We start from the raw sequence: 72089 nt of genomic DNA, 5'->3' as shown, positions 1-72089 counted from the left end.
GTATGTCAATGGACGCTACTAAGTGTGTATCTTTCAAATAAGAAATTCGTTTTTGTTACGTTTCATTACTGGTAAGATACTCTCATTTTGATGTGTGATTGGTATTGGTCACGTTTATCCTTAGCATTGTGTGGCATATGATAGCGATCTTTTGTACATTTCACTAGTCACCACACGATATTGTCATTTCCACAAATGCACGTAAAAAATACTTTTTAGCAGAGGTCTAAACAATGTTTGAATGGTTTATTTTCACTACCATAGATGCCTTATTGTCAAAGACGTTCTAATCAATACATCAGCATTTCTGTCGGATAGATGTAGTGCTCTTTCTGTAACATGAATACGGAATATGGTGATAAACTGACGAGCAAAAAAAAAAGAACGTTAGACAAAAATAACCAATGTTTTGATGAAATTGAAAATCTATGTTGAAGTACACTACATTACACGTGTTTCATCAGCAGAATGACATTGTAACAAAAAACAGCGATGTAGTGATGACCACGAGGCTGGAGCGTCAAGACCATTCCACGCACCGGTCAGTAGATCCATATGCCAGCATCACTAAGTCGTCTTGTCACAGTGAATCGGCTCACGTTATAACCCACTGCTGCTGCTGACCTCACCGTCAACATCCGTAGGTGAATAACCCTATGTGAATAGCGATCCTCTTGGGATGTTGTGACTCCAGGTTGTCCACTTCTGAGTTGATCACATGCCTGGCTTGTGACATTTGTGACACTCATGTGGCCCGTTCTCTTTGCGCCGACGCCAAACTTGGCATTTTTACCAAGTGATTGTTCAGTGTTCACGACAGACAGGTTTCATACCCTCTGGGTTGCGTTTGGGCAAATGAAACATGATGGTTGCATTCTATACAATCAGTGTTCTTCAATAATTTACTAGTTAGAAACAAACTTAAGATTGCAGCAACAATTACTCCCGTGTGCTTTCTTTTGCTCGTCAATTTATTGTTTGTCGCGGGCCCCGCTGATAGTCTGTTTGCAGTGAAGCTGAAACGATGAATTACACTTTATACAGAAAGTAAATCATTTGAAGTGAAATTAAGATATGCGAATCCTCGTAATTTTATATTGTCAATTGAACATTTTAATTCAAGAATTTTATTCAACTTACGATAAAAGCTGTTTAACAAACGTTTTTAGATTTATTGGTTTGTTTTACCAAGAAGCAAGCGCAGTAGCTGGAACAGTGAAAAAAATCCACGTGAGGTATGTAATGAGTCTTAACTTAGACCAACCACATTTGTTCTATGTTTTTAATTTAATGTTTATCCCCGTCAATACTGGGAGGAGAGTCCGATCCGATAACATTCTTTGACACCAGTCACCTTCGTAATACCTACAGGATTCTGGCACATGAAAGATAGGCAACTCTGCACAGCGACCCGTGCCTCACACATGCAATACATTCATCACCAATCACAACACAATTGCGTTCAACCACATCAGCACGAACCTTTACACCGTCAAGCACAACATCTACGGTTGACTGAGTAAAAGGGTCGTCTCTCATCTCATAAAATGTGATTTCCTTTCTCACCACAGAATTCGACGGCGCTGCGTCAACCCTACACACATACAACTCGAAACCACTCACACGAGAGATTATTTCCGTAGCGTATTATCTAGGAGTGAATATTTGTTCACCACCTCTCCTCTTCGGCCACGATATGGGGTGATAGTTTTGAGAAAGGGGAGGCTTGACGAAGTGACGCGAAGACTGTTGATGGGTTGATCGGTTGATGATGAGGGAGCAGAGCGAAATACTGAGGCATTAGCCAAGCAGCATGATCCTGGATTCATTGCTGTAGCGCTTCTTACTAAAATCCCTTCTCTGGCGGTTGACTTCTCAAAACATTCTCAACATCGGGGCAAACGTTTGCATACATTATCTTAAAGCTGCCCGTGAAGATCCGGATTAGAATTGATCTTCAGTAACCAAAGCTTGTCGTAAGAGGCGACTAACGGGAACGGGTGATCAGGCTCGCAGACCTGTTTGACACATGTCATCGTATCCCAGTTGCGCAAATCGATGCTCATGCTGTCGATCACTGGGTTCTCTAATCCAGGCTTGATTATTTGCAAACCGCTGCCCTATAGCTGGGATAATGCTGAAAAAAACTACACTCATTCATGTCAATAGGAGGACAGCTGGATAGCCTAGAGGTTAATGCGTTCGCTCTTCATGCTAAAGACCAGGTTCGACTTCCCACATGGTGACAATATGGTGTCATACGCGTTGATTGTGCTGGAAAACTGCGTAAGCCCGTACTCACTTACTCATACCATTAATAGAAATGTTTTTCCACGTTTACTGACTTATAGGTTTTAAAAATACATGTATTCATCAATGTACTTGATATTTGGTGCTGGAGTGGTGGACATATGGTTTTAATGAATAAAAATAATTTCGCTTACCAAACATAAAAATAATTTTGCTTAGCAAACAGTCTTCAACCGAAATAAATACGTTCCAAAACGAGTGAGTGCGTTTAGTTTCAAGCCGCTTTTAGCAATATTCCAGCAATATAGTGGTGGGGGACACCGGAAATGGGTTCACACATTGTACACGTACATATGGGGAATCGACCCCGGGTTTTTGGCGTGACGACCAAACGCTTTAGCCACTAGCATATCCTAACGCCCCTGTTTAAAGGACTTTATATAATGTTTTTGTTTACACTTATAACGTATATGCTGAATTATAAAAAGTCTTCAATTCGTATAAAATTCCTGTCTCCCCTGGGGTATCAGTTAGTGTATTTTTCATCTGTTGTCCTCTCCACCATCTGTAGTGTTATGGAAAATATGGATCAGACAACGGTGCATTAACGTTACATCATACGTATTGACCGCCACTAGTTTATAACCTTGAATTTGCATCGGTCTTGTCGATGGACGACGCATGCGCAACACCGTGACAGCGCTCTCTTTATATTGACAATTAAAGCCACGTCAGCGTATCGATTCGAGAGTGACAGTGACATCAGTGCCACTGACACAACAGAGTGATGAACTGCCACCATGACACCACTACTTGTACACGCAGACTGATTGAAAACTGTTGCTGCGAGAGGGAGCATTTTGTCCATTTCGTCCTCAGAGGAATCGTCCATGTGATAATAAACGAGACATAAAACCTGTAGTCTTTCCACCGATCTCAAATATGAATGCGTATTAGTCTAACCTTTCCCGCCTCGCCAAAGTCGTTTGGAGGATGATAGCCAACCGACCCTACTTCTCCATGATCTACCACCAGCAGCAGCCATGTATCTACTGCAAGCGACTGTATTCACGCGCAGCGGTTCTTTCCATTGGCTGAATGTGTCGTCTGCTTCGTAACAAGCTGGTAGGCCACGTGACCTGCTGTTGACGACCAGCAGACGACAGATTCTGTCAATCACGTTTTGATTCTGTGCTGTAATCACATTGTGTCTGAAGAACATCTTCACATGGTACCTATGGATTAACAGTGGATAGGCGATCTTCGCCTGTTTTCCTAACACATCAACAGCTTGTTGGCTTTACTTATGAAAAATGGATTTGTGATATTTTGTTTTCATCACCACCCATCTGTTTTGTCTGGGATAAAACGGTTTGTTGGTGCTCAAAAGAGAGGAATTAACTTAAATCTGGCACTGGAGTTTTGTGATCGATATTAGTTTTATCCACGTTTTCTCTGCTTGCATCAAGTTAGTAATATTGTGGGATTTAACTAAAGCTGGACAAAGGGACGAGAGCGCCGAACAGCGATCTATACGACTCGATGGCAGTCTTCGGGTAAGTACCGTACGATTGATTAACATTGATTGACGTTACAGTGATCGATAAAATAAACACAATCACACATAAAAGATGTACATCTTTCTCTCATCACAACACAATATCCATTTATAGCTTTACGTTATCAGAAAATCAATTGAGCATAATCACATATTTCCAGTATTCCTTTTCGACAAAATATCTTTATTATTCAATCTACATATTCGTGGATTATGATTATTCATAGATTCACCCGACTTACTCCATTCATTGACCAACATAAGCCACAAGACCACTTTTTACATGACGTCACGTATTAAAATAATTAATAAGTTATATATTTTAAGCCACGTTAATATATGCTAGGATAAGCATTGTCTGTTCAAATACGTAAGCCAAACCTTGTTTGATTTGATGTTCTGCTGGAGGTTTTGTGTTTGTTTTGGTCTGATTGATATTTCAAAAAATTTGAATGCTAATACAACTACATTGTTCATTATTTGTTTTCAACATTCTGGCATCCAAGACAAATAATTTACAATCACGAGCGATGCAAAACGAAAGAGACGAGTGATTGTTGATTGTCCTTTGTCTTTAATGCTAGAGGGTCAATCATTTGATCTATAGCTCAGTCTGAGCTTGGTCTGATATATGGGTCTTGCAGCCATTCTACTGAATATGTAAATGTGGTTTTATTATCACAAACAGGGCGTGTGTCAGTTTCATAAGTATTCATATCGTTTTCATAATGCTTAAAATAATCCTTTACCAAACCTACTGGAGATGACCGCTGGACACCCAGGAGTAATACCTAATGGTTGTCTAAAATTGCTTTGTTAGCGTTTGAGACATTATTCCAAATTACTAGAGCCTTCATTCTCAGACAGGTCACACAGACCTACATTGGCATATATGACGATGGATTCCGTATTAATGTATGATATGTCATAGAAGGCTAACTTTCTGTATTCTGTGAATACTTATGTGATATACAATTGTGAGAACTATGTGACAGTCAAAGGCGATGTGTTCACATTGTTGTGTGCAGCTCGTAGACCTCGCCTGAAGACTGAATTGAAGTGTCTTGATGTTTAGGCATACATTATGGAGTTCGTGGAAGTGTTCAGTCAAGCTATATCTAGGAAGCTCACTTCGCCGTATGAAATGAGCTCGAATCGTTTCGACATATCACATGCAATTTCACAAAACAGGCTCGCTTTTGCAATACTCAGTGGTAAATCATAAATGTCCTACTATTGATGTATAGTTTGAATATTACGTTTTTAAAGATAAAAAAAATGTTTGATGATTCATTTCACGTGGGCATTGAGCTTTCTTGAGCTTCATCGAATACGATATGATCTTGGTGTTGTTATTAACAGCATTACCAGTCTTTAGACACAGCGAGCGATACTTCATTGATGTGATGGTGAGGCTTTTAATTCAATAGTGTTGGGTTGAAACTATTCATGACACGTCAGAAGACTTAACATCGCAAAGGGGGTGAAAGTTTGTGATTTTTTTCTCTCTTCTTTTTGAAAGGGTATTTACCGTGTGAAATGTCCACTCGACTCCGGTGCTGATAAGCCATTGCTTTATAGAGGGTAATTCTCAAAAGTCGTTCCTTCTTCATGATTTTGTTCAGTGGAGATCTTTGTGTATTTTCTACATCTATGTCCGTACAAAACACAGTTTAGCCATCTCTAATGACAAGGATCATGTAGCAATGATGCAAAAGCACGTATGTTCAAAGATGAAGTCGTGATTGGCACCTACTCCCCGAACTCTCTTTCCGAACTTCCTTATGTTGGCTCAGCTCTGGCCCGGGCAGCCATTTTGACAATGGCGTGAGTCCCGGATTTGTGTTTCGTCCTCCTTGTACATGTCGCACTCGTATAAATGCAGACGTGGCCAATATTCTATCATTGCCCTGTGTTGGTCCATGACAATGTTTGTGGTAGCAGCGTTTGTTTCAGGGCTGAAGAAAGGCCTCGATATTGTTAAAATAGTATTGTGACTTGTTATATTATGAGGTTTTATCTGTGAGATGTGTCATAAAGGGCATATATAAATCATAAAGCTGTATAACTGATCATGGTCATTATATATATGCTTTGCTTGATTTTTAATATTTCACTGTAATCACTGGGATATTAGTGGAATCGGTAGATGCATCACAGAATGACACATAAACTGACGTACAATAGAAAGTACCCACTTGATCATTTGAAATCAGCTTTAAAAAGGACAACGACCGTTGTAAATATTCTTTAAGTGTTGAGGTAGTGACTTAAGAGCGTACATGGTGACAAAACACCGCAGATACGAACCCAGTCGCGACGTTACCTGCGCCTCACATCAGTTGTTGTTGACCCGAGAGGCCCGGATGCCGACTGTCTTCCCATCACTGTGTTGCTGCTGATAATTGACCCGACACTGTTGATGCAGATAAGGTTTTTATCACGAACAGTCGCCGATATGTAGGAATCCAAAGGTATGTAGGTACCTTTATCAAATCCATCAACATTGATTTACCACTTTTTGTTTGTACCTTGACGATGATCAGTACAACATACCTTAACATGCACACATTCATGTCTTTTGCCCTTCAGTTTATATCGAAAGTCGAAGGAATGACAATTAAAAACAAATAAATCCAGTATGCCCTCCCTTGACATACAACACTTCCAATCAAATGGAATCCAATATATCACCAGGTGACACCGTGTCCCCTCTTCGGGCAGTTGCTGTATAATACTGACCTTTCGACCTCATTCACGTCCTGATTGAACCACCATCGATACCACATGATCGGAAAATTGCGCTCGAGTCTAATGCTAGGGAGGCCCCTCGAAGACATTCATTTCCTCTTAAACCAACCGTAGTACATTTATAAGGTTTACCTGTGTCTCGAACATGACATTACAGTGAACTTTTCAACTAAACAATCGACATCTGGATTTCGTTCAAGGCTTAGGTTCCAGGTACAAAGTAGAAACAATTTTGTCAAGGTGGCAATTATATAGGTTTGAATAATTTATTAAGAATGACATATTTTTGCTAAGTAGTGTATTAATGTTATAATGTCTGTTAATGTACAAAAGGTAAAGTTGTAAAATATTTCTGTCGTAAGTCACTAGAAGGTTGGCCCAACAAAAGCGTAAGTGAACAAATATTTCTAAGACAATGCAGCCATGTTTTCCAGGCAACAGGGTCTAGGGTCAATTCCAAAGCTTAAATAGTGAACAGTCCGTGAAAAAGAATCAAACGTACTTTCACCTTTTACACTTCAGTATTTCAAAACGGTAACATTCACTCACTCACTCCTCATATACAATTTTACATAATGATTCTTGAGCCCACTTCAGATCAACCATATTTCCGCGGCTTACAAAATAACTGTCTTAAAATTGCATATCCAGACTATGAAACAAACATTTGGAACTGAATCTTAATTGAAAACTGTAACTAAAGACATGCCCCCTTGAAAGTGCGTCCAGAATGTACTTTAGTCGAACATACTGATAGCTCGAAGTTAACAGCATTTCGATATAATTCCCTCTACGTCCATGGAGTATTTTGCAGAAAGAGTATCCGTGGCCTCCTGAGCTGCAGTCCTCGTCTTGTACAGACAGAGAAAAGTAAAAACCCTTCTCAAATATCGATCGGCACTCACGGTAATGCAATTGTCGGTATGGGAGACTGGGCCTCCTAGATTTCATTTAATATATAAAACACTTCCCACAGCTCTACCTACAGTCATTCACTTCACTTCAACCCGGGAGGGTCTGGTTAGAATTTTGGCCTTCAGTAACCCTTGCTAGTCGTAAGAGGCGGGTCTTGGTTGATACATGTCACTGGTTCCCAAATGCGCGGATAGATGTTCATGTTGTTGATCACTGGATTATCTGGTCCAGACTCGATTATTTGCAAAGCGCAGCCATACAGCAGGAATGCTGAGTGTGACGTAAAACTGAACTCACCTAGTCACTCAACTGCACTCTACTTCATCCCATGTTGCAGCTGAGCTTCATCCCAAGAACTCACTCCATCCCAAAATTCATCACAAGAACTCACTTCATCCCAAGAACTCACTCAATCCCAAGAGCTCAAAAATTCAGATCATATAATTGAACTCGCCACCATCATTTCCTCTTATCGAAATCCAAGTACATGTAGTTGAATGTTTTCTTTTAATAATACAACATAAAGCGACATTAACAGATGTTGTATGGTCATTGGTGTAATTGTATTACATCCCTGTAAATTGTGGTCCACACATTTGCTCCAGGAAAAGGTATTCTAAAGCGAGTTGGGTTTGGCCATTTTATCTGCAGTTTGTATTACCAACACGATGACATGAAACTAACCCCTTTCATGCTTTGTAGGATGAGATGAGTCTTGAAATCCATTTCGACGATTGCAATTTGGCTTGGCCTTTCTTTGAAGTCTTGCTATCACTGGTCGTCTTTGCATATCGCTCGGGATGTTGCCCTACATATTTACATAATGGGAATTACATTAGACAAGCCACTTTTTTCATTATATAGACATTAAATTCCAGAACATAGCTTCCCGAAGAGCGCATCTAAGATAGCGCGGCCTATATAGAATCAACCCCCTCAGGGCATTTCATGCCGAATTCAAGCCCCTGGAGAAGACATGTGTTGAACATTGAGAATAAAACAAGTACATTCTTAGCTACCATTTTTGGGTTCTAAACAGTTAACATATTGTTCAATCATACCAAGATAAAACTATTGTCTAGAATCAATATTTGATACAATTTATCACTGTCTCTAGAGACGGCCATTGAACGTAATTACCTAAGTGAGGCGCCTTTTGAGTTCCTGGTGATCTATGTTTAGTTTGGGGACAGCATTTCTTCAAATGTTAAAGCTGAAAAATATTCAAATGAAAAACTTGCATTTTTTATAATGAATATAAATTACGAAAAGTAACCGTTGTTAGTCAACAACAATAATGGCTCATTAAGGGCTTATTCTACAATTGGAGGCATATGCACTTGTTTTCCGTGAGACATACTGCATCGATGCTTTACTTAATGATATAGTGGTATTGGATTATCAGAAGTATTTGTTGACCCTATGTTCATTTCTGAATCAGAAACAATGAGGTGGTTAAAGCCGTTGCTTGTTACGCTCATCACACGTGTTCGATTCCCAGTTAGGGTATATTTTGCGAAGTCAATCGCCATACATCTGTACCAAATCTCTTTGAAGCCACAGGTGTGCATTTACGTTTGAATGCTAACATTACATTATGCTTCTAAACATACTTATGGATAACCAATAATACTTATGTACTGACTTATGTACTTATCAGTACTTAGAACACCAAATCTTACTTACCGCCTGAAACTGACTGATGTAGAATGCCGGACTTTTAGCGGGCAAACGAAAATCTGCTTACCAACAAAGTACAGACATGTATTTTCGGATTGGTTAAACAAGACAGTGTAAATACTGTCACCAGTCATTTCGATGCACCGGTAAACACTCTTGCGAGGATGTTTATGGGACCTAGATGTAAACACTTCGAGGTATGCCAGTCTCATCACAAACGAAAAAGAAATGAAATTCAATTAATAAAGTAAGTGAGTACGAGGGTACCAAAAACTTTATGTCGAGGCAACCGTTTCTTGACACAGTGGTGTTATCTCCGTTCCTTTTGTACCATCCATCCACATCCTTTGAAGATAACATGGACAAGACACATTACCACAGTACTATCTACCTTCGCCTCGTACCACAGCATCACTGTTATACCATATACCTTCGCCCCATGCCACAGTACCATAATAGTACCATCTAACTTCGTTTCACCTGTATTGAGTTATGTGTATATGTGGTTGTTTTCTTTGTTTGTTTGTTGTGTACATTTGTAAATGTGTATATGATTGAGGTCTGTGTTTACGTATATAGGTGCACATGGTTGTGATGTGTGTACATATATATGTGTGTTTAGTTTTGTCAGAAATGTTTAAGGTGCTTGGTCGTGGTGGTGGTGTGTGTGTGTGTGTGTGTGTGTGTGTACGAGTGTGTATATGTATTCATGTGGGTGTGTATATTTATGCTGTGTGAGCACGTATATATATGTGCGTATGTGGTTTGTGTGTGTGTGTGTGTGTGTGTGTGTGTGTGTGTGTGTGTGTGTGTGTGTGTGTGTGTGTGTGTGTGTGTTTGGTGTTTGTGTTTTGCGTGAGTGTGTATGTACATACTTGTCCGGACAACTCCCGGGTTTATAGTACTAGCAACCAGGCAGGGTAGCATCAAGCACCACCTATTAAGCTCCCTCGCCACAGAGGTCGACTCACGGAACCTTTCCCTCTTCGTCTCTATCCACAAAACTGTTCACCAACGTACAACAGGAAGGCTTGCTTGACACAAGGAAGTTAAATAGCGCTGTCGTTACATCAACGTAGACGGTTCCGACCCATCATCCTCTTCCATGTTGGATCCGTTTAAAGATGTGAAAATTCTCCGTTTTCTTACTATTTCCATACACCTGTCAACACCATATGGAGCGGACATCCCGGGGTACATGGTCATTTTTAGTGCTTGTAAACGGATGTATTTACCCTGACGTTAGAAAAGCTTCAAAGTGGAACGCTGTGTAATCATTTCATTTCCATGAGATCTGAAAAACTAGCATGAAAATAATCCGTTTGACATTTAAACTTCTAAGACTTTTCTTAAGCCGAAACATACGTGTTTGATAACCAGAACTCCTAACGCTGAGGTTGCACGAAGCTTTTATCAAAGATTAGACATTTCGAACCATCAAAGAAGTTCCTGCTGCTAAAAGCACGTGATTTCCTTAATAAAGGAGACAAAATTCGATCTAATTTCTTCGATATTAGTTTTGCGATGCGCCAAAGACGGCTACAAGCCTCGCGACCATTGTGCTAAAACCGGTCATTTCCTTTTCTTGTGATGCATGGCTGTGGCCTGGCACATTTCTGGATTACTAATGAAAATGATGGATATAGATTGAAAAATTGGTTATAGCAATATGTACCTCATCATGATGTGGAATCAAGGGTCATTTATATTTCGATCTAGATTTGGAACTTTCAACTTAAGGCAGAAATGGAGAAATCACTTTAGAGATTAGAAAACGCGTCCTTTTAAATTGTACATATCGACCAAGAGAAACTCTTTAAAATGTTTACCTGAATCTATTTCTTGCATCAGCAATACATGCCATTTGTGCAGCAATAGCAGCACCATACAGGTTTCGTCTAACCGTGTAACGGGACAACCAAACATGGAAAGTATGTAGGCTAAAGTGCTGCCACTATTTTCTTGATACATTTACTAGAAGTAATTAGCCAGACATTTTGACTGAAGTACACAGCAAGTGGCCTGGTGCCCGTTTCACAAAACGACCGTGACACTGCGGTTGTCGTAAGTCTATGCTAAAGTATGGGAGTTACGATCACCTTAGCGCTAAGACCTCTTTGTGGAACAGGGCCCATGGCCTAGATTTTTGAAGTTCTCTTAGCGCTAAGATAGTCTTAAGTCAATGTTTGTGTAAGGCACTTAAAACTATATCAGAGCCAGTCTGAGTAAACTTATCCTCAGTACTTTTTGTTACACTCCACTACTGAGTCTAACAAAACCTGATGGGAGGTCCCGTCAGGTAACCTTTGAGACTGACCAATCAGAACACAGCTTACCAAATCGCGAAAGTGCACATTCGCACATACCTTTTGAAACTTTTATCTCGAACAGGTTCGTACCCGAACGATTCCGAATGCTATTTAGCGTACGATCGCTTCTGGGTGATGCACATGGCGCACGTAGAACTATGACAACGGTGAGTAAACAGTCGCTGAAAATAGTGTTTTTGACAATATTCAAGGATGTTATCTTGCGGAAATATTAGCTAATGGTAACCATGTCAACATACACCCCAAAACGTATATACTGCAGGTCAAATAACTGTGTTATATGGGGGGTTTTGTTTGTGGAGAGATCTGTGTCGGTGACCTGAATATTTTGAAAGGCCCTCCGATCCCTAAGTAGTAGCCGTTGTCTGGTTGGTTAAATCTATTTAACCGTCTCACGTTTGATTAGACGGTGATTGGTCGCTCAAAGGTTACCTGACGCGACCTTCTACTGGGCTTTGATAGACTCAGTGGTGGAGTGTAAGGAAATACTCTGAGACTTAGTTTACTTACACTGATATCAGAGCTAAGAGGGATTCGAAAATCTACGCCCTGGACAAAAACAACAGTTCGGCACAACATCTCAGTAGACTGGACCAGATTTGTCCAGAGTTGTCCACTTATGTGTTTGTCTACAGCATGCTCAACTGTCGAGAAAGAAAATATCGACCTATGTTCGATGATGACTATGATAGGACCGATAATGTTTATACGTGTTTAGTTTCTTTTACTCGTCAGTTTAGATGAAACGCGCACTGACAATACTCGTATATGCGCTTCTTTGTTCGTTTGCTTTGACATTTTCATCTAATGTAATGAAGTTCAGAAACATGTGAGTCAGTGGGTATGTATTTACGAAATTTTCAGTATATTTCGACTCATTCAAAACTGTCCAAACCGGATGTTAACCAGATATTCCCGACCACCATAAAAAAACTTAGCAGAATTGATTTGACCATTCAAAAGATATAATTGATCTCAAAGACATTAAATACTAAAGGATGCTAGCCGTAGCATATACTACTCAAAACACGTCACAGAACACCTGAATTTTTCGTACAAATGTGAATATGTATGCCCTGGAAGTGTCGAATTTTCCTTGCCTTTCTGAGTGGTATATAATCGGAATTTACAAGTTCAAGACCTAATCAATTTATAACGAATACTTTAACCATATGTAGCCAATATATACTCAGTATAATTATAACCAATAAATGTTCAATATATAACCAATACATAATCAGTGTATTCATATTCAATGCATAATCGATATATAACCAATACACAATGACGACTGATGACAGCCCAAGGCCGTTGCAATGTTGGGGCAGAGTTACATCCCTTAGACGTGTCAGGATTCAGTGACAGTGGGTTGAAATTCTAGATCTGGACTAATTATGAAAACTATACTAATGCACACGTGCTCGTGGATTTCATCAAAGTGGTTACGTCATTTCCGGATCCCGAACCGCGTCATTTAGGGCCCGTAAGTAGGTCACAACACTTCACGAGACCTTAGTACTTCCGGTGAGAAAAAAACGTGTCAAACCTTTTCGAATGCTCTCATGGACAAAATGGAACCAATAATCCTTGAAGGAATAAAGAATTTCAGACCTAACTATCCCTAAATCAGCCATATATTACGACTGTCAGCAGCTGTGACAGCCAAGTATGGTTTGGCCCGGTCTAGTAAAGTTATATTTGGCGATCGCGCAATTTGGAACCAGAACTTGTTCTTGAATATACCCTTGTCACAGGAAATCTGGTACCGGAAGTAAGCTGGGCCCCGTCTCGCATATCGCAAGGGAGCTGAGAACCAGCTCAGTACCGGAAGTAACGCGTTGCGAGGGTTGCAGGCCCAACTACAGACTGACTTTGAAAAGCAGATTTAAACCTCCGCCGTTTATTTTCTGATCACATCTGAATCGATTTTGCGAAATAATCGATTCTCACATCTACAGACAACTGCTCATTGGCCAGCAAAGCAATGAGTTTAATTGCTGTGTACTTAGATAACTGCACGATGAACTATGCACCTCACAGAGGAATTCCATTGTGCTCGATCGCATAAAGGACTTGCTTAAAGGCACGGGGGAATTAGATTTTTAATAAGTAAGAAAAACGCTATGGTGGCAGAAGAAATAAACCTTGACATTAGAGCCAGAAGCTGCTGTGTCCAGTGCAATCACATTACTTCCACGAGCAAGCCTGTGTAACCCGACACTCAAGCTACATCAACATTAAGATTCAATTTTACAGCTGATGGAATTTTTCTAAGGGGAGGTCCTTGTCGTGAGTCAGTAGATCTAACATCACCTGTACTAACGTATACTCATCTATATGTTCACGTGTCAGGTTAGTGTGGGCGTGTAGCTCGGTGAAGGATCTGGTCACTTCCCGGGCCAGGGTCAAATCACACCACTTGGGGTCATAACACGCTACCACATCAACAAGGATGACATTTTATTTATATTTGTGTCTGTGTAACACAATTCACCTTTTAGTTGTTCACACATTCTTTGAAATATTTATTTGGAAAGAATTCCTGTTTGTAAAATAATGACATGAAGCAATATTGAATATTGGCATAAGTAACTCGCATCCTGGCAAGATAAAGGGACAAAAGTGCACTCGGCTATTTACACCACTGGTTCAGCCACGTAATAATACCCCTTAGCTACAATATGTATTCATATTTGTGTCTTGGGCGTTGGTTTCAGGAATTATATTGTCCATTCAGATGTTATACGATCACGAGAGACTACACTCTCTCAACCTTTGGAATGCTTCGTGATGCCTCATCGACATGTATTACTATTTCTGTACTGGCTTTACACCAATATTTCTCTCTCTCTCTCTCTCTCTCTCTCTCTCTCTCTCACCTCTCACGCTGTCTCAACTCCCTTTCACTCCCTCTCTTTCAACTCCCCCTCTCTAACTGTCTCTGTCTCTCTGTCTCTCTATCTATCTATCTATCTATCTATCTATCTATCTATCTATCTATCCAACTTGACACACCGACATGCATCAGATGTTTAAATTGGCGTTAAAGTCACTCACTATGACCGATGATCCAATGAAAAACCTATACTTCAGACTGATACCCGCAACGAGCCCCGTCCTGACAACACCCGACACGGGTATTCGCTCACACCTTGCGTAATACTCAGCTAGGGAAAAAACGGTATAACTAGTCAGCCGAGAGAAAGACTTCAACGGAGGGCCTTTACTGTGCATGAAAATGGTCGATATGAACAAAATGAAATGTTGATTAAACACTCCAGCCTTCACTGTCGATGGGTCGATTAAATTGCATACGGCGTATTTAAGCCAGGACAGGTACGCTCGCGGGACATATTGAACAAACAAACCTTTATTACAATATGTTTACCTTTCCTTAGATCTGATTCCAGATGCAGAAGAATACAGACCTGAATAAAGAACTCCCATTCCTGATGTCATAAATCACACAAAGGGAGGCAACCGCTACGGAAATGCCATTGTAATCGCTATTCTTTAACGTTTATAATGATGATCTAGCTAAATGTTCGTAACCATGGTGACCAAACAACGTGGATGTCAATTGGCTAATTGTTGCCACAACACGAAGGTTTTCAACCAACAAAACCCATGTTAGGCCCTTTGGTTGATTCTGTGCGTGTATCATTGATTAGGGCTTTGACATTGACAAATCAAACAGAATGAAATCAGGGATGAAAGTCATTAGCCCTGATATGAACATTTATCAAAAAGAAATATAGATGATTCGAGATATTTACATTTGGCGTGGCGATAACAATCCCACCTAATTCATTTCACATTCAGCATGCGACGCAGTACCACGTGTATTAAATTATTTGAAGTCTCCTTTTCTGATTGTTTTGCACCTGTCATTGCGATCTGTCATTAATCTTACACCGCGAGTCTCCACAAATAACACCTTGTCGTAACATTGACGGGAAAATGGTTCCACAACCTCAGTTACAATATACCCCAGCTTTCAACCGCCAGTTGGCCTGTCTCAGCTTTCACTCGGCAGATGTGGTTGTAATACAGATGACTTTGCAATTTATCATAAATGTCGCTCTCTGATTGGCTGAGCGCTCTTCTATCATTTTCAATGTACCCGGCTTCCAAGCGAGTAACATTTCTGTGTACCCCGAGGGGAATGTCAGTGAACAAAACACATGAAGAGTAAAAACAACAAACAAACCCGCGATGTTTGCTTATGTTCCCTTCGCCTTTCGGTCCCGGGGAACATAAACAAAATCGAGGTTACATCAACCGATGGACCCCTAGGGACCAATGAACAACGAGCTTATCTTACCGAACACCTCAGTGTTAATTTACACTAACTAACAGCCAGAGACCATATACCGAGCCTCGGTGTATGGTCTCTGGAACAACTAAATGCTGTAAGTCAGCATGGGTTGCTGGAAATCAGTTTCAACTCGGATTTTCCAGAGCAGAGACCATATACGTCTCTGGTCAGAGATTTCAAACTGTTTCTTGGTTACCTGGTTGTGGCTATTACGAAACTGACGCATCGTGGCTAAAATATGTCCGATGTAGTTTCGTATTTTGTACCGTGTATACCCGAGCTTTATCAGAGATAAACGTGACTAGTCTTTGCATCTGTTTGTGTCATGTGGCAAGTTTCGCTCAACTTTACGTGAACACCTGGTAACATGAATGTTTGAGTTTAACCGCCCAATTCATTACGTCAGCTCTAATGGCCAACGGACGGGTGGGTAGAAAGCGATGAGTGGTTAAAGCGATGACTCGTCTCTCCGAAACCCCGGGTTCAATTCCCCACATGGTACAGTGTGTGAAGCCCATTTCCAGTGTCTTTGCCGTGATATTGCTGGAAACATTGCTGAACTAATCCAAAATATGGCTACATGACAAATTTTATTGGAATATTGATACAAATAGTCTCGTTGTTTAACCAAAGGACCAAAATAGTGCCTATATCATTCATTTAGCGTAGGGATCTATGAAATGTCCATCACCGACCATTAGCATCGGTCTAGGCAATTGGGATACCATGACATGCATCAACCATGTCACTGAGCCAGACCACATGACCCTGCACGTGTTGCTGAGGATCAGTTAAACAGTTCAGTTCAAACACGTATCTTCCAAATGAAATTAACAATGTCAGCCTGTTTTCACGTCATTGTCAGGGACATAATCTTATCTCGTTTTTAACTATCAAGAAACTAGATGATACGAGATCTAATCCACGGTATCAAGTATATATGTTAGTTAAGTGAATAATAATCTCATTTATGCTTACGACGGGCGAAGACAGTAACTAGGTTCCGGAACCAACCCTTGGGCTGCGGTGCATTGTCACCTTTGATCCGGTGACATCGTGAGTGGCGATATCATCCACCAGTACGCACTGACATTAACATGCCTTTAGTGTCGGTCAGGCAGTATATAGGTGCATTGTGTGTCAGGATACAGGTGTGTTTATTCTATTAGAATAATTAGTCATTCAGTCTTTATTCCGATACTCAAAAAGCCTCAAGTACAATACACTATGTACATTTGCTTTATACACGTTCAAGGATTTGGACAGGATTTTCTTTAGCATTTGCACTGTTTAGTATTTGCACTATTTGGCATTTGCACTGTTTAGCATTTGCACTGTTTAGTATTTGAAGTGTTTACCGGTAGCGAAAACCTATAAGTCGTGGCATTAATAGTATGATTGGCATTGACTGTATTCGCTTTACCGCTGGAACTCTTCGGGAAAGGAACGGGTCTTCATCCGCTTCATCCGACTGGACCGGAATGGCTATGAATTCTTTAGCGCCAGTTAAAGACTACTGACTGTAGTACCTGGAAGGGGGTCGCTGCACAAATCGATTTTAGTGTAGAGGTGATCATAACGCCCATACATTAACATAGACTTACGACAGTCTTCAATTTTTGCACTTTTGTACAACTGCGCCTTTGCGTACAGGTACCAATGTCAGTCAACAAGCCTGCTTTCACTTCATCGCCGGGGACATAATCTTCTCTCGTTGTTAACTATCGAGAAAAGTGGGGATGCGAGAACTAATCCCCAGTATTAAGTATATATATTGTTGAAGTGAATATTATTAATAATCTCATTTATCCTTTCGACGAGGCGAAAGACGGTAGCTATGTCACGGAATGGACCGAATTGGCTACGAATTCAATTTTTGCACTTTTGTACAACTGCACCTTGGCGTACACGTCACATGTTTTTCAGATTGTAAGTTCATGATTGAGTGAATGAGTGATAGATATAAAGACTGTCAGTTGCACTTAAGAAGAATGTAATGGAGAAGTGAAGCGGGTCTCAAACGTTTGCTACTTTGATACGGACAAACCAAAACGCATGATCCAAAGAGAGTAGGTTCCTGATACATTCAAGGGACGCAACTCTACACAGCGAATTAAGTACCTTAACAACTTTCTCTGTCCATACCCCTGGTTGTTTCTACTTCTAGACGATCTGTTTTACCTCAAGTACATCTGTCAAAATGTTATTGATACAAGTCATCCTAGGTAGTCCACCCACAGGCGTTTCACACAATGACGATCTGCTACTGCGTCTTCCAGTGGAAATGACAAAAACCGTTATACAATGCAACATGACTTCATTCCGGGAACACCTCCCACGGGCGACCTCCCTGAATGCCAAATACTCGACACTCCTGGTGGAGGCGAAGCTCCTGTCCTGAGACACACGTGTCTGTCCTATTATCCAAATGTTTTGTTTTGAAAATGTCACATTTTAGCCCGTTTTATTTTTCTTATGTGTTCTATGTAGTAAGAATTACATCACAGGATCGTGAGCGAGATGCTCGTGAAACGGTTAGCAAATATTACCTAACAGACAATTACCACCACCCATACGTTCACAAACACCTGTTTGGTCAACTGTATAGTGTTACTTGTCTGGTGTTAACTGTATGCGCGACACGATGTTGGCCGAGTAGTAGGGTGTGGGTCGCGTTACATTTTCTCAGTAATATCAAGGGGTGCAACGTTTGAGCAACACACGTGTAACCAAAACCACTCACGAGCGAACACCTTCTCCACTATGCTACTCAACCGCTCCACAACCCTTAAAGATCTGGGATAGAATTAGTCCTCGGCATCCCATGTTTTTTCTTGAGAACCGTTGCATAGACTGATGTACATGCTGTCGATCACTGGGTTGTCTAATCTAGGTTCGATTTTTCACAAGCCGCCGTCATATAACTTGAATATTGCTAAGAAAACCAAACTCACTGGATTGTCTGGTCCAGACTTGATTATTATCAGATCGCCACTATATAGCTGGAATATTATTGAATGTGACGTTAGATAACAGAAAAATAACACAAAATGTATGTAATGTATGTGTGGTTTTGCGATATCATTCAGTATTTGATGGTACGTAAATGTGTCATTTCTGTTTTTATTCCAAAATCAAGTACGAAAAGAAAGGCAAATGACTTTTCATTAAAAAATGAAACAACGTGTCGTCGTACCGATGTGATCTATTGCTCTCGGTATCACTCACTGGTTTGTCCGGTCCAGATTCGGTCGTTCAGACCAGCGTGTAATGGAGGGATAGAAAAAAAATAACACCTACCTTTTTAACGAATAATTCGTGTGCGGGGCTGATGGTGAGGGACGTGTTGGACATATTCGCGAAAACCCCAATGATCCGTCATTGCTATGAATGTTAACTCCTATCCCTGGAAAGTGACCAAGACGTTAGTGCGAGTACCACGAGGTGACGTCATCACGCCAAGGTCCCTTGTTTATTAAAAAATACTAGCTGAGTAATGTTTTCTGGCGATCGAGGTGAAATCGAGGTTGTAAAAAGTAGAAAAAGAGAACAGGTTCCAGTGATAACACAACCAGTCGGATAATGGGAAACTTGACCATAAACAACGACTCCCTGATGAAACTGACAGATAATGTACCCGGTAAAGTGGCATTTTAAACCACCAGTTTACACAACAACAATGTGTGACGTTTACAGATCCGGATACGGCTTTATGGGCTGTTGGCAAATGGACTGATTATCGTTTACCTGCATGCACGCATTCCTCTGTTCTAGTAATGGGTGATTCAAGGACATTGACAATGTTTTATTGTCCATTTTGTGTCCATTCAAAAACGAAATAATGTTGACAATCTCTGGCTATATTTATCTGACAGTTTCCTTTTGATTCTTAGATTTGCCTTTCATTGACAGTATCTGCTTATCTGACAGGATTTATGGTATCAAGAGGACTGTGTATGTGATAGCGGCTTATTATTGCTCCTTTTGTCTGAGAGTACTTTATTGATGTGGATAAGGTCCTGAATTTGACAGCGTCTGTTTATCTGACAAAAACTTGTCAAATGTTCACAGTGTCTTTTATTTGACAGCATCTGTATTTTCTTACAGTGATAGATAATGTCCAGTATTTGACAGCGTCTGTTTAATTTTCTGACAATGCTACTTTGAGGCTGATAATTTTGGACAACGTCTTTTCTCTGAATAAACTTTGTCAAAGGTTGACAAAGGTTTGACAGGGTCTGTCTATTTGACAGTATTCTATTGATGTAGATAATGTCCTATATTTGACATCATTGTTATGACACTACTCTTTTCAAGTTGACAATTTCATCTATTTGATAGCGTCTGCTTTTCTGACAGTGCTCTGTTGATGTAAATAATATCCTCTATGTGACAACGTCTGTTTTCTCACATTACGCTATTGCCGCAGATGATATCGGATATATGACATCTGTCTTCTGACAGTACTAAGCTGTCTTATGGAGATTGTATTCTCTTTGTTACAGTGTGTCATTCTGATATGTTGTACATGTTGAGCGAGATTATGTGAGTTTTGTCTTATTCCACTTTTAGAAATATTCTATCAAGATCACTAAGGGTGAAATGGATTTCACACTGCGCCAAAGTGGAGAATCGAACTAGGATCTTATGGTGACGAGCGAGCACTTTAACCACCGGGCTACCTTAATGTATATGGTAGGGGGACGTTGTTACTATTTTATTGATTTAATATAAATCCCATGGTCAATAATGCTGAGAGCATGCTGCTTGTTTAAACACCTGTCTATTGTGGAAAAGATGGGGTAGCCCAGTGGTTAAAGCGTTAGCTGGTCACGCCGAAGACAAGGTTCAATTCCCCACAAGGATACACTGTGTGGGGCCTATTGATGGTGTCCCCCTGTCCAGTACATGGGTACACTGTGTGGGACCCATTGCTGGTGTCCCCCGTCGTGATATTATTGGAATATTGTTAAAATTTATGGCGTAAAACAATACTCACTCTATTGTGCAAACGTATACAGTCTACTATAGTTATATAACGAACCGAAGGGACCACTAGTTCTTGTTATCATAATGTAGGTCCATATATGCATCTCTGCTAAACTATTTGCTGTTCGTTATAACCGTGTTCGTTGTAAACGTAGTTGAATGTATTATTATGATGTGGATATTGTCAGGTTTATTGTGGTCACCCATACAGCATCACTCTGGCGTAAGGAATACATTGCCAGATGTTGCTGACACTATTGTGTTGACAAAGTAAATACCGCTATAATGAGCTTAATGGGGACAACATTTTAGTTTGATTTAACCGTAGTTTATCATTTGCATGTCGAGTAAACATAGCACATGACCAAAAACTACATGTTGTTATATGCAGTACTTCTTTATAAACGAAACTTATTGGACTTCAGACATTTATTGTGTCAATGATTTACCATTAACAACTGGTGTTGACTATATCCATTTAGTTGACAGCATTTATATTTCTGTTTGGATCCATTGCAACCAAATGCTTTTAGCATTTATACACAATTATGACAATAATACAATATTGTCATATGGTTGCAATGAATCCAAACAGAAATATGCTACCCTGCACGATGACGAAGGGTTGTCTCATATGTCTCCAATCATTGTGTATATACACAGTAATTGGAGACATGTGAGACAACCCTTCGTCATCGTGCAGGAATTATTGACTCTTTCTGCATCCCCTTCAGTGAATGACAGTATAATTGTCTTGCAGTGGTATCTCTGTGTCAACAATCCCTTGTCTGCTGCGATCTACTAAGTTCCACCTTAATGCACATAGCGACGGATACTGTTATTTCAAACGGGAGAACTAATCCTGTTTGCAGCGTTTAATTCGTAGTTGGGGGTTCCGATGTTGAGTTACCAGTCAGCGTGCTGTACCATTAGTCTCGCGCTGATTCCCACGTCCAACTACGTTGTCGGAGTCATCCTACAGAGGATGTTTGGAGTGTAAACACGAGTCTAACAAGGGGATGGCGCTAGTCCACACGACCTCCTAGAAACATAAACTGATGCTTGTCTGCTGTAACGGAAATGATCTGTTAAGTAGTTAAAGCGTTCGCTCATCATGCCTAAGACCAGGGTTCGATTCCCCAGATGGTTTGTAGTGTTTCAGCCTATAATATTGCTTGAATTGCTGACAGCAATATCCTGGAGTTAAACCACATCCATCCACTGCTTTAAAGGGTAATGTTTCCATAAAAGCGATGGGTCTTATAACTGATAAACGCTGCTGGATAACTGGGCATTCGTATCCGCACCATCTGACTTGATTGAGATGAATGCAATGTGAGAACTCGATATGACAACTAAAATCTTTTTTGTCATACCACCAAGCATTCGTGCTTGGGGAATCGAACCCGACCTTTGGGTGAGTGAATTTAGTTTTACGCTGCACTCAGCAATATTCCAGCTATATCCGACCTTTGGTGTTACGATCTAGAGATGTAAAACGCGTTACAATCATTGTGGTTCCATTCAGCCACTCTCACCCTTTATACATTAGTTCGAATACAGCCTTATACAATGCATGTTCTCTCTCTCTCTCTCTCTCTCTCTCTCTCTCTCTCTCTCGCTGTTCCCATCTCTCCGTCCACTCTCTCTCTAAAATGATGAGAGACAATTCACGCCGTCGGGATGAGATGACATACTGTTGTCCTTTTCCTTTTCTGATCAGGAACTATTTTCTGTGGATAGAAAACTTCTTTATTGCAGTGGATGCTATTATGAAGATTAAGACAGAATCTGTTTATCTGTTTGTTCTTCTCTCTCACTCCTCTCAAATGCCCTTCTCTAAACGTCTCATCCTGCTGCCTCTCTTACACCGTCTCTCCCTCCCCCTCTCTCTTATCTCTCACTGTCCCCCTTTCTCGAGTCGCCCTTCTCCAACCACCTGTTCCTCTTGCCCATCCTCTTTCCTTCACACATGACCAGTCTCTTACTATCTCGTTCTCAGTATCTTTATGCTCTCCATCTCATTACTATGCATTCGTGATAACTTCGCCACCACCCCTACCTCTTTCTACCCTACCAAGTCCATTCCCTATCCTCAACCTCATCCTCATACTCATACTCATTCTCCTCCTCCTCTTCATCCTCATCCTCATTCTCACCCTCTTCTTCATCCTCATCCTCACTCTCACCCTTCTCTTCCTCTTCCTCTTCATCTTCATCTTAATTCTCATACTCCTCTTCATCTTCATCATCATCACCACGCCCAGAGCATGCAACCCACATCCTTATCCACATCGTCACATCCTCATACTCATACTCATTCTCCTCCTCCTCTTCATCCTCATCCTCATTCTCACCCTCTTCTTCATCCTCATCCTCACTCTCACCCTTCTCTTCCTCTTCCTCTTCATCTTCATCTTAATTCTCATACTCCTCTTCATCTTCATCATCATCACCACGCCCAGAGCATGCAACCCACATCCTTATCCACATCGTCACATCCTCATACTCATACTCATTCTCCTCCTCCTCTTCATCCTCATCCTCATTCTCACCCTCTTCTTCATCCTCATCCTCACTCTCACCCTTCTCTTCCTCTTCCTCTTCATCTTCATCTTAATTCTCATACTCCTCTTCATCTTCATCATCATCACCACGCCCAGAGCATGCAACCCACATCCTTATCCACATCGTCACATCCTCATACTCATACTCATTCTCCTCCTCCTCTTCATCCTCATCCTCATTCTCACCCTCTTCTTCATCCTCATCCTCACTCTCACCCTTCTCTTCCTCTTCCTCTTCATCTTCATCTTAATTCTCATACTCCTCTTCATCTTCATCATCATCACCACGCCCAGAGCATGCAACCCACATCCTTATCCACATCGTCACATCCTCATACTCATACTCATTCTCCTCCTCCTCTTCATCCTCATCCTCATTCTCACCCTCTTCTTCATCCTCATCCTCACTCTCACCCTTCTCTTCCTCTTCCTCTTCATCTTCATCTTAATTCTCATACTCCTCTTCATCTTCATCATCATCACCACGCCCAGAGCATGCAACCCACATCCTTATCCACATCGTCACATCCTCATACTCATACTCATTCTCCTCCTCCTCTTCATCCTCATCCTCATTCTCACCCTCTTCTTCATCCTCATCCTCACTCTCACCCTTCTCTTCCTCTTCCTCTTCATCTTCATCTTAATTCTCATACTCCTCTTCATCTTCATCATCATCACCACGCCCAGAGCATGCAACCCACATCCTTATCCACATCGTCACATACACTATCTTTCCCCCGGAGTTGTACGACACACGGCCGACACAATGAACACAAGTGTACAACATCCAGCAAGTACCGACCGTACACAACAAACATGGGCCTGGCACAACTGTTTAAATCAATACGTCATCCTTGCCTCTCTGATAAACGATGGACCGAAGGTTTGCGTGAAGCGCGGAACAATGCGGCTTACATACAGATTCCTCGCAAATCACGCTAGGCTCAGTGTATTAAAATCGATCAGATATGAACACGATTTTTGTTGGAAATTGATTTGTCGAATGGTACTTGTAAATTCAAAATTGATGATGACGTTCGTTTTCAGAGATGCTGAATGGCGCTAGTGGTATCCAAAGCCAGCGGTCACAATGCATACACATTGACGGTAATGTGAATATTTTGAAGTACCTATTTAATCTACTCTTTAAAGTCTGCTCAAACGCCATATTTTACCGCGGTCAGTGGATGAGTGTGCACTCAAACTTCATTGCGCACAACCCAAGCATCTCATCTTATTTGGTACTCATTTACTGATGGGTTCGTCAAGTATTTCTACTAGTTCATCAAACACCTACGCAAAATCACCAAGCACGTCTGTAAACTCATCAAACATATCTGCAAGCTCACCAGTCACCTCTGCTAGCTCACCAAACATATCTGCTAGCTCACCAAGCACCTCTGCAAGCTCACCGAATATATCTGCAAGTTCACAAGCACCTCTGCGAGAGCACCAAGCAACTTTGCAAGGTCACCAAGCATCCCTGCTAGCTCACCAGACATCTCTGCTAGCACACCCAGGACATTTATTTCCTCGTTCTGTATCTGTGTTAGCTCCTTATGTATTTATACCAAGTACATGTATTTGGACTATCTCACCAAACATCTGTACTAGCTCAGCAAGTATCACTACTAGTTTACTAAAGATCCCTACCAGCTCGTCAAGAATGTCTACTAGCTCGATAAGTGTCTCTACTAACTTGTTAAGTATGTCCACTAGCCTGTCAAGGCTCTCTACCAGTTCGCCAAGGATGTCTACTATCTGGTTAAGGATTTCTACCAACTCGTTAAGCTTATCCACTAGTTCAGTAGGGGTTTCTATTAGTTCGTCAAGGATTCGCTTCCGTTTAGTTCGCCAAGTATCTACTAGCTGCCTGTCTGATGAGAAGAATGAAAACAAGCACGATATGTCGACATACCATTAAGGGTTTGAGTTAGGGGCGAACATATTCTAGATTCTTATAGGACTCCCACATCTGGAAGTCGAGTTACCTTTTTCTCACGATAAACGGACTAACTTCTATTAAGAAACACTGATCAAATGTACCAAATTCCACAAACAGACTAGGTATTTAGCTTAGACCCTCATACAAGAACTTACACAGTCAAGGTTGAAATAAATCAATTATTCTACACGCATATATCAGCCCATGTAGTGTTTCATCTATATCTATATATATACATATATACATATATTTAAGGCCTACCTCACGTGCAAACAATAATTCATCAATCTCCACTAAGTATTTGTCAGGCATGCTCCTCGTACATACAGTGTTTCATCTTCACCCAGAAGACACTGGAAGATTCTGGTTAGAATTCGTCCTCAGCAACCGTTGCTTATCGTAAGAGACGACTAGCGGGATCGGGTGGACTTGGCTGACACGTGCCATCGTGTCCAAAATGCCTAGATCGATGCTTATGTTGCTGATCACTGAGTTTCCTGATCCAGACTAGATTATTTACAGGCCATTGCCATATAGCTGGAATATTACTGAGTGTTAAAAAACAAACAAACAAACTAACAAAAGAACAAAGAAACTCTATACCCACAACGCATATCCCAGACAAGTTACTTATGTAGACATGTTTTTGCCAGTATCCGCTACACTTACAGTCCAGACAGGATTTAAATACATAATCTGAATATCAATACCTACTGTCCCTCTCCCGGGTGGCACAGCCTATAAATCTTTTGGCAGCATCTAATTTGGTAATATTAGTCATCGAAATTTATTTTCATAAGTGATCGTCAATAGAACCTTTTAGCAAATGAAACTTCGTTACCCTTGTCCAACTTGCCGAAAGCCTTGGCACCAAGGAAACCAAATCCTGTTAGTTTAGATAGCCAAGATATTTAGTCGAGACTCAGCCACTTTCGTAATAACAAACGTTTATATCATTTCTTGGCGAAAGTCAGGACACGATTCGGCTGGGACTTATTTGCTCGAGACGAACGTGTCCACACGAAAATGTTGCCTTGTGATTTTGGCTGTGGCCCAGAAGCGCATAGACCAATTCCTACATTCGTAGACATCTTGAATACAGTATTTGGTTATAACAAACAAAGATCGCGTTCCATTGATTACACATTGCATGTGTGTCTAATCGCTCAACCAAGCTTTCCTTGTGTTCCATGATCGGATTCAGAAAGACGTCCTTTTCATGTTTTCCCTAGAAATACTGCTGAGCAGAAACTAATTTTAGTCACGACTCGAGGAGTCGGACATGACCGACCAACACGCAACAATCACGCTTCATCGAGATGTAGCTTTTGTCGTGGTCATATGCGATCCGGACATTTACTTTGCGGTAAGCGACAACGACAATGACTTGGACGGCGGATCGAACTTTGCTAATACGTTTTGACGTTTTGTGGAGGCGGGGGAAATGCGCTGGGTGAGACGTTTTTCGACCAGATCACGCTCTTTTTCAAAGGTCAGTTTTAAGGTTACGTCGACATAAAGCGTGGAGGTAATTTGAAACCTCCTGAAAGTACCTCTGTCTGAGGTGAGCAAATGTCAAACCTTTCGCTAGTTGATGTGAAAGGATCACCGGCAAACTGGTGATTAAAAGCCCATTAGAAATGTCCACTTTTTTCAGATCCTCAAATGAGGTTTCAGATCAAAACAACAATAACGTTGAAAATGAAACTGTTGAGAGCTGTTTAAAAAATACTTAATCGCTGCGCAGTTGTAAGATGCTCCGTCCAATGACTCGTATCTTTGATGGAGCATCAATACCTTCTCATACTAAGGAGCGATGGAGTAGCCCAGTGGTTAAAGCGTTCTTTCGGCACACCGAAGACCTTGGTTCGATTTCACATGATGGTACAATGTGAGAAGCCCATTTCCGGTCTGTCAGAGCTTATAGTGAAATCACAAGGTAAGGGTTGGTTGGGTAGTCATGTGGTTTCAGTGTTCTCTCGTCACGTCGAAAAGCCGGGTTGGATTTCCCAAATGGTTACAGCGGATAAAGGCCGTTTACAGTGTCACCCGTCATGATATTACAGAAATATTTCTAAAAGGGGTGTAATTCTACACTCATTCATTAGACTTGATAGAAGGAACTGTCGTATATAATTATCTGTGCGGAGAAAGCTCTTAATGTGAGTTCGAATCTAGGTTTCCTTTTTTGCCGGCACCATACTCAAGCAGGTAGGTGTCATCTGGGATGAAATTCACCCCTCATGTATCTAGACGATAGTAAGCAAAATGACAGTGTCAGATGTACCAGAGCAGTACCATGGTACCATATGGCCCTACCAACAGTATGTAAATTCCACTCATCTAACGACCGTCTACCCGGCCTCTACCAATACCACTCTTTCGACGATGCTCTGTTGGACGCACTCTGTGACTGTAAGAACTAAATTCATGCTCCCTTGCCTCAACCAGAGACCATATAATGGTCTCTGTCTCAACGAACTTTGGACGATAAATCATGATGCATTGAACAAACCTCTGCCGTCACCATTGCATCTTCAAGTTTAGCTCTGCAGCTCTCCGTCCATTTCAATATTAATTGTAACAGCTGTCAGCAAAATGCACTAGCTTATTGTCATGGGGTGTGGCGAACTGTTACATGCGCAGCGAGCCCGTAAACGATATCCGGTAGAGTGCTAATGGCTTTTATCGTGTGTTATTGTCTGTTATAGCGACATGGAACTGTATGTCACAGCTGGATCAACTGCATATCCCATTTAATGTTTTAATAATGGGAGAATGTGGCGGCACATTAACATATCAGCTCCATGTTGAAAAATGTAGTGTCGGGCACAAGGTCGCTGAAATTTCAGTTTCTGTTCGGGGTCAACACAATAGTCAGCATAATGGTCAGCATAATGGTCATCACATCCGTCAACACAATGGTCATTACAATGGTCAACACAATGGTCATAATGATCATCACATCCGTCAACACAATGGACATTACACTGATCAACACTGGCCATCATAATGATCATCACATTGGTCAACACAATGGTCATTACAATGATCAACACAATGGTCATTACAATGGTCACCGCAATGGTCATCATAATGATCATCACATCCGTTAACACATTGGAACCTGAACTTTCAATTTGGATAGGACGTTTAAGCGTCAACATATGAACGCACGACCATATCTTGGCAAGCATGGGTTGTTGAAGGCCTATTCTGCCCTTCACGGATCTCAAGTTTCAAGAGCAATTACTGAACAAACAAATCCCGTGATCAACAGCATGAAGATCGATCTGCGCAATTTGGAACCGATGACATGTGTCAACCAAGTCAGCGAGTCTGACCACCCGGTCCCGTTAGTCGCATTTTATGGCAAGCATGGGTTGCTGAAGACCTATTCTACCCCGGACCTTCACGGGTCACTATGGTCATAAGGAAGTGCAAGTGGTAGTGCACTCTCAAAACATTAATCATCAACACATCGATATTGACTGACCCCTGTATATCTACCATTATTTTAATCGTAAATTTGAAATGAAGTTCCCCTACTTTTTGTGAAGAGTATGTATTGACATACGTTTTCTACTCGCGGTATATGTACTGCTTAAAAATAATGATCTATGAACTGCATTCTCAATCAATCTACACGTGCCCTGTTGCACATGTAGCGATCACTTTGAAACAAGAACACATCAAATATAGGAACGTGTACTCAGCTGAACCTGTGTAATAAAAACAAAACCAAAGGCCGAGAAATAATGTACGGCTGCAAATATATCTGTAGTTTTCTCCCGGGCTAATGTGTCCATGATATGATCTCAATAACAGGAATACACGTCTCTAAATGCGATGAGATCTCTATTGATAAATCTCACAGATTTATGGACTCCGCTGTTTTGTTGTTGGTTCATATTTTGCACCTGAGACCGCCGCCATTGTTTTTTTTTCATCGACTGCAGCGCTAATACGAGATCTTATTGACAGAAACACAAGTTGGTTATGCGCGGATGGGTCGCATGCTGTGCAGTAGTGATAAGGCGAGAGGCGTTATGGCGTAGTGATTTCTATCAATCTTGGCAGAGATGATGGGTGCTAGGAAATGACTGCTTTATCTGTTTATGAACATCAGTCTGTCGTTATTCTGGTGTCAATAATGTGTGCTGATTACTCGCAGCTTACTTTATGCGGTTTCACTGTAAACAACATGCTCGATACCAAATTGAGTTCTTCCTGAATCGACCATTTTCATATATTTCCGGTTCTCTTAAATCGTATCCGCCCTGTTGTCAAGAAGCATTAAAGCACAACTCTTTAATCACGGGAAACACGGAGAGATCGTTTCGTTTGTTGGTTGGTTGGTTTGTCTGTTTGTTTAGCTATTTACTTTTAACTACAAACCCACAGATCTGTGACGGTGCCATGTAAATAATCGGATCTTGAACAGACAAACTGGTTGCTGAAATCATGGGCACCGATTCACATCGAAGGTAAGATCTAACACACATACAGCTACAATCAGTCTCTCTCTCTTGATGAGGGACCACCCTTGTAATACTTATTAAGCAATTATGTTCAAAACATGGTTTAACTTAATTACCCATTCAAGTCCTGACCTCCGGCCCAGTCGCAATATAGAACATCGTCCAATAGAACATAGCATCTGTCATCATCAGTTGTGATCAAAAATGTTCATTATCACTGAGAGTATTGTCCGATATAACCTCTACCGCTCTGCCTAAATGGTATCAAATCCACGGGGTAAATATTGACGTTACGGTTCCAGGCCGTAAATCATCTGCGAGGCGCAAGCAACTTTCATCAGGTGTTCTCTGCACACACATCGCCTGACAGAGGGGCATCGATTCTATGTTCACTGAATTGTCGCTCATTACCCCATCTTCTAGTTGGCGGTTTATACCGTTCGATCTCCTTACGAGCAAATATCTATCGATTTAGCAATCTGGGAAACTTTCAAGGTGTAATTAAGGACCCGGTACGTTTCGAGATCCATTATTGGTTTGTAATTCAACAAAATCAAAGAGTTTTGAGAAGCAACTGTCTATTTTATGGGTTACGTGTACTCAAAGGCAGGAACTCCGGCGCTATAGATCATGTGGTCGGAAATATCCATGCTGCACAAAACGGACAACTTCCGGTACAAAATGATTCAGTTGTAGTATTGACTGGGCGTAATGTTGGACTAGAACTGAGGCATAAAGATATAGCATCGCACTCACAATGTGAAGACGTGCACATGTTATGTACCCCAAGCTGTTCAGAGCATTTATATCTTGTTTCAATTTGTTAGGTGATGGGACGTTTACGACGGCGTACAAGTCCGTTCGCCTTACGGTATTGAGATTAATGCGTAGATAGTACGCAAAACGGCAGTATCCATAGCGTGTCGGGAAACGCGCCGTTGTGGTTTAAAAGGTAGAGTGGCTAAGCCGTGCCATGCTGTCCTAGTCAATGGTTCGAATCCAAGATTCACACCATTATGATCATTGATTTGTCTGCACCATAACACTAGTAGAGAGGTTTGGGTGATGATTTAGCCTATCCCTAAATTCGCTGTCAAGAGTTACGCGCCTTGGTGACACCTGGAAACTGTGACTATGGGTTCAAGGTTTGTCATTAGCTTTCTCATTTTCTTGGGTCTGACTGTGATGGTAAACATCTGAGACAAGTATCACTTCAAGCTTACTCCAACAAAGAACATTGCATACTACCCTAATTTCGATTTGGTTTTCCTTCAGACATGGACTGAATGTCATAAATTGCTGGGGCAAGTTTGCCACACAAACAGTATTCAGTATTGTTTTGGAAATGTCTTCTTCATGATTACGAATCACAAAATAATATGTGAATAAAATCAGACCCCATAAATCGCTATTCGTAGTGTCGTAACCGGACAAGATATATCACTATCTCCAACAAAATTGTGTTGTGCATTATACTTGGTCGGGCAAAACGCCTAAGTAACTCATGACAACCCGCATTCAACAATTCTCTGAATCTAAGTATTTTGATAGTTACAAACAAACGCATGTAAATTGAAAAGGAGCTCGAGGGAGACCAGAACCTCTGGAAATCTGGACTTGCTTCATTTGGGATTTTAGCACTGCAGGGTGGACTTGAATGTAGGGGAAATAAAATGGTTTAGGGACCATAACATAGATGAGTCTGCAACGATTATAGGCAACCTTGCTTGTTAGTCACCACAGTTCCAAAAAAGACCTGTCCGAAGAACAACGTACTCCTCAAAGTACAAGTCGCATATTCGTTGTAAGGAGCTTTTGTAAGACATATTTTGCCAATATTGGCGTTTATAACAGAGTGCATAGAAAGTTATTAAATACGTCAACGAAAACAATGAATGAACCATAATAATTGAAGGATTTTAAGTGAAGAATTTATTACGTCTCACGTCATCTTTTTATCATAACAAACATGACAAAGAAGGAAAACAAAGTTTTTGCTTGTACTTGCAGACATGTAGATAAGACTCGTTACAATTTAAATGTAATTGAAACAAATCTTTGACCTTGCATAGGTCACCATATCCCATCTAGCTGTGGTCGTTTACATGACTTTTTATGTCAGGTTTGAGCGTAGTCAGATGCAAAAGCCAGTCCCTGTTGCTTCTATCGGTGTGATCAATACTGGTGTCTCTCATAGGAGGGAAGCCAAGTACAAGTTGTATAGGAGGACGGCTTTACGCTCGTGGCACTTTTGACCGCTCCAAGTTGTGTCGATGGCACCCACTGAAAGATACACTTGTGTCTATAGCATTCACTGACAGATGTAATATGTGTCCATCGCACTCTTTGACAGATGTAAATTGTGTCTATAGCACTCCTTGACAGCTGTAATCTGTGTCCATAACGCTCTTTGACAGCTGTAAAATAAGTGTGTGTAGCATTCTTTGCCAGCTGTAGGTTGTGTCTATAACACCCTTTCACAGCTGTAATTTGTGTCCATAGCATTCTATGACGGCTGTAGGCTGTGTCTATAACACTCTTTGACAGCTGTAGTTTGTGTGTGTAGCATTCTTTGACAGCTGTAGGTTGTGTCTATAACACCCTTACACAGCTGTAATTTGTGTCCATAGCATTCTATGACGGCTGTAGGCTGTGTCTATAACACTCTTTGACAGCTGTAGTTTGTTTCCATAGCATTCATTGATACTCTTTGACAGCTGTGACTAGGGCTGGGTCTAGGGCACTCTTTGACAGCTGTGGGTTGTTTCTATAACACTCTTTGACAGCTGTAAATTGTGTCTATAGTCCTCTATAACAGCTGTAAGTTGTGTCTACAGCTCTCTTTGACAGCTGTAATTTGTGTCCATAAGCATTCGTTGACACTCTTTGACAGCTGTAATGTTTGTCTATAGCACTCGTTGATAGCTGTGTCTATAGCACTATGGCAGCGGTGGGTTTCACCAAAAGTTCTCTGTGGCTGTGTAGGTGGGCCTTTAGCACTCCGTGACAGCTATAGGATTGCATCTACAGTACTCTATGGCAGCTGTAGGTTGTATCCTTAGGTACAGGTTGTGTCTAGAACACTCTATGATATCTGCAAGCGGTGTATGACCTGAGGCAACATCCGTCCATAGCGTCACCGGTCCAATCAATGTCTGTCAATGGAACTTTCATTTCATACACCATCTTAATTAATTGGGCTGCTTCTTGTCAAGTTGTCTCATTACCTTTGGGCTGATTAAATCTTATTGTCAAATATCTTGATATATGTTCCATAGCAATCAATCATACTGCACAGTGTAAACAACACGCCCGATGTCATTCGTCAATCACACCAGCACTAATTGGTGTCTTCAAACTGACATAGGTAGCTTTGCAGGCAGCTTTGGATTGCTTGAGTAATACACTCTTCCTATCTTTGTCTCCTCTCTCTCATCCTCTGTAAGTCTATGAAGACGATCCTGTGAACCGTTCTTGAGATACCTTGCTGACAATCCTAACATGCATTTTAACGTGTTGAAATCTTGAAAAGCGTCGCCCTGACCTTGACAGTTACGTCAAAATCGGCTTGGCCTGGCGCCTTCCCCAGATAAACTTTGGTGTCAAGTATGAAGGAAATCCAGTGAACGTTTCTTGATATATCTGGCTGACAAGCCCCTTGTGACCTTGACATTAGGGCACCCTTGACCTTACGCATACTGTGATGAACTTGGGTACCACGTATGAAAAGAATCTAGCCAACGGTTACCAAGGTTTTCCCATTCCTACGCACGGACGGACGGACCTAAATACTGTATCATCCGCTTTGCTCTAAACGCACTGGGATCGGGGGGGGGGGGGGGGTGTGTAATAAATGACCATTGTCTAAAGGGCTGATATCGTTTTGAGCAAGTCGACGTGGGTTTCATTAGTTTAAGCAGATCAAGTCACGTGTTATGGTTCTTGAAATTGCCATACACAGGATTGCAGTCCGTTTCCCAGACCACAGAGAATAGATTAAAAAGGAAATATTCAACTTGAGTTTAAAATGACTCGGCAAGTCCAGATTGGTTCAGCTCTAGGCTGAAGATAAGAACTGTCACCAATTGGATTTTAGTCGACTATTTTGTAGATCAATATTTTCAAATAAACAAGCATCAAACATTGGACTAATTGTGAACAAACATAACCTAGGAGTACTTGTCAGCTTGGGTCAACCGGAGTATATTTAGGTGAATGCGATAACATGGCAAGTTTTTGTTGACATGAGTGTACTTGGGTTGAACGGAGTTTGCACGTTTTAAGTGTTTTAACGTCAGTAGTCCCTGTAGCTGGTTCATCAAACTCTTGACATCTCTTGAGTGCATTAGGTTAAATACTTCATAACACAATCGTGTTGGCATACTGTTTGGAAAGAGTCTCCATCATTCGCAAATGTCTGTGGTAGTCTTTACATGGAAGTTTCTAGGGGAGCAGATTCTGTACTTGTCTGTCTTGTCTCTGTGTGTGCATGCGCGCCGGCGTGTTTTTCTCTGTGTATGTGTGTATGTATTGCCAGCGTGTGTGCCTGCTCGTCATGTGTCTGTGTATCTGCGTTTGTACCAATTTTTCTGTGACCGAACCTGCCTCTGCGTCTATAGAGTCTCTCTCCCTCCCCTTCCCTCTCTCTCTCTCTCCCTCTCTCTCTCCTCTCTCTCTCTGTCTCTGTCTCTCTCTCTCTCTCTCTCTCTCTGAGCTGAGAGAATGTATCTGAGTCTATATACCTGTGTAAGTTTGCGTGGGCCTATAACTATATGTGTGTCTGTGGCTCTGAGCATGTAAGTCTGAAATCACATCACGTTAGCTGATCACTTCTCCAGTACTTCGTCATCATCATTAACAACAATAGAAACGCGCAGCTGGAACCGTAATCAGACGACAGAGGCGACACATGCCGCACAAACAAAGCCCACGTCGAATAATATAAATGTGAAAACAATAGCACATAACCCTGTCACACCCCAACTCTGAAGATATGTACCTACTATTTGAAATAACGACCATTTGTTGCTATGGCAACCTTCAGTTATGGTTCAATTCACTTCTGTTGGGCTTGTTGTTATTGAATTGCTTCATTTTAATTTTCGGCTTATGCAAGTGAGAAACCAGCAGCCTTGTGTCTATATACACGCATATGTACGATCGTATGCATCCACCGTATAAACACATTAACAAGCCTATCGCCCAACACCTGTTACACAGGCCATGATAACCGTCCTATTCCAGTATCCAACCCCAGTGGGATAGTGGGGAGATTGGTTCTACATTGCTGTAACAAAATGGATTAATAATATTCCACATGGAAAAAGGACGCGTTGTGTTTTTCCATGGATTATTGACATTGGCGTCATAGCGTGAAGAAACTGGTTGGTATCTTACTGTGTCAACTAAACCTGAGGTGCTATCCGTCATTTAAGAATAAGCAGGTGAAATAACTACACCGTACACAGGAATATTTTCACTGCGTGCTCAGTTGGACGTATTTCAGTTTGGATCAGGAACGGAGAAAAGGTTTAAACTGGTGAGTATTTGAACTTGGTTAGTTCACCGGACAGTAATACCATGTATTAAATTAAAAACTCCAGTGATGAGTCCACAAAAGGGGTAAATTTTAACGCCCTGTAACCGTCCACGTGGGTGTCGCTTGGGTAGACTAGTGGTAAAAGCTTTCACTCTTTACGCTGAAGCCGGATTTGATTCTCCACATGGGTACAATCTGGTTGCCCATATCTGGTGTCTCCCACAATGCTATTGCTGGACGGTAGCTGGAAGCGGCGTAAAAATACCCTCACTCAATTCGTGATGTGACTGTAATGATGTTCACTGTGGCGTAAAACTCTATATTTAGCAGTGACTGGATTGTAGTCCACGGCACGGGTCCTGTAGTACGCGTTGATTACATGACAGTACAATGGATTCCTCACGGATTTGGGTTACAACCGATCCTAAGGATCCGGCGGTCAGATTCAGGAACATCGATGATAGTGTGGGAACGCTGTTACAATATTCGTTGCAAGCAATGTTAGCCCAAGTTTCGCTTATTTGGAAGCCACTGTCATGAAGCTGGGTGCTCAGCGATTATATGCCAGACTCCATTAGTTTTTAGGGTTAAAACTCACCCAAAGGATCCGGACTCGGTGTGGCAACGTTGTTATGGTGCTCGTCGCTCACAATGCCTGCCAAGCTTCGATTATTTGCAGACCACAGTCGTGAAGCTGATGTGCTTAGTGTTGCGTTAATTATATAAATAAAAGAGCATTAAAACAACAACACAACAACAACAACAACAACAACTATGTCATAGGAGACGAATTACATTAACATCAACATCCATTAACAAGGCCGATCAATCCTCTCTTTTATGTGGACTTAGTCTTTAGTTTTCAAAGTATTTTTGAAGATCAATACTGAGTTTCATCTCAAGAGCGCGACGCTCGGGAGACAAAATAAATTTCGGAACATCAAAGGCATATTTTCATCAGCTTAATGTCACGTTCACTGCACAGAAAACAGCATTTACATAATACGTAATCAATGACAGTATTATACAAATGTGGGCCTACTGCTTGGTTTAAAGTAACAGCTTTCACAGACATTACCCCTTTTCTCCTTTTTTAAACCGCTCTGCGTGCAAAAAGTGCACGTTGGAATTTATATATTTTTTAACCAAATACATGTTCGGGGCTATCGAGAATAACTCATGTGAGCTTGTACTTTGTGAAAGTACTGTTACCCTTAACACGTGCCACATATGAATAATCTATGTATTAATAAGATGTACTGGAATGGAATCATCTGAATGGCTGTGGTGTTTTCAGTGAAGTCAGATAGAATTACAGGGTTAATGTTCGTTTGTTTTTTTGTTTTGTTTTGTTTTTCTTTTCTTTTTTTTTCTTTTCTTTTTCTGTTTTCTTTTGTTTGTTTTCGTGAGTTTAAAAAGGAAAGGATGATAGCAATGATGGAAGTAGTATAAGTATTATGCCAAACTATTGCTTTAATAGCGGTGTCATTGTGCAGATATGGGCCACTCGTACATGTTACTACGTCATTCTCCACTCAAATGGCGAAAGAAATGGATAGAGCGCTAAAAATAAGTAAACGCAGCAGGTGTCGCGAAAACAGTAACCATAGTGAAAACGTATTCTGTGGAGAAATATTATCATTTAAAAAGTTCCAAGGTCATGGGGAACGTGTCAATCAGAACCCACGCCAATAAAGGGGAACATATTACGAAGACAGCAGAAAGAGTTTTGCTTCTGTTATATATATATTGTTAAGATCGATAGTAAGAAAAAAGTTGTATTCTCTCTGTAGAGAAGGAAAATGGCCGAACTCATGGTTGTAGCGTCACATCAACTTCATATGAACCACACAAAGAGGTGTATGCTCGTAAAGTAACATAACAAAACCAAGAAGTTATGATGATAACGATGATAATTATCACAGATTGCCGCAATGGTGTATAGGGCACTTGTACCAAGTACACCTGCACCAAGTATTGTCACAAATTACTGCAATCGTTTATAGGCCAGGTGTGGCAAGTGTTGTCACAGATTGCTGCGAGGATTGATCGGGCACTTGCACTAAGTATTTCACAGATTACAAATAAGATTATAAATACTAGTGCCTTTCAGCCGAGGCTCTCGGGTGACAGCTGGCGTTGTATAATGTGTTCAAGCAGCATAACCTGACACTTTCACACACCACCTACGGCAGCACTGGTTAGCACAGCGACATAACCTGACACTGTCACACACCACCTACTGCAGCACTGGTTAGAACAACAACATAACCTGACACTGTCACACACCACCTACTGCAGCACTGGTTAGAACAACGACATAACCTGACACGGTCACACACCACCTACTGCAGCACGGGTTAGAACAACGACATAACCTGACACTGTCACACACCACCTACTGCAGCACTCGTTAGCACAACGACATAACCTGACACCTTCACACACCACCTACTGCAGCAATGGTTAGCACAACGACATAACCTGACACTGTCACACACCACCTACTGCAGCACTGGTTAGCACAACGACATAACGACACTGTCACACACCACCTACTGCAGCACCGGTTAGCACAAGGACATAAGCACTGGTTAGCATAACGACATAACCTGACACTGTCACACACCACCTACTGCAGCACTGGTTAGCACAACGGCATAACGACCAACACGTCACCGCGTCTCAGTATTCGGCTTTGGTTTGATTATCTACCTTTAAAACCACCGCCATCGTCTTAATTTTATATATACCTTGTAAAACCATGAAGGGTATTGCTGTCTGCTCATATAACTGTTGTCTACACCTTTCCTTAGAACGCCCCACTCGATACAAGCAACAACATTATCTCTTCAATTGCAACGAAAATATGGCATTGTCATTAACCGCGATTTAGCCATTAAAGAGTAACTGTTGTGTTCATTGACTAATCATTATACGATTGGTTCAATATATCTTAACACATCTTGACCATCACAATCGTATTCACTTATGCCAAACAATTTAACCATCACCATAGCCTTTACTGTATATCAACCATTTTACAACGCTGTCATGTTCACTTTATATCAACCATTTTAACACCACCGTCATCTTCACTTTGTATCAACCATTTTAACACCACCGTCATCTTCACTTTGTATCAGCCATTTTAACACCACCGTCATCTTCACTTTGTATCAGCCATTTTAACACCACCGTCATCTTCACTTTGTATCAACCATTTTAACACCACCGTCATCTTCACTTTGTATCAGCCATTTTAACACCACCGTCATCTTCACTTTGTATCAGCCATTTTAACACCACCGTCATCTTCACTTTGTATCAGCCATTTTAACACCACTGTCATCTTCACTTTGTATCAGCCATTTTAACACCACCGTCATCTTCACTTTGTATCAGCCATTTTAACACCACCGTCATCTTCACTTTGTATCAGCCATTTTAACACCACCGTCATCTTCACTTTGTATCAGCCATTTTAACACCACCGTCATCTTCACTTTGTATCAGCCATTTTAACACCACCGTCATCTTCACTTTGTATCAGCCATTTTAACACCACCGTCATCTTCACTTTGTATCAGCCATTTTAACACCACCGTCATCTTCACTTTGTATCAACCATTTTAACACCACCGTCATCTTCACTTTGTATCAGCCATTTTAACCACCACCGTCGTCTTCACTTTGTATCAGCCATTTTAACACCACCGTCATCTTCACTTTGTATCAGCCATTTTAACCACCACCGTCGTCTTCACTTTGTATCAGCCATTTTAACACCACCGTCATCTTCACTTTGTATCAACCATTTTAACACCACCGTCGTCTTCACTTTGTATCAGCCATTTTAACACCACCGTCATCTTCACTTTGTATCAGCCATTTTAACACCACCGTCGTCTTCACTTTGTATCAGCCATTTTAACACCACCGTCATCTTCACTTTGTATCAGCCATTTTAACCACCACCGTCGTCTTCACTTTGTATCAACCATTTTAACACCACCGTCATCTTCACTTTGTATCAACCATTTTAACACCACCGTCGTCTTCACTTTGTATCAACCATTTTAACACCACCGTCATCTTCACTTTGTATCAACCATTTTAACACCACCGTCATCTTCACTTTGCATCGACCATTTTAACACCACCGTCATCTTCACTTTGTATCAGCCATTTTAACACCACCGTCATCTTCACTTTGTATCAGCCATTTTAACACCACCGTCATCTTCACTTTGTATCAACCATTTTAACACCACCGTCATCTTCACTTTGTATCAACCATTTTAACACCACCGTCATCTTCACTTTGTATCAGCCATTTTAACACCACCGTCATCTTCACTTTGTATCAACCATTTTAACACCACCGTCATCTTCACTTTGTATCAACCATTTTAACACCACCGTCATCTTCACTTTGTATCAACCATTTTAACACCACCGTCATCTTCACTTTGTATCAGCCATTTTAACACCAATGTCATCTTCACTTTGTATCAGCAATTTTATCCACCACCGTCGTCTTCACTTTGTATCAACCATTTTAACACCACCGTCATCTTCACTTTGTATCAGCCATTTTAACACCACCGTCATCTTCACTTTATATCAACCATTTTAACACCACCGTCATCTTCACTTTGTATCAACCATTTTAACACCACCGTCGTCTTCACTTTGTATCAGCCATTTTAACACCACCGTCATCTTCACTTTGTATCAGCCATTTTAACACCACCGTCATCTTCACTTTGTATCAGCCATTTTAACACCACCGTCATCTTCACTTTGTATCAGCCATTTTAACACCACCGTCATCTTCACTTTATATCAACCATTTTAACACCACCGTCGTCTTCACTTTGTATCAACCATTTTAACCATAACCGTCGTCTTCACATATATCAAAGATTTTAACCATAACCACTGTCTTTACTTCATATCAACCATTTTAACACCACCACCGTCTTCACTTTATATTAACCTGTACAACAAGTGATACAATTACTCTCACAAAGCAAACCCCCTTCTCTGGCGGTTCACTTCTTAAAAGATTTCCTCAAATATTCTCAACATCGGGGCAAAGGTTTGCATGAATTACGTACCACCCAGTTAAGGAGACAGACTCCGACATAAATATATTAAAGTGACTGTTCATACCGATAGCTTGTAGCCTAGTGGTACAGGTTACACAACACCAAATGTTTTCCCATAGACTTCTATAGTAACCTTATATTTTTTTTAAAAATATCCAGGCTATCAACAGCCATTCCATGTACACATGGGCACAGTCTGGCCTCTAAGCTACAATAAAACACAAGTTGTGGCCAACTTGTCCGGCACATTTGCCAAGCACAGGAAGCGGAACACATCAACCCCCAGCTCCGCACCGAATGTCACCTACTTCAAAATATATGTACACACATAAGCATAACCCATGGTGATAAAAATAACAGCACTAAATACTTAAAATTGTGGTCAGTTTTAATTACAGGGTGGATGTGCTTTTAAAACACATACACATCTTACACTATTTCATCCAATCACAGCTGTCACAGGCCTCTGTCCATACGGTCCTCGCTCGGGCAGCATGTGATACTGATATAGTGTTCTGGAACCTGAAGCGACCCGTGAAGGAGAATAGGCCCTCAGCAACTATGCCTTCCATAAAAGGCGACAATGCAAGGCGTAAGAGGCGACTAATGGGATCGGGTCGTTCAGGCTCGCTGACTTGGTTGACACATGTCATCGGCTCCCATTTCCGCAGATTGATGCCCCTGCTCTTGATCACTGGGTTGTCTGGTCCAGACTCGATTACTTACAGACCACACACACACACACACACAGACACACACACACACACCCATACCATTGCTATTGTAACATAAATGAAAAATATCACTTCAGCATTGTCACCGTTAATCTTATTGATTGACCTAGAGTAGCTGCAACTACCATTAAAATATTTGAAAAAAGATCGATGTAGCTTCTGCACTTGTCAGTTTTGGATTATAAATTGCATTTACTGTTTGTGCAGGTATTGATCAGCAATACAACATGACCTCACAGGTATTAATTGGTTCGTGTCGATATCAAGATCAACAGACATGCAACAGGTTGTAAACCTGCCAATAACTGTATGTGCAATGTACTGCAAGCCAATAAATAGATTAGTCTGTTTGTGTGAATTTGATCACCCCAGAGCCTCGTTCACAATAAATCTGTCCATTTTTTAGCATATTGCCAAGACGTACGTTTATAGATGGGCCTTTGTAATCAGTGAGTGAGTGAATTGAGTGATAGCCGCTTTGAACAGTATTCTGTATATATCAGGCGTGGCTTAATGTAGGTCAGAATTCTGAGACGTGTACCACTTCGGTGAATCCACGTGCATGTGTATGATGAAGATAGATCCTGAAATATAAGTGGGTTGACATGGGATTCGAACACACAATCATATGTCTCTGACGTGCCCAAGGGACACAATTCCGATTAGGGTACAGGAGCGCGTAGCTACCATTGTAAGAAAAAACGGGCTTACACACGATCGTTGCTAAAAAAGGCTGGGCAAGCCCTGAAAACTTCCTACATACAAAACTTTGAAGCCTATCGCGCTTCCACGAAAGAAACAGGCTTTGCTAAGCGACTGTCAGGTATGTCTTAGGTATTACCAATCGTTGTGTAACAGAGGTGTAGCCTACCCCTTGACCTTTTGACTGAGTGGGCAAACTTGGCACTAGCTTTTTCCCTCTGTGTTTGTGGGCTTGATTTGACTCTGAGAAGGTCAGTTGAATGTATTCCATAAGATTGTGATAGTCCAGGTAGACTCGAATAAAATCAGACTGGTTCCTGCTCTTACTTGCAGCAGTTTGCTCGGACGGGATAGTAAATGAAGCAACACTGGCCTAAAGATCAGGAAACCAGTCTACAACGAAGTGTTACGCGTCATAAACTAGAGTAACTTCCCTTTGATGAAGGAAAACAACTCTGATTGAGAACCATGAAAGATTGGCTAGTAGAATATATATGCAGGCAATTGTCGTTGTGGCCTTAGGTCTGCAAAAGCCACTGTCGAGAAAAATACTAGCTGATGTTGACAGTAGGATACTGTCCCTGCCCGTCTACCTTCATCGCCAACCCTATGGCGCAAAAAGAATACTTGACATTGGGTTGAATTAAGGAACCGTACTTGCGTGGTTTCAGATGGCGGACCTCGATAAACACTGTTTATGATTTATGCATACGGTGAATATTTACTGTGACATGCTTCAGCCCAGTCAGAGCCGAACGACACAATCCAGGTAGTGTCTCTGACTAGAGGCGTGGGCGGCTGAAGATCAGTTTAACAAGGATCCTCCAATGTGGCTTGTCCATGGAGGAAATGGTTGAAAATTGGAAACCCTTTGTACACATACAGTGGCGACGTTTGATCGTCAACAGGCCTCGTATAATTCTCACTGATTTTTCAAATCCTAATATTATCAATGCAGCGCAGATCAGAGGCTCATAAATACCCCTGAAAAGTAGACTTGTTCCAACGCCACGCCGAGCATCAACATAACCTCTGGCGCCTCATTATACCACCAAACTTGTCACAGAATGGCAGTATAATGAGGTAAACATGTATTTTTGTGACGGTTATGGTGAAACAATAGAATACGAATAACGATTTTCTGTCCGAACAGAATTCCTCTTTATAAACCGTAACCAATATCCAAAGCGATTTCAAACAGTTGTACAAGGATTTCCCAGAACAAGCCTACGGTGTAATTGGCGGTGGTGTGACAAATATCTAAGTGTAATCTTCTCAGCAGCGGTAACAACATATTTGAGTGACGCCCCGATTTCATTCTCTCCTGTTGCTTTAAACCGCCGCGTCGTGGTAGAGAGCGTGTTAATAATCCCAAACAAGTTTTCTACATGCTATCGATTACCCACTCCAGGAGTATCCTCGTTTATCTCACTGACATGTTTTACCGAGTTTCTTGCTTATTGGTGTTCAGTTTTCGATTACGAAGAACAGGGTTTATTCTGTGAGATGGATAAATCTGCCAGTGTTGCCGAGGCCACGCCGTCATGCAATCAAACACTGCTCATAGTCTTTTGCTTTACGTGGTCGAAGTTCCTTCGGGCGATTATTTTTTTAAGCCGTGATGTATCTCAAATCATTACTTAGCGTGTTGTGGTTTACATCTTCGATTAGTTTACCTCAGTCTTGGCAAATTCTTTTTTCGTTGGCGTTTTGAGACTTCCTCTTCTGTAACCATACCCAAAGTGCGATTCTAACTAATATCCAAAGCTTGACTGTAACCAATACTCAAAACGTGACTGCTACAACACACCCAAAGCGTGACTCTAACCAATACACAAAGCCTGGCTGTAACTCCGACCGTGAGTGTAACAATATCCAAAGCGTTTCTGTAAGCAATACCCAAAGTGTGACTGTAACCAATGTCCAAAGCAGGTCATCATGTCTATTCATGTTTAAGGCCCATTATCTGGGACCTTTTACACAGGTAGTAGTAGTAGTAGTAGTAGTAGTAGTAGTAGTAGTAGTAGTAGTAGTAGTAGTAGTAGTAGTAGTAGTAGTAGTAGTAGTAAAATGATTTAGAGAAAGTCTAGTACTCTCTGTGCCAAGGTATTGTTCATTATGCTGTCTTTTAGCGGCATTTAAAAGTTGTTATATATGACCAAGATCTTTTATGAATAAATCTTCTTTATAATTCTTTGACACACAAAGTTGCGGGGTCATTTCAGACCCCTTCATCGGGTGAACTATGAACTGAACTATGGTTCAGTAGTGAAGTTGAGATGCCAAATTTGACCATCTCAAACTCTGGATTAAACCATCTGCATGCCACGCCACCTGCTACACAGTTCGTGTAGTCGCTACCACTGGAAATGATGAGTTCTGTTAAAGTGTCAAGACTGAAAACATGCGTCGCGTTTAGCTTTCCTCCCACACTGAAGGTTCCATCACATAATGTAATATTGTCAAGGAAATCCTGCCCACCCACTCGTTGAACACATTTTGAACTCACGTCGACTTCACTCTCCTCCCGCGTTATTTGAACTCTCTTATGAAGTCTGTTGCCTTGATTACAAGTTGAGTATATCTCGTTATTAGTGAGCACAGGGGCTTCCTTAGTTTTACATCAATTTCCCTGTCCGTTGCCTGTTTAAACACTTGATGAATTTTGATGACCTCAAGTCTCCCTGACAAGTGTTCTGCCTATTTGCCCTACGCTCTCTCAACCCACGAAGCTCCCAATACCTCCACTCCATGCATTTGCTTAATTGATTATCTAGATATCATTGGCTTGTTACAAAGCCCGCGGTTCTCCTCCATTGTATCTTTCAATCTGGCACACTCTTCCCGACCGTGGACACTGTCCAACGTTCACGTGTCACAGCCGCCCTACTTTACAACTGTCTGGACTTTTAACGGATGCATCTGAAAGGAAGGTCTTAATGTTAAGTCCCAGCCGTTAAACTGGTCGTAAGATGATTGTGTAGCGGCTGTTTGGACACAATGGAAATAGTCGAATGACTGCCTTCGTGATACGACATCGTGGGTCGCTGCTCACAACGTTGATAACTTGTCTGGCATAAGAAATTGTCTGATCAAGTCAGATATAAATAGTCGTCTGAGGCCTCCATGTAACTTTCAGTCACCCATCTCAATAAACAGACTGGTTATTCTTGAAATGTTCGTATCTCTATTTCTGGCATCCCCTGTACCTGATTTCTAAAAGCTGCGTAATACCTAACACGCCCACTCACTCACATTACTGAAATTGAGTGTGCATATTGTCCACAGACAATTTAACTAGGTGTAATCTCTCATTAGCGACATGTCAGCTTGGCGTTAGAGTAATAATCATTATTATGATAATAGGAATCGGACCCTCGATCATCAGATCCTATCACAACCAAGGGACGCTACTCTCCGCATGTAATACGGTGCCTTTGACGGCTGAACTATCACTGACTCATACTGTTTGGCAGCTACGTATGCAAACTGTATGGTTTCCATGGCTTTATCTTTACTTCTACGTTAATGAGTGAGTGAGTTTAGTTTTACGCCGCACTCAGCAATATTCCATCTATATGGCGGCGGTCTGTAAATAATCGAGTCTGGACCAGACAATCCAGTGATCAACAACATGAGCATAGATCTGCGCAATTGGGAACCGATGACATGTGGCAACCACGTCAGCGAGCTTGACCACCCGATCCCTTTAGTCGCCTCTTACGGCAAGCACAGTCGACTTGTATGGCAAGCATGGGTTGCTGAAGGCCTATTCTACCCCGTGACCTTCACGGGTCTTCTAAGTTAATGGGGTGGTAGGGCAACCTAGCAGTTAAAGCTTTCTTTCGTCACGCCGAAGTACCGGTTTCGATTGCCCACAAGGGTACATTATGTGAAGCACAATGTGAAGTGACCCCGCCGTGATATTGTTGGAACATTGCAAAAAGCGGCGTACAACTAAACTCCCTCCCACTGTAGTGTACTTATCACAGTTGTACAATGACCCAAATTACAATAAAGAATCGTTTGTACAACCCTACTGTCCATACTCGCCATCTTTAACTTATCGTCAATGTATCACTGTTCTTGGCTGGAATCCACATATTTGAGATTCTATTATTTGAAGACCTACGGGTCTTGTCTGAACATAAACAAAGTACATATCCATAATTTTTATAATTTTGCTTACGTTAGATTAGAAATGACAATGAATTTGAAATTTAAAGTCAATCCTCTTCAGAGGTAGAGGTCCTCTTCCCTTTCGAAACTATAGTTTGAAGGCGCATTGTCAGAAACTACTCGCCTGGGATATCAGCTTTCCGACATAATTGTTCTAAATGGTTAATGGAAACCCTAAGGCGTGACCCACTGTGATCGTTAAGGTGTTGTGGGAAAAGTGCCTTCAAGTGTTGGCAAAACTAGGTGAGGTCCCTGGTGTTTTAGTGGTATAGCACACTATATCCTGCTATGTCGAGTTGCCTCCCCTAGCTGAGGGTCGGCCATGATCCATGTTTTCTTGCTTGGTACTATCCGGGCTATTACGCTGTGTGGGACGGTTCTGATTGGTGTTATTGTCTTAATGGGACCCTTGTGCGCTGTTAATACTGGTGAACTGCGAACCCCAGCAGCCTGTATGTATTACAAAACAAGGCGATGCTATAGTTTATGGCTTTTTTATTGTTGAGATTAGAGATGTTTAACAGTTATCGCGGAGATGGAGTAGCTTAGATGATAAAGTGTTCGCTCGTCGCGTCCATAGGTCGGGTTCGTATCGCCACACGGATAGGACGTGTGTAGCTCATTTTACTTAAGGCACCGTTTGGAATATTGCTAATCAGAGCAGTCGTTTTTGGTGTCGAAACACGTCTACCGGAGGTATAGCAAGATACATTTGGTATCTGTGGCAAGCTTAGAGTGCCGGGTTTTGAAAGTGTCAGGCAACGTTGCAGGAAAATATTATCTCACTAGCTGGTTACCAGATCGCTAGCTATTTATATTGTTTCCATGTAACCGTCAGGGGTTTATTTTTGTCGAGTTACATTTTGTTAGGTTCGTACACAAGTACTTTCTACTTCGTCGTTATCCAATTAAGGCAAGATGAGCCTCATTAACTGTAAGGAACGATTTGCGCCATGCTCACAGAATATTGATATCAATAACAGTTTCACCTCGTGAACATCCGGTTCGAATTTGTCTTCAGTAACCCACGCAAGTCATAAGAAGCGATCAGTGGGATGAGAAGGTCGGGGTCACTGAAAGGTTGATGCACACCATCGTAACCCCTGTCAGATTAATGTATAATAATTCATTTTTGCAGACTGTGGATATATAGCTGAAATATCACAAAATCAGAGTGTTACACCACAAACAAACAAATGTTTGTCTTAGTTACTGTAGGTAATTCCAAATGTTACAAAACATATAACTGATCTATACATAGATATGATCTAATTATGGGTTGTACGGTAATTGTGAACATCGTCTCAGGCGACGCTAATTTACGTAAAAAGTTGTCTCCCTCAGTCAGGAAGGACGTTAGTCGGTTTGAATCCCAGACCACGCACGAAGTCAACATCAGACCCTCTGAGTGACCGTGAAAATCAGGGGAGAATTGACCTTCAGTAACCCATGCTTGTCGTAAGAGGAGACTAATGGGTGGTCAGGCTCGCTGACTTGGTTGACAAATGTCATTGTATCTCAATCGCGTGGATGGCTGTTCCAGACTCGACTATTTACTGAATGCCACCACAGAGCGTAAAATCAAACTCACTCACTCACTCTGATGGGCACATATTTAAGCTCTGCATTATTTTGTGCCACATCTAAAAACAGTCCTGGAGCCCATCCTTTTTATCATTGCTGGACACTTCGACAATGATATGTTTGTAACTCTTTCACAATCCTTAAGTCGCGCGTGGGGATTTCACACGAACCTGTTCCAGCAATCGACAGGCAAATATTTGCAGAGCGAACAAACGACCTTCAGAACATTAACTTCAAGGACGTAATGTCTTGGACTGTGCCACGGGTACAGCAGTATAGATTGTCTACATCAACAGCTACTTCATGCTGATGTGAACTTGAGGACGGACGTCACTGTTGCATGTCAAAACAGCATTCGTGACGACCAAGTCCAGGACTCGCGCTCCTATCATGTTCTTGGTGCGTCAAGTGAATGTTCTCTTTTTCATTGTGCTGAACCACGCGCCCCGGTCCTGTTTATAGTGTCCAAGTAACATACAGCGCTAAATTGCGTTCTGCAGAGTTGCTTCCCCTGGTCGCGCCAGAACCCTGTCACAGTGGGATCGAGTCCCTCCACACCATGTGTTCGTTTAACCGCACGATACCCGTACTTTCTGGGCAAGACTTAATTCTTAATAGACCTCCGCTATATGGCTGGAATATTACTGAGTGCGACGTACAACTAAACACTCTCACTAACGTTTCGAATAGGCGTTAAGCCAGCTTACTGAATCTATCCAAGTTAAGAGGATAAGTCTCCAATATTTCGGTTGACATTTATGGTCCCAGGGCACTTTTAGTTATGCTTGTGGCAAACACTTAGTATTGTAATGCAATTTTGAACATGGAAATCGTAGTGTTCTTGAAGGTGACTCAACTGCACCAGTCGTCAATGTTTATTATTATACCACTATTCTATTATAGTCATGAATATCGTGTTTCCTTATTAATACTAATTATCAATTTTAAGTCCATTGATGTTGTTTGATTAATGAATCATATGTTTCCATGTGGCGTATTCAAATTTGTTTAACACGACCTGTGTCGATTTCATTTGCATGCACTGATGTATCGTCTTATGTCATAATTGTGACATAAAAACGTTTTTTCTTCCTCGAGGGAGTTCAGTAGTGCAAACATTCTGTCAAGAAACCCCGTTTACTGAACAGAAAGGACGGAATATTATTCCCTGGTACATCACCTCGTGTTTTCTGACATGACGCCTTCGCCGGTTCATATACTGACAGGTCTCTCATGAATATTCGTATCACATATCATCTCTGACAGGTCTCCTGTGTGATTAGGGAGTAAATTCAACGGAACTCTTGAATTTAATCAGATTAATCAATTTAGAAAATAACCATATTGATTTGGAATTTGAAAGTTGCTTGAAGGCAGGATTGGTGCAGGAATTCAGGTGAACAACTCGTACTAAACTGTTAACGTTGTTTCAAGCTCCAACCCCATCGCAGCATACAACACATAGTTGTTAAATGTTATTATCAGACACAATCACAACGCAACCGGATGTTATTGAAGAATGAACCGGAAGTAGTCACTGTGTTAAAATGTCGCTAAGACCGCTAGGAAAAGATTTCAGCGATCATGCCAGGAAGATTTCACTGAATTCTGACTCGAAAGCTCTTGCCTCAAACTGTAACTTCAGTGGAGAATGTCAACAGAATTTTGCATTGACTCACATCTTTTCAATCATCTCCGAAATGAGTCCAAATGGCCACAGCCTGTCCTCATACGTATGAGTGGTGTCACGTTTGAAAAGAACATAAGGAAGTACGTGTACACACATGCCCATGGGCGCACCTATTGAGAACTGTATTGGCTTAACAGAGTTGTCTCCCTTGGCCACACCAGGAACATTTGATTAGTGTGGTCACTTTTGGTTTGCCCTATTGCGTATCTAGGTTTGCTCGTGTTTTGGGGTTTTACATATAGTGAGTTCGTAAGTGATTCAAGTGAGTCTGAACTTTTGATGGCACTGGCACAGGATAAGGAAATACCACATTCCACACTCCCAGTGTACCCATGTTGTCACCCATGAAGATACGGGTTAGAACTGATCTTCACTAACCCGTACTTGACGTAAGAGGTGACTAACAGGATCTGGCGATCAGGCCCGCTGACTTGGTAGACACATGTCATCGTACCCCAACTGCGCAAATGGATGCTTGTGCTTTCAGTCACGGGATTGTCTGCTCAGATTCGATTATTTACATATAGCTGGAGCTGGAATATTGCTGAAAGCGGCGTTAAACAATAAACACAGACTAAGAAAACTGCTCACAAGGGATCTAAGGTAAAAGCAGTTTTGACAGTACATCTCCGACTGTATATATCAAAGTCACCGCATCCCTTATGTCATATTGCTAGGTGTGAGTTAGTTTAGTAGTACACGGCTGTGGTAAGGATCACATGTACTCTAGGGGGTTACAAATACATAAAGCATTACAATTTTGTTGGCATTGTTATAAATGAAGCCCCGTCATTAACACTACTCAATTCGACACTTAATTACCTTAAATCAGAGGTATACCTTCGATATATGTGGTTTTCTGTATTCATGTACATTTCAGAGGGTGGGTTATCTTGTTTAAAGGTTTCTCTAAACCTGCAGTCGTGACAGTTGTGAAAACTGAAACATCTACTGCCATTTAACCTTGTCACTTTTTTTCCCGAGATAAAACTTATTTTCATCGACGATTCTGTCAAAATCGCTTTTGTCTTAATGGTTATAAATCGTAATTGTAGTTCTGTCACAAACAGTGTCACACCAAATCTTTTTGGTTATCATTCAAAAACATTTCTAAGTACGAGTAGAACGTAGGTTTTAGCATTTTACTTAAAAATACAAACCATAATCTAACTGATGCTCAAACTAACTTTAGACCGTGACTCTACGATTTTGCAAAATGACGGTGCCCTGTCGCGAACACCCCCGTTTGATAATAAATGCTATTTAGAATTGTTTTCACCGAGTTACAAAATCCAACCACTTTTTACTAGTAGTAAAATACGTATTTGAATGGTGGACAATAGGATTTTGCATGACATTGCTTATAAAATAACAATTTCACTCTTGGAAGCGAGATGGGTGTCAATATTACTGTCACTTCCACCACAACCACGCTTCCGAAGGAGAAATCGTTATGTTACAAGTGTGTCATGCAAACTCCTTTTGGTCATCAACCATTTACTACAACTAAATGAAAACAAATCTAGCATCTTCTGTTTTGCAAGAGAGGTAGCTATCGAACATCCGATTTAATACGTACATGCTTCCAAAACGCTGGCTTCGCACTCACAAACAACACATTCAGGACGAACTGAGGGGTCCGGTGGAAATCTGTCCATCACATTTTATATACAACTAACTTAAAATCCTTCCTCACATGACGACAGAGTTAACTAACCTGTCTGTGGTTTCGTTGGCCGGCGAGAGTGAAGCAACGACTTTTGGGGAACTTCTATTCGCTCGGCATTAATTAACCACACCCTTTTTAAGAATGAATCTGGTGTTTCGCGTAAGACTAAAACTGTAAGTTTATTCGTCCTTTAACAAAGTTAGAGCAATATCAATGCGGTATACATATGCAATGGGCTTCACACAATATATCCATGTGTGGAATCGAACCCTGATCTTCGACGTGAAGAGCCAACGGTGTGACCACTCGGCCACCCAACCAGTCCATATGGCTATGGACATACTGCAAAATCATATTAAAGGTGACAGAAGGTTATTGTTGCCATTTTCTACATGGTATTACGCAATAGAACCCCACTGGTTTTGAATGCACACAATGCCTCAAGACAGCATTATCAAGCCAAGCAAAATATCTGATTTGTGAAATGTCAGTCATAATGTTTTAACGATGTTACCACTCTTCTTTAAGATCTCTGTCAATACAGAAAGTCGAATCGACATATGTATTTTAAGAAAAAACGTTAAAGAATCATCCAAGGACGCCGTGTCGTGTTGGGTAGTTTGCACAAAATATACTTAACGCTCCGTCAGTGTTTTTCCTGTCAATATATTTGGTTTACACTCGTCTTACCGCTAAGATTATTTTGTGCAGACTGGCCTTGGCGTTAATTATTTAGTTTTCTGCCAGCTCATGTTTACACCGAAACCTAAGTTTTTTAAAATGTTTTTGGGCTGTTTAAACAGTTCGAATTCTGTGGGTACGCTTAACGAACAATGGAATCTCACACAACTTGCCATAATGTTCAGTATTATAGATCTCGTTAGATGCCAATCGATGCCTCGTATAAAACACTCCCGTGGTTCTTTGTAACCTGACACGTTTTCTTAATGTTTTCTTTTTCAATTCCATTAATTGCGGTTATCTGATGCATATGATAACACAGATGCAGAGGATCTGCACAATCCCTACCGCGTGCATATAACCCTCACAGCTGGCATGGAGTGAGTGAGTATGGTTTTTTACGCCGCCGTTAGGGATATTCCTGCAATGTCACAGTGGGAACACCAGAAACAGGCTTCACATATTGTGACCATATGGGGAATCGAACCCAGGTCTTCGACGCGGCGAGCAAGTGCTTTAACCACTAGGCTACCCAAACACCCATGGAACAAGATCATTCACTGAAACAGCAGCCCACGCTCATAATATGAATTCGATATTATCTTCCTATACCTACTACAGTTTATACTGAAACTCATGTCACTAATTGTGCCGTATTACTTCCTCGCATGCATTTAAACACCACTTTGTCATGTCATCGGTGGCTTCGTTTGAGTTCATCTCATCTCGGGAAAAGCCGTTTAGTTACGGAAACTGACGAATGAATGACTGGCTTTGGAAGGTTAATGTAATCGTGTTTCTTCAGCTATGCAGCAGTACATGAGACAGATATATAGTGTCTAGCTCACAGAAATAATATGCTTTTATGCATGCGCAGACAACCTCCCTGGCTTCAACGTTAGCTTAACAATTTTGCCAAACAATCTTTAATAAATTGAACAGCTGTTCGCATGAACTAGCATTATTTCAAAGCCGTTCCCAATTACAAAAAATACTGTATCGCATTTCAAACACACTACTAATCTAAAATGCCAATTTCATTCTTGGTTTAAAATGTCAACATTTTCTTTTTTGAAAACACATTCCCGAGAGTTGGATTACATTGAAAGAGCAGGTTCTGATTTGCATACTGAGGAGCTTTACCAAATTTGCCGGCGGTGGTTCTTCGAATTCAATTTCTGGAACCTGCTGTTCAGCGCCATCTCTTCGATCGCTGACTCAGCACTATTGGTGGTGGTATTTCTCGGCCCCTCCACCTTATTGTCTTTAAGGCAGGATAGAGCAGGTGACGCATAATAAGTCAATTTGAATAGGAAATGGGACAAAAAAACACCCTAAACTAACAATATTGTGTGCCTGGGAAAAGCGCTTCGGTGGAATGGGTATTACTGACTGCAATCATTCTTGATCTCCTTGGTGTGTCAATTGGGGTTTCTGTTGACGAAGACAGTGGTAACACGGTCCGGATATTTCACTTTACTTTACAAAGTGAAGGTTGAGTTTATTGAACATACACAGATTCGTTTTAGCTTTATTTTAGCTTCGTTTCAGCGCTTGTGATAAACCGGAGTGATTTGCAAGGCGATGGGGTTACGTTGCATTTAGAAATATCATACACTGTACCTATTTGGCTGAGTGGTTGGGGTAGGTGTTGGGGAAGTGGCCATCCTAAAAAGTGAGTGTGTGATCGTGTGAGTTTAGTTTTACGCCGCCTCTAGCTATTTTCCAGAAAATATGAGTAGACCTTATCCTAAACCGAGACATGTCAAGTTACAAACGTAAATATAGCTTCACATTGACAAAGAAAGTCTTTTAAATAAATCGATTAATCTTTCATGTAATTCTAGTTCAAAGCCTATATGGACGACTTGGTACCTTCTGCCCGACATGGGCGAGATGGTCCCTTCTGACCTACATGGACGGGTTTGTCCCTTCTGACCTACATGGACGGGTTTGTCCCTTCTCACCTACATGGACGGGTTTGTCCCTTCTCGCCTACATGAACGAGGTGGTCCCTTCTGTCTTACATGGACGAGGTGGTCCCATCTCGCATACATGGACGTGTTTATCCCTTCTGTCCTACATGGACGAGGTGGTCCCTTCTCGCCTACATGGACGAGGTGGTCCCCTCTCGCTTACATGGACGGGTTTGTCCCTTCTGTCCGACGTGGACGAGGTGGTCCCTTCTGTCTTACATGGACGAGGTGGTGCCTTGTGTCCTACATGGACGGGGTTGTCTCTTCTGTCCGACATGGACGAGGTGGTCCCTTCTGTCCGACATGGACGAGGTGGTCCCTTCTGTCCTACATGGACGAGGTGGTCCCTTCTCGCCTACATGGACGAGGTGGTCCCTTCTGTCCTACATGGATGAGGTGGCCCCTTCTGTCCGACATGGACGGGGTTGTCTCTTCTGTACTACATGGACGAGGTGGTCCCTTCTGTCCTGCATGGACGATGTGGTCCATTCTGTCCTACATGGACGAGGTAGTTCATTCTGTCCTACATGGATGAGGTGGTCCCTTCTGTCCTACATGGACGAGGTGGTCCCTTCTCTCCGACATAGACGGGGTTGTCTCTTCTGTCCTACATGGACGAGGTGGTCCCTTCTGTCCTACATGGACGAGTTTGTCCCTTCTGACCTACATGGACGGGTTTGTGCCATCTCGCCTACATTAACGAGGCGGTCCCTCCTGTCTTACATGGACGAGGTGGTCCCCTCTCGCATACATGGACGTGTTTATCCCTTCTGTCCTACTTGGACGAGGTGGTCCCTTCTGTCCTACATGGACGAGGTGGTCCCTTCTCGCCTACATGGACGAGGTGGTCCCCTCTCGCTTACATGGACGGGTTTGTCCCTTCTGTCCGACATGGACGAGGTGGTCCCTTCTGTCCTACATGGACGAGGTGGTGCCTTCTGTCCTACATGGACGGGGTTGTCTCTTCTGTGCTACATGGACGGGGTGGTCCCTTCTGTCCTCCATGGACGGGGTTGTCTCTTCTGTCCTACATGGACGAGGTGGTCCCTTCTGTCCTCCATGGACGGGGTTGTCTCTTCTGTCCTACATGGACGAGGTGGTCCCTTCTGTCCTACGTGGACGAGGTGGTCCATTCTGTCCTACATGGATGAGGTGGTCCCTTCTGTCGTACATGTACGAGGTGGTCCCTTCTCGCCTACATGGACGAGGTGGTCCCCTCTCGCTTACATGGACGGGTTTGTCCCTTCTGTCCGACGTGGACGAGGTGGTCCCTTCTGTCTTACATGGACGAGGTGGTGCCTTGTGTCCTACATGGACGGGGTTGTCTCTTCTGTCCGACATGGACGAGGTGGTCTCTTCTGTCCGACATGGACGAGGTGGTCCCTTCTGTCCTACATGGACGAGGTGGTCCCTTCTCGCCTACATGGACGAGGTGGTCCCTTCTGTCCTACATGGATGAGGTGGCCCCTTCTGTCCGACATGGACGGGGTTGTCTCTTCTGTACTACATGGACGAGGTGGTCCCTTCTGTCCTGCATGGACGATGTGGTCCATTATGTCCTACATGGACGAGGTAGTTCATTCTGTCCTACATGGATGAGGTGGTCCCTTCTGTCCTACATGGACGAGGTGGTCCCTTCTCTCCGACATAGACGGGGTTGTCTCTTCTGTCCTACATGGACGAGGTGGTCCCTTCTGTCCTACATGGACGAGTTTGTCCCTTCTGACCTACATGGACGGGTTTGTGCCATCTCGCCTACATTAACGAGGCGGTCCCTCCTGTCTTACATGGACGAGGTGGTCCCCTCTCGCATACATGGACGTGTTTATCCCTTCTGTCCTACTTGGACGAGGTGGTCCCTTCTGTCCTACATGGACGAGGTGGTCCCTTCTCGCCTACATGGACGAGGTGGTCCCCTCTCGCTTACATGGACGGGTTTGTCCCTTCTGTCCGACATGGACGAGGTGGTCCCTTCTGTCCTACATGGACGAGGTGGTGCCTTCTGTCCTACATGGACGGGGTTGTCTCTTCTGTGCTACATGGACGGGGTGGTCCCTTCTGTCCGACATGGACGGGGTTGTCTCTTCTGTCCTACATGGACGAGGTGGTCCCTTCTGTCCTCCATGGACGGGGTTGTCTCTTCTGTCCTACATGGACGAGGTGGTCCCTTCTGTCCTACGTGGACGAGGTGGTCCATTCTGTCCTACATGGATGAGGTGGTCCCTTCTGTCGTACATGTACGAGGTGGTCCCTTCTCTCCAACATGGACGAGGTGGTCCCTTCTGTCTTACATGGACAAGGCGGTGCCTTCTCTCCTATATGACTTAGAAAAATATATACGTATTATGGCACCGACAGTATGTCAGGTGACAACTACAACATTTATTTAAACTTTTATGTACAATGCACTATCATTTTGGGTTAATTTGACGACAGGTTATTGGAACTGGCTATAAATTTAACTCACATTCTACCCAAAACTGGCATTCAAGCGTATATGTCATTTTCGATAAGTGTGTCAACCATCAATGTACGTATCTAGCGGGCAAGAGAACCCCCTTTTCAGACAATCTGGACATTGCTTGTTAAAAACTCATTCTATCTTTCGTAGCCTTTTCACAAAATCACCTGCATCAGCAGAACCCTAATAGAAAATACAGATATATGGTTATCGATTTTCTTTCGTAAACATTCCTTCAAAAAATTAGGTCATACGAGTCGATCTAATATTGATAAGTGTCAGCTGGATGAAATAACTTATTCGCTGCCAATTGAATAGGAGAGAAAGATATTTCTAAAGAATCTAAGCGTGTCACGTGAGTTGCAGACAGTGGCAAGACCAGTCAGCCGGCAGTTGCTGAAGAAGTTTGATAAATAGATTAGATTTCATGTGAATAGTACGGGAGTTTGCTAACCCGACTTAAGGTTGTTGAGGTGTCTTCGGCTTGGTGAGCGAGTTAGACCGTGTTTTTAATATCTGACCTAAGGGTGATATGAAATTGTGTTTGCAGGGAATAGCGACAGTTTATCAAGTACAAGTCCAACTATGCAACGCTGTCACATCTTGAATAATATAAAACTTGATATTAAGGTAAAATGCTAGTTAACTGATTACGCGCAATTTTCTGTCTGGCGTTTTTGACGTCGATATATTTCGTTAAGCCTGAATAAAAGACATCGTTTTCTCGCCAGCAATTATTAATCTTTATCCCCCAATGTCTAATCGATGCTGTAAGCAATTAAACCCGCCTGTTTAGTGTTGCGAGTTCAGGTGTAAATTAAATTAGCATTCCGCCTGCTGGTTCACCTTTGTCAGGATGAATGACTCGGCGTCATGCTGCAATGATGAGCCAAGTTGTGAAAGAGAAGCATTTTTCACGTCGAACTCTAGAGAGTCTTTTCATTTTGCTAAAACGATGTATTATCTAGAGAGGTAGGAAGGAAGGGAGAAGAGAGGGTGTGATGACGACGAAGCATTTTCTAAATTTTCCCCTGAGTTGGCGATGACAACGCATCCCAACCCACTGAATGAGTGATGATAACGCTCCACTACCCTTGAATGGGTGATGATGATGCACCACTACCCTCTCAAGAGGTGATGATAACACACCACTACTCCTTCTTGTATGATGATAAAGCACCACTATCACGTCTGTTGGTGATGATAAAGCGCCACTACCACTTCCATTTGTGACGATGTCGCAACACATCTCCATGGGTGGTGATAAAGGACCACTACCTTCTCTCCATGGGTGATGATAAAGGACCACTACCTTCTCTCTATGGGTGATGATAAAGGACCACTACCTTCTCTCTATGGGTGATGATAAAGCACCACTAGCACTTCCATGCTTGATGATAAAGTACCACTACTCTATGGGTGATGATAAAGCACCATCATCACTTCAATGGGTGACGATAACAAATCACTACCCCTCAGTGTGTGATCATAAAGCACCAGCAACCCCTCCAGTTTATACACACCACATGGCCTGCTATCATATTCCTCATCACAAGTTATGATCAGAAGTTGTAAAGATATGATCACATAAAAACAGCAACCTTGAATCGGAGCTAGCAAGCAATTTGATTGTCGGTATCAGTAAAGAAATGAAGCGTACGATTATATTCAAATGATATCAGGTTTCCGCTTCAGAGCGTTCCCTCCGACTTTCTTATCTCGGCGTTGATACCCCTGTCTCCATTGATATAGATTAATATTTCCCTGCATGATAACCACTGATCCACGGATCGTCCGAATCAATGCCATATAGTGGTCAAAGCCTGGGGATTACAATAGATCGTTGGCTGCCGTGATAGTTTCCATTGGTATCTCTGTTAAACGAAGTGGATGGCGAAATTGATCCATATCTACTAACCACAAGGACTGACTCGTGTCAATTAATGTCAAAAGTCATCTTGTTGCCTCATGACAAACTGACCTCTCAACCGGAGACACTCTCAGGGGAGATAACTCGGGCACAGATTATAAAAGGGTGACAACTCGTCAATATTGTTTGTTGGGTGGTAGCTACGACCTCATGACCACGTGTCATATCAGCGAAGTGTTTTCTCAGCGTCAGCTTACAACATAGATTCTGATCTCTTTAATTCATCAAGCAGCGCGTCCTCATGATGTATGTTATGTAAGTTTATATACTCTTCAAAAAAGTAGGGGATCTGTACTTTCGATTTCAATGTACGATTGTCGAAAGTGGGAGATATAGGGGGTTGAATCAATGTTGATACAATAATAATGGATGATTTGAGAATGCTTCACCACATGGATTTCATGCAAAGCAAACCACGAAAATGAAATTATATTAAAAAATGAACATCAAACATATGCAAATCTAAACGATTCCATTAGCCTTCTCTCTATACACCTTTTGTATTATAACATTTCCATCTGTTATCCCTCAATCTTTCTCTGTTTCTAATAATTTCTTGTGATGTAATAAGTGATTGTACATATCTTTGGAGAGGGGTTTTATAAGTTGAAAGAACTTGTCCCCAATCCTTTTCACATTGTGAATAAAGTATGTTTAAAACTAAACTGTTCAAAGCAAAGCTGTTCGTTCAGTTATCCCCCTTGTCAGGTGACTGGAGTGTGACATGAAAATTTCAGGTTTACAAGTTTCAGTTGGTTGTGTGTGATTTTACCCTGAAAACCTTGACCATGCACAGATGCAAGTATCGGAAAAAATGATCTACCATAAGTTGTTCACTGGTCACGAGGGGTTCAAGGGCTCATGTACCTTCGAGGTTTGTTTATGTTCTCCGAGCTGCAGGGCGAGGGGAACATAAACAAACCTCGAGGGTACATGAGCCCATGAACCCCGAGGGACCAGTGAACAACGTATTTATTTAACACCAGAGTTTTAATTTTGAAGTGTTTGAAGCACTTCTGTTGAATGCGAGGCGAATCGCCATTTTGCAGACGACACAAGGTAAGCAGATTTAGAGTTATCGCCCTCCCATCGATTTTCAATCGCAAAACATCGGTAATTTCCGTGCTTCAAGCGTGATTCAATGTTACTCGAGACAAAGAAGTACTACCATGAAGCACCAGAAGAGTTCGGAATTCCCAGCGGTGTACACTCAAAATAATACATCACCTCTGAGCGGGGTACATTGAAAATAATAGAATTGCGCTTAGCCAATCAAAAGGCGACTATCATGTGCGAGGTAAGATAAAGTGATTTATTGACCTGCCAGAAAAACGTCAAGATTCATAATGACATGCACGTGGAGAAGGCTCCCGCGTTGTCCACGTGCTTTCCCATGCATTTTGTTTGCGTGTGGTGATAACGTGAAATGATGCTGCATACACAAGATGAATGTCATTGAAACGTTCCTCAATGGGTTTTCATTCTACCAGACTTCAAAGTTGAGGTTCCCCTTCTTTTCTTGAAGAGTATATGATGTGTCCGTCTCGCACGTTAAAGTTGTGATACTGATGGTCGTGTCTCTGCATGGAAGCTGAAGTTATCAACGTTCAACCTCCATTTCGACCTTTGGTGCTGCCCTTCACTTTCCTGAAAATCCGTCTCAGAACGGGTCTATCACTATTTGTTAAGGGTGACTGACGGGGTTAGGTGGCCAGGTTCGCTAGCTCGGTTCATTCATGTCATGCTGTCAATTGTAAATCCATACTATTGTCATCAAATCTGAATGAAAATACACAAATAAACATATTTATTATTTCAACGTACTGGTTGGCCAGATGAAATGTGATTTCAGAGCAGTAGCCGAAATCATGTAGTCTCCAAATATCCCAGTCCACCAACAAAATGTGAAATCCTTATTGTTGAACATGACAAAGGTTTGGTCGAGTTCAAATCTATTCAGAGCTTGCAATGTTTAAGTCATGTTTAAATGCAAATGGCTTGATGTTATTTATTGATAGTTATAGATATAATTATAGATAATTAATTGACGCGGCTTAAAACGTAAAACGTAGAGAATTAGTAGCCACGACTATTTGACAGCACAGATTCCATCGGGCGGAAAAAAATGGCGGTGAAAGTTTATATACTGAAATGTCAATGACGACACCAAGTGCTGGCAAGAAGTTTAAACAACGTCTGCCCAATTCATCTCCCAAGCTGCCACTGGAATTGGATACAGCTATTTATACTTTAGGTGAAACCCTCCATGACGAGTTTGCTGCTCAAAATTTGAAACGTCAATGCCAGAAAATAACCAGTTTCCATTATTCGACAACACTTATTCACTGACACAATATCTGTGTAAAAGTAATGAAACAAATAAGAAACATCACATTGTGAGCGAATTTCAATTAGCGGATCTTGGAGCGACCATTGGCACGGGTTTTCTGTGCCATACTATCAGAGATTTGTGGCTTAATTACATTCAAGGGTCCCTAGCGTGACTGTGAAGCAGAATCTATCAAATACATACTTCCAGAATACAGATTTCCCATCGGGACCTGACAGACGAATCTGGGCCAATATATTAGCCATTTGACTCAACAAACTCTAGATTGCGGACTCTCCAGAATCAAACAACATTTGGAAAACCCATCTCCACAATCACTATCATCAGCAATTTCAATTTCTCTCTTCTATGTATGGTCGAGAAGACAAGAGAGACATGTCAAGATTCTCTGATTATGTTCTTTCCATCAAATGAAGGTGAAAGATTGATCGCTTGTCCAGGGTTTCAAATCTCAAAGGAAAGCAGTTTGTCAGTATTAAATTGTTACGCTACATTTGACTCATTACTTACGACAGCGTCAACTAAAGACACAGACACTGCACAGTTAATGTAGGACCCGCACTGCTCTGTAATGACTTTGATGCAGAAATTATCGATCTCATTTCACAGAAGGGTGGTGTTACCCTCTGTCCACTATCTTGGCCCTGCTGGTCAGTGGTACTGTTTATTACAGCACGTAATGGAGTTTCCAGCTTTCAATCTTTTCATTATGTGGCTTATGCCAAATCCTCTATTAAGATTCAGACAGTTCCTGGTGCCTAGATCGCCCTGCTCAAGTTGCTGTGGGAGGAATGATGACGAATACATAATAAGACCCATCGGAAGCTAAGCTGAGGACCATATTCATTCCAAGTAGAGACGATGTGTATTCAATGCTCCTAAAGCTTAAGCAAAATCGTTCCTGGTATAAATTCGTCCAAGGCCATTGATAATAAAGAAATAGGTATTCAAGGCGGCGTCCAACAAGGTCGCACGCCTCTAACACGGTGCAGTGTTTTTTAATGGTGTGTCGTCTCACGATCAATTACGTCCCTTGTGCACACCAGGAGCCAGGTTGGTCCAGATGGTGTTTCGAGGGTTTTCAAAACGACTTCAGGGTTTCAAGTGGAGATTCAAGTTACTCACTCCTCTTTTTGCTTTATTGGACGCATGATGATCTGGGTTGGAACTGATCTTTAGCAACTCATGCTTGTGGGTCGGATGGCAAGGCTCGCTGACTTGACTGACACATGCCTTCGTATCCCAGTTGCGTAGATCGATACTCATACAACTGATCACTGGATTGCCTGGTCCAGACTTTGTTATATACAGACCGTCGCCATATAGCTGCGGCGTTAAGCGACAAACAAGCCGAAACTGTGCTTTACCGAGTCTACAACAATTCCACCCAAGCGTGGTTACGCTGTATTACCAAGAAAGTAGGAATTATTACTATCACCAAGTCGTTTGTACTGTGTGACAAATTCGGGTTATTTGACGTACCAGTGACAAAACTAATGTTCAGTACAATTCCCTGCATACTTGTTCCCGTGCTTTGGGTAAAAACATTACTTGCCCCTGCGTGAGGTTACTGTAAAATGTATCTGTTCTAGGTTGAGATAGTTTCATTGCAAAATGTAAATGAACATTTTTTTCATTATTGATGGATACCTTCCATTCGCATCTATCCAGTATATTAGGATCGGTGGGGTAGCCCAGTGGTTAAAGCGCTCGTCCGTCATGCAAAAGCCCTGGGTTTGAATCTCCACGTAGGTGCAATATGTGAAGCCCATTTCTGGTGTCCACCACCGTGATATTGCTGGAATGTTGCTCAGGCAAACTCACTCACTCACTCCATTTTACAGATTCTGGGCGTCCACCCGTTTTGGGCGTCCACCCGTTTCTGCGACGTCGCAATCTGAATCCACCTATCGCCAATTTCACACAGGATGTTTCCGCCATGAACTTAATATTAACTACAAATCATAATGACACATCTGAACACGAGTTTGACGTAAATCGAACATGCAAAATCGCGATATGTCACTTTAAAGATCCCAATATAGATCATCGAGACAGAGGACAGTTATGACAACTTAACTCTGCAAAAGACTGTGAGACGGTGAAGGAAGCCATTCATATGAAAGACGTGTATTTATGTATTTGGATACTGGCGGTATCTTTTCGCTGCGTATTTAAATGGAGAACACTGTCATTTTATTGGACGGCTATTTTTAGTTTTATGCAAATCAGACTCGGTTTCGTACCATTATGAGTGAGTGAGTATAGTTTGAAGCCGCTTACAGCGTTATTCCAGCAATATTACGGCAAAGGACCCCAGAAATGGGCATCACTCATTTAAGCCATGTGGAGCCCATTCTCTGTAAGGTTTATCACATAAGACACTACACGTAGGATAACTGGGGAATGATACTTACAAAGAAGCACAGATATCTACAATATCGATAGTCTAACTAAAATGTCTGTTGAATTTGTTCCCAAAAGTAACGTACAGACACAGCCAACCCACTGGAAATGTTACACCCAGTCTGTACAACTGCCCATGACATGCAATGGTCAGTGATGTGTGCGAGTTAAATAACATATTCCAAGACGCTAAAAGGACAAAGTTATTTGACGAAGATCTGTCCACCATGTTATTTACAAAGATACTACTACTGTGAAACACAAATGAAATACGCCATAAAATGACTAATGCGCACCAAAGAAATGCGATCAACCATTATTAGTGTAAAAGAATTACCAAACTGCTGAACAAGATCTACCCACAGAATTGTATAGCATTTGCCAAGTCCCGACGAGGTTGCTCCTATGTCAGAAACGTCATGGAAAATGTTCTCTAAATGTTCTTCGACCCAGTTTATTATTATTCATAACGTAGAGCTCTCGCAGATGTCGTGGATGTTGATTAGAAGTCGTGGCCCTGTTGAGCTACAATTACACGGCTTGTCGATGAAGAATAATACATGTTTTGTCCTAACAAAGCGCTCTCCCACTTGGGAATGCCATTTATGAGGAAATTTTGTTTGGGGTTCCACAACCACATTCGTCCTTGGCGTTAACGTGACCAAGAAGCACTGCTTGAAGCGCTAGGTCCATTGATCCTTTGAGGCCACTGAGATTCATCCACAGCGTCTCATGATAAATCTTAATGCCGCGATGAACCCCAGCATCAGCATCTAACATGCCCTTGAAGATAAGGTTTTTCAAATTGCTTGCATAGTTGCATCTTTCCCTGCTATGTAAATTAGTTCTCGGGAGAATAAAATGTAGCAAAGATCATCAAGATACATGTTCCCTGGAAACAGACCTTCATTGACCGTATTGATTACCATCTTAAGGGGAACCAGCTCGTGAGTACTGTTTCAAAGTTGATTATTTTCATCTCAACGTTCTGTATACTGTTCGCGTATCCAATACATTAACATTGCAGACAAACTGTTTGTTACAGATTCCTTTTTCTCGAAGTAAATGCCCTGACCCTGCGTATTCTTTCAATTCATGATTGTGTCAACCTTGAATAACTAGAATTAAGACATAACGGTATTTGTCTGTAGTTCCCAACCGACAGTAAAACCAACAGACCGACACCTTGACGTACACCACGAGCCAAAACAATAGGTGTCTTGGACACCAAGGTTGTACGTATACATTCGTTGCATGACTACTTTCTATTTTGCCCAGTTACCTCCAGCTATCTGCCTCTCATAAAGAGAAAGTACAGCTTGAAATGTTCCTGTGCACGCACAGACAGTACCGAAACCCGAAGCCAGGGAAGGATTAAGTCGTCCTGGAGGCTTTGGTCGTGTTATGTCATAGCAATAAAACATGCATTAAGTTCAAAATCCGATAATTCACCTCGTATGGTAGTTTGAACTAAAACATAATCTTATCATTTCACATGAAAATATTGATTTTTCAATTTTATCTAAGACTGAATCCAGATTTAATGTGCATGTCAGTCACGGTTTTTGATGTATTTCTTAGAAGTTTGACTGCAGTAATTGCTAAAATTATAATCAGTTTACTTGTTAGCTGGTGTTACTGAACGAGATGGATTGAACGCCGCTTTGAACAGTAGTGTAGTTCTCTTGGTGCCTGTCTGGAAGGAAAGCCGGAAATGGCGCTAGTTCCAGGCGTTACCATTAAAGTAAAACCCAAGAGCATTGACAGCGAGAAGTGTAAACAATGTACTGTAATGGAGATATTATCGCTCAGTACTTGTTAGACACACACACACACACACACACACACACACACACACACACACAGACGCGCACGCGCACGCACACACGCACACACACGAACGCATGCTTGCAGAAAGAGAGTATTTACGTGTAAAACGTGTCACATTTGAAAGCAGGCTCACATTCCACAATCGTCTACACGGAAAGACCTGCATGTAGAGACACTCTGCGGTTCCGTTCTGCGTGATGCTGGAATGTTGCTTGACATTTGCCGAACACTGTACGTCCCCGGGCACAGAAGTCATACATTTGTAGCGGGATTATATGCTGGTGAATCTTGTCCTCGGACACTCATTCACTGATGAGCCCAACACGGCATCTCATTTAATCATCCCTTTCTCCCGAGGGAAGGCCATCACTTATATACATATTGGACCACCCTTGTCTTTGATGTCTAAACCGTTCAAACACGGACAAGACAATTCTTGAAAATAACATGTTTGAGGTGCCACATTGACCACAGTGACGTCACGGGACAGACATTTGCTGCGGGATAAATTAATATTCCCTGCAGGAAATGTAATGTCACAGCAATTGATCAGCGAATCCTTCACATTAGTGCGTGATGTGGAGTTCTTATCTTGTATATTGCTACGCTTGTGGCTGTTTGTTGTCGCTAACAACTGGCAGTACTTAACATTGATTTAACATGAACAAAGAGTACATCCTTGCATTAGGTCAATTTCATGGCTTTCTCCGACAAGTGTACAACGGTGTTCGTTCTGTCAGTGTTCCCAGTACTAACAATTACCCCCAACGATCCCTCCGTGTAGAATCACAGCGAATCTATGAGGAATTAGCTAGCCGGAAGTTTTGCAAGTCTTGATGTATTGGTAAAACGAGATTACTCACAATTTGTAATGTATTTCGTTTTTTGTCACAGCTAAATATGTCAAAGGAAAACTGATACAGCAGATTAAGTATATCCTGTGATGGTTCCAATACATTTAAGATTTTATTACACGTCCATATAATGTCTTATACGGTTATGAAACACATTCATTTGATTACGAAGTGAATAATGGTGCCCACCGCCGTGAAATTGCTGGAATCATGTGGCGAAAAATCATACTCACACACCAGGGGGCGGTGGGGTAGCCTGGTGGTTAAAGCGTTCGCTCGTCACGCCGAAGACCCGGGTTCGATTCTCCACATGGGTACAGTGTGTGAAGCCCATTTTCTGGTGTCCCCCGCCGTGATATTGCTGGAATATTGCTAAGCGGCGTAAAATCAATTTCACCCACTCATGATCATACTCACACTCCAAGATAATGATTACAAATGTAGGATATCAAAAAATCATAACCGCATAATTCGTTTTTAAAAAGTAGGTCAAGATCCAATCTAAAGTTGGAATGATAATCACTATAATCACTATAATCAACGAAAATAGTCACTGTATGCTTAATTCTGACTGCTGTGGACTCAGTGGATCACGTATCTTTGTTTCAGCTAACAGATTACTATGCGGATTTTGAAATATACACTTACACAGGGAGCCAAAATAGTTCGACAATTTTGTCAGTTCATGCGTGTTCATTATGAATATAGTTTTACGAAAAGATATAAAAAGACACAAACAAACAAAAAGTATGTCTTTATGATCGTGACAAGGTGTTTTACAGATTCCACATGTGCAATACGTCACTTACGTACAATATACGACTTGTTAACTATACATAATAACTGTTGTCCTTATTATGCATGCCCAGTATTTAAGTATATAAATGGTTAATACTGCCAATAAGCAAGACTATAATCAAATATCCAATGTGCAAAACGCGCATAAAATACGATGTAAGATGCGTTGTAAAGTATATAAAAAAATTGGTTACACGGTAGCTGAAAGGTTTTACTCGTAAATACAATCTAAATAAGGAAAAATGTTTTATTTTTTCACATTTACATTCCAAATATACAAGCAGTATAAAAAATTGGTTGATTCCAATATTCTGATTTGAAGATCTTTTTACGGGGCAGTTCGTAAATCATGTTTTTCTCTGATTTTTTAAAACATATTCCAATATGAAAACTAATGTACGGCGAGCTGCCTCCCTCAAGAGCAGTTCTTAAGTTCCAAATACCGCAGCTTAAGATGGTTGACACCGGTGCCAAACATAAGCTTCCACTTTGCCGTTGTGGCCTCTTAATATACCAAGACCTCACACCATGGTAACAAAATGCGTCCATAAATCATTATAAACCTCAATTATGGTGGGATTATCCTGGCTCTGGCAATCCCTCAGTAAGGCCATGCTAATAACTGAGTTGAATTTTCAAAAATGTTTTGTTTTTGTGTTTTTTCGGATATGACGGTTTTTACTATGTCTGAAAATGCGCTGTTCTTCTTATATAATATGGCCATGCTTGAATCCGGGGTTGTGTTACATGGCAACTTAGAAGCCAGGAGCTATTACAATAATTGATTCATTTAGTCGTGAAGCTGGCAGAGTGAGATTGGAGTAGATCTATTGTCAACCTTCTTGATTTGTAGGTTGTTGGGTCCGCAATCCTGAAGGAATTGCGGATCGGGCCAATTACGCTGCCTGCCGCCATAATTCACGTGTGTTCTTCTTGTCCGTTGCCATTTTCTTCATTGCGCTGGAGTCGTGTGTTTGGGTAGGTGAGTGAGTTTAGTTTTACGCCGCATGAGCATCATCTACACAACTGGGATACACAACCAAGTCATTGAGACTGACCACCCGATCCCGTAAGTCATGGATTACTGAAGACCAATTCTAACCCGGATCTTCATGGGTTCTGGTGTTTTGTAGGGTGAAATGGAGTTTAATATTCTTTTCAACGAATCTAACAACAGCATCAACACCATACCATCAGCAACCGTCCATATGTCGCTAAAACAAGGTTTGGTGTAAACATAGCAGTGAAATGTACATGAATGCATCACTAAAACCCTATGGCCACTCATCAGCTAATTTCCATGCATTGTATTACTAATATTTAAAAATACTGATTTTTTCAACGGCGAATGTTTCATGTTAGCACTGAATTCATACATTGATTTTGCTGAGAAGCATATCTACAAACTATCGATTTGCCTGCAGCACACATATGCAGTTCACACTGATAGCATCCTTTGCGAAAACAACATCTGGTGCCACCCATTCTATATTTCATCCACGACTGTCGCTGTATTTAACATGATACACCAATTTAGGTTGTTATAATGGTTGTCCATTACGAACCTCTTCGCCCTTGTTTTCTTACTGAAACTAGAAACGGTGTGTGAAATATACCATCTTCTGAATATTCTTCAGAACTATGTGGATGTTTTGTCTGTGCCTAGAACTATGATTATATGTATCCGTTCGTTATCCTAATTCCGATCACGCTTCCGATCCGAACCGACTTCTACTTTACCTCATAGTAGCTTCCATAGGTGAGCAGATCTGTGAAGATCTGGGATATAATTGATCTTCATGCTTGTTAAAGGCGACGAACGGAATCGGGTGGTCAGGCTCGCTGACTTGGTAGACACATGTCATCGCTTTACAATTGCGTAGATAGATGTTCAGATGTTCAGACTCGAATATTTACAGACCGCCGCCATATAGCTGGAATATTGCTGAGTGCAGTGTAAAACTAAACTGAATCGCTCACTAGGTTTGCAGACCACGACACAGTTGCCTCGTTTTGGACATTTGCTTATAACTGTAATATCTGTGACCCGAAGTATTTGTGGATGATGGGCGGGGCAATCACAAATTACCATCAGTGAACCAGATACGCGCAATCATCGGGAAGTTGCTTATCCATGGAAGTTGCCAATTTTATGTTCCAACTGCTTCAGAGAAGAAATCTTTTTATTGCTTTTCCCGAAAATATGATTACTTGGAAGTTGCATATAAATCAAACTATCTCTCTATCACTTAACTCTCTTCTTCGATCGATCTTCCCAGTCAACGTTAACTCGTTTTCAGGAGCACATTTACTACAGCAAAGGAAGTTGCTCTATTCGATTTGCCAGTAGACGTCTCATGCGCTACTTCAAGAAATGAAATCTTTTATTCAGCTCCGTCTACCTCAAGCACGACGCTATTACAAGTTCAAAGAATGCAAAACCACAAATAATTGCATATACTCAACCTTCAAGTTATCACATGACCCGAGTGATATTCTCTCTACAACATTTGCTCCAGACATCTTCATTTCGCCAGCGACCTTTACGCAATGACGGCCATTTATTTCAAGGTGTCTCTCTTTTGAAACCCTTCGTTCAAACCTCTAGTCTACATAACAATCTAAATCGGGTTTCGTCTGACCCTCTGCCTCCTCCTCCTGGACGACCTAAAGGGCAGCTTGTCCATCTTGACCCTCGCTGTCGATGGACTCTGTGTCTCTTGCCCAGTCGATAATGTTCAAGAGTGGTTGGGCCTGATCTTTCAGCCAGGCTATAGGGAGCCTCGGAGCGGAGGAGCACCCTTGTGTAAACCTCCTGTGACAGCTGGAGAAGGCTGGGGAAGTTTTAGATAGATTTATGTTCCAAGCGAAATATGCGTTTTAGGGGATCTGCTGAAAAGGGGCGTGTGAAATGATTTCACGTACGAAATATTCAGTGTAGTATTGTGTAGTATTTCTATGACTATCGGGGCTTTTACATAAACTAGCGAGCAAAAGTATAACAAAGATTTTGAACTGACAGAAAATCGAAACTGCAAACCGTATTTGAGTGAAATAAAGTTTAATAACTTGATACGAAACATGACTATAATGATAAATGAAGTCCCTTGTTAAAGTAACATTGCGCTTAATTGAGAACAAAACAAAATCAAGTGTCAGACATCGTGAGTGTCCAGAACAACAGGTTGAGGAGTCAACTGGACGCCATATAGGGGTCGACAACATGTGATCCCTCCATCTCGTAATCGTCTGGACGCTGTCCATTTGCTGGCACGATTATTCAAATCGTCATTGTCGATGACGTCACAGTTAGGGAACGACTACGTGGGTGGAGAGTACGCATATGTCTGTGTTCGCAGGGTGTTGTGACATGTTGTGTATCCGAACTAGCCTGAAAAGCGCAGTGCCAGTCTGTCTCAGTAGTTGAAACAACGTATTGACGGTTGTAGTCGTGCAATTAAACGTTCTTGCAATATGGGGTTGTGTTTGCCCCATTTGAAGCATTAGAATGGCATTCTTTTGTCGTTGCATTGTTAGCCTGGCTATTTTAAACGTGTTTTGTTCTCGTAGTTGTATGTTATTCGCATACATTGATAGAAAGTGAGGGGAGGAAAGACCCAATGTTTTGGAGCTACACGTGCAAAACGTGTTTTTCGATGTTGTTAGGAATTATCGTCATTTCGAGTTTCAAAGTGATACATTTTATCATTTGTCACTGCAATACATAGGCAAAAACAATTGTATAAACACTGTGTTAAAGCTCTCGATGGTATTTGTTTGTGTGACATTATTAAGCTGTCATAAGCGGTCACCCATCCAAGGACTCTACGCGACAGACGTTGCTGAAATTCCACTGGTTTCTTACCTAGGCTCTATGCACAGGACCACTCTATGCACACACATAAACACACCGGCCTACATACCCTACAGATATAGTGTCTCTGTTACTCACTCACTCACTCACACTCACTCACTCATGAAAGCCGACCTTGACGGTAGCCTTCAGCGAGCCATCAACAGCACGAAAGCCGTCCAAAGTCTCGGAAATCACATACCAGATAGAACGATCTAATCAGGCAGTGAGGAAGTAGCGCAAATTACTCCGCAGTGTCATTTTCCTGGGAGGCATAATTAATCGGGTTATACTAACGGTATTGTAATGAGATGTGCCACACCATCCTATCACTACCACGTTTACTGCAGGTATCTTGGCTGACGTCAGTTTGACGTTACATGTGTTACGTAAGCATAAAGCAGGATGAGCCTATAGTATTAGCCCCTTATGATCCATCATATGGCGTCCGCGTAATTTTCAGCTGACGTTTGATGCAATAAGCGTTAAAAGCGATCATTATAATGAGTATGTCCCACCGGGGAGTATCCGAAACTACTTGCTCTTCTGTGGATCTCAGACTAATTTCTTGTTCATCGAAAAGCAATTCAAAACAAAAGAATCCATTCATCTTTGTATGATACTGACCAGGAAAAGCTAACGCTAAAGAATAGCAAGTGTCTACTATCCAAAGAAACAAATTCCATTTCAAGTAAAACAAATAATAATTTAATTATTAAAAATCGATAATGACATCAGGTGTTCACAAACGTTTAATTATAACTGCATATCATAACTAATGTAATTTGCTTGTTTTCAGCAAACCGGTTGTGCATCCACATGTTATTGTAGGTATCACATTTTTATCTAATTAACAGCATAGTCGTGATGATACCAATATTGATAATACCTTAAATGATGAATTTTTAAAAATGCACTTCCACCGACGCTAAACTCGTAAACCTAACTGGAATGCATCGTTTTCCCATTCCTGAGCACTATGGTTTACTAAGCACTTACTAACAAACAAGCTGATCGCTAATCCATGCAGTAATACCAAGTGTTAGCGAAGAAATAGAATTGTTACCATTTCTCTCCATCGTCCCAGCATTGCCATTACGACGAGTTTGCTAAAGAAGTGCCTTTGATGAACTGTTTATCGCTGTAATACAGTCATTAGCAACATTATGATCTAACGTGAAATCGATACCTCTGTCAGACCCATCACAATGAATGCGATGGTAGAATAAACAACGGATAATAAACACTTTGCTGTCTCCATTGTTACACAGATGTCAGCAGTAGCTGAAGTCCATTGTGACACAAACATAAGCAATAGCTGAAGTCCATTGTTACACAAATGTAAGCAACAGCTGAAGTCCATTGTTACACAAACATAAGCAATAGCTGAAGTCCATTGTTACACAAATGTATGCAACAGCTGAAGTCCATTGTTACACAAATATAAGCAACAGCTGAAGTCCATCATTACACAAATATAAGCAATAGCTGAAGTATGTTTACCACAATATACATCCAAAGTCAAGGTTAAATATCTTCGTAGAGGACAGGAAATATTTGACATTTAATCCCATAAGTAGACTACAGGCTTGTCATTAACTGAAAGTATTAGCACGTGACAATAAATTGGCTCTTTAAGAATATTTATGCAAAACATCAATTATCCAAGAGGTCTGAAAGTCTTCAGCAGCAATGGAACCACATCAAGGAGCTAGACTCCAATTAGTCAATGTCCTTAAGTCGTTCCATAACCTTTATTAAGTTCAAGCGAACAATCTACTGGCTGGCCAACGTAGAGGATCCCTATATCGCCCCGTGAACAGCTTTTAGTGTGGCCAGAAGCCCTATCTATAATTTGTCCGCTGGCTATGTGGTCAAGCAGATCCTTGAGGTCAGTCCCAGCGGTCATGCCTTCAGTATCACTGACCATCAACTGGTTGCTCATTTTGAGG

This window comes from Haliotis asinina, chromosome 2, assembly GCF_037392515.1.
Source record: "Haliotis asinina isolate JCU_RB_2024 chromosome 2, JCU_Hal_asi_v2, whole genome shotgun sequence".
NCBI classification, from domain to species: Eukaryota; Metazoa; Mollusca; class Gastropoda; order Lepetellida; family Haliotidae; genus Haliotis; species Haliotis asinina.
Note: the sequence above shows the minus strand (reverse complement) of the source record.